The sequence below is a fragment of the Petaurus breviceps genome, unplaced genomic scaffold (assembly GCF_028583685.1).
Source record: "Petaurus breviceps papuanus isolate PSGF00001 unplaced genomic scaffold, PetGlider_PUasm1.0 76, whole genome shotgun sequence".
NCBI classification, from domain to species: domain Eukaryota; kingdom Metazoa; phylum Chordata; class Mammalia; order Diprotodontia; family Petauridae; genus Petaurus; species Petaurus breviceps.
Genome location: NW_027186473.1, coordinates 3,801,691 through 3,873,779, shown reverse-complemented (window position 1 = coordinate 3,873,779; position 72,089 = coordinate 3,801,691). Strand labels below are relative to the sequence as shown.

Sequence of the window (72,089 nt, the reverse complement as noted above, 5' to 3'; positions counted from 1 at the left end):
TATGATAAATCCTAAAAAATTAAAATAGTCTCCTGCTTAGGTCACAGTTGAATAGGAAGACTCAAAGGAGAAAGGAGAGGATAGAATAGCTCAAATAAGTTCAGAGTTCAACAGTTAACAGAAGGTTCAGAAGAAAAGGAATTTAACAAAAGAGTTTGAATAACAGTTGAAAGGGAATCTCTGACCTTAGCTTAAGACTGTATCTTTTGCTGTAACAGGACTGAGAGGAAACACTCCTTAGCCACTGGTTGAAAGAGCTAACTGAAAAAACAACTGCAGAAAGCAATTGGCTGAGGATACTGATTAAGAAGAGATGAGGCTTTCCCTTGGGGAAAAGGCTCACTAATCATCACAACTCCAGTATCCAGAATTGTAGGTGGTTGACAACTCTGTATAGGACCATAAATGAGGCATAGTAGGAGGTTGAAGGAACGTGCTGATAGGCAGGAAGAGCTGTGTGCTGTCCTCTGTAGGGAAGAGGCTTATTAATCACAGCATTCCCCCTGCCACTAACTGGATGATAGAGGCAACAGAAGAAGATGTTTAACAGACCAATCAGAGATAGAAGGCTGAAGGGCAATGATCAGCTAATCTCCAAAGCCCGTCAGGGAGCAGATGAAAGCAACTCGATGATGACATCAACAGAAGAAGCTGGCAGTTTTACAGTGTTGGAGCTTGAGCTGCCCTTCATATGTGTCCCAGTCACATGTATTCTCTCTGCGAATATCCTTTCTTTCAGGTGCCTTGTTCATTTGGGTTCCCTATACGTGTACTAATAATGAATGAAAAAGCATGCACTGGTACTCCCTATCTGCAAAACATTGTGCTAATTGATAGGGATACAAAGAGAAAACGAAGTCAAGCTCTAAAGGAGCACCCACTCTAATGGGAAGGTGACACATATGCAAGGTTCCAGCTGTGAGGCCAATGGAAACGTCCAAGGATACGGTGACAAAGCAGATGGCAATGCTTCTTTCATGTCATTTCCTCTGACACTGCCAAGGGCTTCTAAAGGGTGGTGATGAGAGTTTGACTTGTCTGACACATGACAGCACTTCCTCAAGTTGCACTCTTCTCACTAAGTACTTATACATTGGTGATAGAATGATCTCAAGGTTCATGGAAGGAATAGTCTTCTTGTGATTGTTAATCATTTCAATCATTTCTGATACTTTGTGACTCCATCTGGGGTTTTCTGATCAAACATTCTAGAGTGGTTGGTCATTTTCTTCTCCAGTTTATTTTACAGATGAGGAAATGGAGGCAAACAGGGTTAAGTGACTTGCCCAGGGTAACACAGCTAGTAAGTGTCTGAGGGTAGATTTGTATTCAGGTCTTTCTGACTCCAGGCCCAGTATTCTATCCACTGAGCAACATGCTGCCTATTAATAGTCTGCTATTGCCTTATTTATCTTGTTATTTAATTTAAAAAAACCATCTTGCTATGAACTAATTATATCCTATGATGGTAAATGGTAAACAGAGCTTGTGAGCTCTAGTTAGTAGAAGGTTGACCCACACATAGTTTAGAACCTGAGGTAGCTGACTGGGGGCCCAGGAATTCCATAAACAAATAACTGACTGCAAAAGAGAATGTGAAAACAACAAAAAGTTAAGAATTTACCTATGAAAAATTTGAGGAGATTGAGGTTACTTTCCTCTGGAGGTGGAGGGGGAAGATATGGGCATGGAGGAAGAAGATTAAGAAGAGATGTAGGGCATCATGATATGGGCAGGGGGAAGAACATCCCAGTTGGACTTAAAGAAAACAGAGATTTCTCAAATGGATATGGCATTCGAAGAGTCCATTTTAGGTATAAGGAACAGTAGAAGCAGTAACAGAGAGGGAAGGGGCAGGATGAGAAAGGGATGGTGGCAGAGACAAAAAGCAACCACTTTGGCTGAAAAACAGAGACTATTAGCAAACATGTTCTACCTGCACAAAGCACAAAAAAAGGGGAGGGGGCATCATTGCTCTCAAGGAGGAAATAACACAATCTAATGGGGAAAATAACAAAATCTAGCCACATAAAAGATATATACAATATAGTGAAGATTATCTTAAAGGATTTGAACTGAGCCTTGAAGAAAGGCACAAAAATCAAAAGGCAGAGTTGAGAGGGCCGACCACTCCAGCTACATGCTGAAAATATAGCTGGAAAATAAATATGACACCAGGGTATGGTTGATATTTTGTGCCAGCATCAGCAATTCATATTTAATTCATTAGGTAATGGGGTGCTATTGCAGGTTTTGGAGGAAAGAAATGATATAATCATTGCCACTGAATTAAGCAGATTACTCAGGTGATGTTATAAAGAATGAATTAGAAAGTGAGATATAGGTTGGACCAGTCAGGTCAATTAGGTGGCTATAATAATAATCTGGGCGGGTTTGAAATGAGGTTGAAATAGATTATACTATTCATGTGACCTAAGATCTTTCTTCTTACATATATGCTTAACAGAAATACAAAATCATAACCCTGTTATACTCAAACTTACTACTACACCCCATATTGTGGTCCCAATCCTCCCAAATTTCTGGGATGAGAGGCTGTAGAAAATCTCTGTTAGCTCAAATGCTGACTAGTAAAAATGCACTCTGGCCATTGCTCTTATGTGGTCTTTTCTTATTTCTTTCCATTCTAGACCATACTTGAACTCTCCTATTCTCTCATAGGATAAAAATGATGTGAGTGAGTCATTTTAGACTGTCAGCAACTTCATCAACTCCTGTCTGGGAATTCACTTGCTTAGAGAAGCCAGGGTCAGAATGGAAAAGTTACAATTGCTTTCTGGCAACTTAAGTGTTTCATCAGTCATTGGTCTGATGACAGTACCTCTTAATAGGAAAGACCATCAAGTTCTGCCTAGGTGAAACTTCTATCTAACAGATAAAATATCCTGCACAGACTCTCAGGTCTTAGATTTATTGAGGGGCAGACAATAATTCATTTTTAAGATGACTTAAGCATCAAAGTAGGATTTGAATACAGGTCTTCTGACTTCACAGCCAGTGCTCTTTCCCCTGGACTATGATGCCTCCTTTTAATTTATATAATATTACATAAATATGTTTACATTATCTCATTTGTGTCTCATAATAGCAATGCAAGGTAGGGACTTGTAGCAGAAAGCACCCCAGCATCCCAAGGTGGCTGCCAACATAGGTTCTTAGATCTGCTGTTCTAAAGGAAAGCAACTCAAAGTGCGTTAACATTCTTGCTTTAATCAATCAAACATATCATTTACCTAGATCAGGGGGGAAAAGTCAGAACCTCGAACTTCAGAGTATACAGACAGAAGCATTTGAAGCAGACAGGCCTCCAACTGTCCAACTATTACATCCATACCAAATCACAGTTACCAGAGAGGGAAGCATCAACATCTGGATTTTTCAAAGACAGGGGGGCTCTCCACAGCTGCCCAGAGCCTCATCTGATCAAATCACACAACACTTCTCAAAGTGAGCCCCAAAACAACGCCTCACATCAGGGATTATATAGCCTTCTCCTGGATCAGAGAATGTAACAACCCTCTTCACCCACTGCCCAATCACAAAGCACTAAGGTGTGGGTGTTGTAATTATTAATATTTTCCTGTTTTATGGATTGCGAACTGAGGCTTAGAGAAGTTAAATTATTGTGCCCATTGTCACAAAATTGCAGTAAACTACAGGATTTAAACTCAGATTTTCCTGACTCTCATCATTCTATTCACTATACATAGATGAATGAAGGAAATAAAAAGACTCCTTTGTTTATGGAATATATGTGATAACAAAATTTCCTTAGGAGGACCCGAGTTCAGATTTGGCCTCAGACACTTGGACACACTTACTAGCTGTGTGGCCTTGGGCAAGTCCCTTAATCCTAATTACATTGCTTTCCCACCTCAAAAAAATTCCTGCCATTGTGGATGATTTTTCCCAGGGTACATTTATGCTTGGGCCAGAGTACTATAGGTTAGATACTATAATATATGTTAACAAAGGCAGCATTGGCATGTAGATTGACAGTCTTCAGGAAGACATTGGTTCAAGTCTTGCCTCTAACACATCCTGGCTGTGTGACCTTGGTCAAAGTCATTCAAACTCTCATTGCTTTAGGCTAGAGGTACCAAAAACCAGGCAGGCAGAGAGAGCTTTAGGATCACAACACTCTGGAGTGCACCAGAACCAGATTAAAATTTAATTGGGAAATATTTAACAAAATTAAAACATAGATAATACTGCATTTGAAGACTAAGTCAACAAACCTACTTGCAGGAATCTTTATGTGTAAATTAGCAGCCCCAATTTTTATTTGACATTGATGCCACTACTCTAGGCAACTAGATCCTGGTCTACATTTGCACAGGGAATTTTTCAAGAGTATGATACTAAATATTAACAACTGGGTTATCCATGTACAAAAATTTTTAAAAAGGATGCACACACATTAAAGTTTAATATTCATTATTAAGATTTTTTTTTAAGTCTAGACAATCACCAATAAATCAAACCCTTGGGATTTGTAGCAATTTCTGACATGCAAAAGCTCACACTTAAAATTTAACAATCAGTTTTAAGCCCTATCCCCTTTGTTGGGTTTCATGAATGTTATAAATCAATATTCTAAAAAGCTTGTTATTTAATTAGTACTTAAAATTGCATTAACTAATTATTATTTACTAATTTGTACTATAGGGTAGATAGGTTACAATAAACTGTTTCCTTGCATGGTAATTAAATAGTTTCTCAATTTATGAAAGTTAAATGTTGAATATGAAATAATGGATAATTGCATATTAGTCTATGGGTATACCTCAGTTACTCTGAATGACTTAGGTTCCATCATCATTTAATTCAATAAACATTTATATAATTCCTACTGTATCTTTCTGTGCTAAGTGCTGAGAATACAAAAAGAGCCAAAAGATAGTCCCTGCCTTCAAGTAGCTTATGATGTAATGGGTTAGACAACATGCAAACAAATAGAGGTAAAATTAGCTATATAGAGGATAAATAGGAAATAATTTAAAAAAGGGAAATCACTGTAATCAAGGGGTGCTTTACCTGAAGTCCTGTAAGTCCCAAGGCAGGAAAATAGATTATGTGAATATCAGAGGGTTGTTCCAGCCATATCATTATCAAACATTATCTTTAAGAAATAAAGACATTTCCCATTTCTAATCACTCATGAAAGTGAGTTATTTAATTTCTAAAAAAAATATTTTATTAATCTTAGTTACTTGTTACATACTTAGAGCTAGCAACAAGTAGCAAGTATTCCTTAGTTTTTAGACATATGTAGATATCAAAATCATAATTTTTCACACAAAAGAAGAAAATGCTTTTCTCTTTTCTTAACAAATATTTTGGGGTGGCTAGGTGGCACAGTGAATAGAGCACTGGTCCTGGAGTCAGGAGGACCTGAGTTCAAATCCGGCCTCAGACACTTAACACAAAACTAGCCATGTGACCTTGGGCAAATCACTTAACCCCAATTGCCCTCCAAAAAGCAAAACAAAACAAAACTAAAAAGATTTTTTTCTTTTCTCAGACTATGTGTTACATTTTGACTATTGCTGTCTTTTTGCGTATTATATTCTAATATGCTACAGCATGATGCTATGGAATAGAGAACTGGTGTCTAAGTCAATAGACCTGGGTCTGAGTCTTGTCTGTTCTGTTGTGGTTGTTGTGTTTTGTCCTTCATTCTCAAAGAGGACCATGACTTCAGGAAGATCATGACAGGACTTGCAATTGAATTGTATTAAAGTGAGGAAGGGCTGTGAAAAGTCACCAGTCTCACTTTCTCCTTCAGAGTCATCTGAGTTCAGGGGCCAGATATAGATCAGAAAAACTGTGGATGGCCTGGAATGCAGTAGGAGACCTTAAACTTCTTAAGCTAAGCCCTTAGTTTGAGTGAGGCAATGCCCATTCAGTGATTAGGTCTGTTTAAGAAGTGAATCAAGGGATTACCCCTTTAATATATATTTTTAAAATCAAACTGATAGAGGAAGAACTTCAGGATTTCTGGCCAAAACAGGAACAATTGCTACTTAAACTCACTCTGAGCCTTCAAGACCCCAAAAATAACCATTAAAGGGTCCTTGGCAGGGGGACCTATTGTTGGCCAATTAATGGCAGCCAGACTGACTTGGGTTTAAAGTCCACATTATTGGTAGAAGCAGGACCTCTTTGCTGGTCCGGCTTCCACCTTCCCCCATCCATGTAAAAGGGGACTCTAAACAAACTTCGGAGCTGCAGAACCCACAAAAAGACACAGAGAAGCTAACCTGCTGAGGACAGCCCAGTAGGCCAGCAAGAATCAGCCAGGGCAGTGCTCTGGGATCCAAGCCCAGCCCCACACCAAGGTTTTAACTCCAGGGCAGGCCTGACCAGCTGCCCACCAGAGGGACTCCAGATCATCAGCAGCTGTGGCCGTTTCCAGATTTATCAACACATAGATGCGAAGGACAAAGTGAGAGGTCAGTGCAGTCTGGACTTTGGGACCAGTAAGTGGGAGTGCGAGGCTTTTGCCCCCAGGGTGAGAAGCCCCTGAGAAACTGGGACATGGAAGCTTCAGCTCCTGACCTGCAGAGTGTAGGGGGACCAAGCACCAGTCTGAGTGGTAATCGTTCTTGCTTCTGGATTGCAGTCTAGGGTGGAGGTCCTGGGGTATGTATCCAGCTTGCCAGAGTGTGTGGAGACCTCAGAGAGGGCACCCATCTAATACCTCTGGCAGCTGAGAAAACCCCAGCATTTGGGAGGAAAGGTTCCCTGTCTGGTGGCAGAGACCTACTGTGGCAAAAAGCCCAGGGGTCAAGTGACTGAGGGGAGACATGACCAGGCAAAGGAAACAAAAAGACAGAAGATTCCAACATTAAACTCCTATTTTGGGGACAAAAAGGAACAAAGCTTGGAACAGGAGGAAGACAGTGAAGTCAGAACTCCTGCACCAAAAGCTTCAAAGGAAAATACAAGCTGGGTACAGGCCACAGAGGACCTTAAGAAACAGATAAGAGAAACAGAGGAAAAATTGGGAAGAGAAATGAGAACAATGAAAGAAAATTATGAAATGAGAGTCAACAGCCTGAATGAAGAAAATAACACATTAAAAAACAGACTGACTCAAATGGCAAAAGAGGCTCAAAAAAGGCAATGAGGAGAAGAATGCCTCAAAAAGTCAAATTTGCTAGATGGAAAAAGAATCTCAACAGCTCAATGAGGAGAATCATTGCTTCAGAATTAGATTGGAGCAAATGGAAGCTAATTACTTTATGAGAAATCAAGATGATGTTAAACAGATCCAAACAAATGAAAGAATAGAAGGCAATGTGAAATATGTCATGGGAAGAACCACTGACCTGGAAAATAGATCCAGGAGAGAGAATTTAAAAATTATTGGACTTCCTGAAAGCCATGATCAAAGTAAGAACCTAGAAAGCATCCTCCAGGAAGTTCTCAAAGAAAAAGGCCCTGATATTTTAGAACCAGAGGGCAAAATAGAGGTAGAAAGAATCCACTGATCAACTCCTGAAAAAGATCCCAAAAAGAAAATTCCTAGGAATATTATAGCGAGGTTCCAGAATTCCCATATTAAGGAGAGAATATTACAAGCAGACAGGAAGAAACAATTTGAATACTGTGAAAACACAATCAGGATAACCCAGGATCTGGCAGCTTCTACACTGAGGGACCGAAGGGCTTGGAATATGATATTCTGGATGTCAAAGGAGCTGGGATTAAAACCAAGAGTCTCCTACCCAGCAAAACTGAGTATCATGTTTCAGGGGAAAATATGGTCATTCAGTGGAATAGAGGACTTTCAAGCATTCATGCTGAAAAAACCAGAGTTGAATAGAAAATTTGACATTCAGATACAAGAAGCAAGAGAAGCAGGAGAAGGTAAACAGGGAAAAGAAATTAGAAGCAACTTATCAAAGTTGAACTATTAACATTCCTACATGGAAAAACAATAATTGTAACTTACGAAACTTTTCTCAGTAGTTGAAGGGAATAGAAATACATATATATATATATATACATATATATACATGAGGGTATATGGTCATATGAATACATATGTGAATGTGTGTATATATGTTTACAGGTATACATAAATAGAGGGCACAGGACCAATTTAACAGGAAGGGATAATACTTAAAAGGTGAAATTAAGAGGTGAGAGAGGAATATAATGAGAGGAGATGGGGAGAGGCAGAATGGGGTAAGCTATCTCATATAGAAAAGGCCAGGGAAAATGGTTAAAATGAAGGGGAAGAATAGGAAGGCAAAAGGGAATGGGTCAACCTTATTCCCTTTGAATTTGGCTTAAGGAGGGAATGTAATACACACTAAATGGGGTATCTCTCCCTCCAGGAGAGTAGGGAGGAAAGGGATGAGAGGGGAGATGATGGAAGGGAGGGCAGGCTGGGGGGGAGGGAAGTTGGAAGCACCCACTTTTGAAAAGGGACAGGATCAAAGTAGAGAATAGAACAAGTGGAAGGTGGGATAGGAGGGAGGAAAATATAGTCAGTCTTTTACAATATATCTACTATGTTATTGTTTTGCATTAGCCACACATGTACAACCTCTATTGAACTGCTTATCTTCCCAGTAAGGGTGAATGACAAGGGAGGAAGGGAATGAATCTGGAATTCAAAGTTATAAAAACAAATATTCAAATATATATATATATATACACACACTATTATTAATACTATTTTACATGTAATTGGGAAATAAGATATACAGGAACTGCAGCATAGAGATCCACTGGAAAAGTCGAAAGGGGTATGGGAGAAAATATGGGAGAGAGCAGATTGGAGGAGGGGATGTCCTGTGGGACTGCTATTTTGGGGCAGTGGGTAGGGGAAAAACGGGGAGAAAATTTATAACTCAAAATCTGGCGTACATGAATGATGTAAATCAGAAGTTAATAAAGCATTTGAAAAAAAATTAAAGTCTGCATTGTTGATAGCTGACAGTCAACCTCTCTAAGCTTTAGTTTACTTAACCTGTAAAATCTCAATACCATTTATAGTACACACCTCACAGGGTGGGTTAAAAAAAAGTGTGCTGAAAAATCATTAAACGATATATAAATGTGATCTCTATTTATTGCAGTTATTCGTATGTATGACCAAACCCTCGGAGTAGATCATAAACAGTCAGGACTGGCTTGCTCATGTTTGCATCTCCACCATACCTAAAACAATACTTTGTCATAGTTGGTATTCAATGTATAATTGTTTAATTGAATTGAATAATCTGAAGAAGCTGAAAAGGTAAGGTTTTGTTCTTTTTAAATTATTTCATCTATTGTATATTTTTATGGATACAGAATTAAAGGGGTACAATCTTTATAGAAGATTTGATTTTAAAATGTCTTCTTTTTAGGTAGTTCATTGATTTTGCATAAATTTCCACTTCATCTATGGAAATTTTTGATGATTAATATATTCATTTTGGATAACCCAGAAGCACCAAACCTTGAGCAAAGCACATTCCCTTGAGAGTCTGCTTATACCAATGTTCTCTTCCTCCCCTTCCAGCTGAATACTGACCACCCCTGTCCTCCCCACCTCTCCAATTCTCACTTTTGTGAGAGGAACCAAAGTCCTTGTTTCATTCAAAAACTCAGATCCACACCTTACTCCTAATAGTGTTTGTCCTGGCTTCCCCTCTGCATCTCACTGGAAAAACATGACCACTCACACCACTTTGATGGAGAAAGAGTTACCAACTACAATCCTTGTGATGAGATGGAGGGTCCCTGGACCTTACCATCTACCTTGGCCACCAGATCACTAGACATCATTGTCTGGCTTAATGTAAGGGCTATTTATCCTGTAACTTACAGCCATAAGGCCCTTTCATCTGACATAGAGTTGAACTCTTCTATAAGTGATAACTCTCCCCATTAGAGTATGAGGCCCTTGAGAAAATGGATTGACTTCCTTTTCTAAATATAGCCCTTCCATTTATGATAGCATTTGGCATCTAAGTAACAATAGATTATTTTTCATTCAACACATACAACGCCTTCACACCTTAGTAGATCTTGAGTCAAAGTAGATGAAAAAGGGATCACCATGTAGGATCCAAACTTTTGCTATTAACCTCTGTACTTAACTAGACTGGTAACTAGATCTGACAAAAAGAAGTTTTTCCAGCCTGTAAGAGCTTTCGGATCTTATAATTTGCAGTCATATAATTATGGAAGTAAGGGTCACTTTCTATGCCATGATGAGGTGGCAACGTAGGGCTACAGTGGAAGTTAACATATCTTGGTGGTTCATGCCTAGAAAAGATGTATCTCTTTACCTGCTGCATTAGCAGTACAGGCCTATATCATCCTCTGCAGTCATGATTTTTAATGCAGTAGAATCATAAAAGTGGGGTCATTATGGAGATTGAATGAGATTATATTTATAAAAATACTTAGCACTTACAATAGTAGTTGCTATGTAAATACTTATTTGTACCCTTCCCTCTCCACAAGAGGGCAAGAATATGAATATTTTAAGGGAAGAGGGAGAGACACATCTATGGAATCTCCAAGGTACTTTCATTGATTTTCTGAAATGCAAGTATATGACAGAAATAAATTCCTCTTCTAGTGATCATACAGGGGAACCATTCTCCATTTCATAAACCAATCATCCTTATACCACAGACTCACAGAAACCTGGAGAGATTATGAAATCCAACCCAGACCTGACCAACATTTGCTATCATACCTCTAGTCAAGGGCCATCAAGGTGCTCATTAAAGAGATACCAATATTGTGCTGTGTCCATTACTAAAAAAAAAAAGTACCATTATACTTTTAAGTTTAATTTGCATTATTAACATTTTACCTAGTGCTTTTTTGGTCTAGATAATCAACAAAACAATAAATAAATCAAACCCTGATCTGTAGCATTTGCCAGTCCCTGAGATATAAATGCTCACACGGAAAATTTCCCAATCAGCACTTGCTAACTGGTCTGAACAGGTTCCTGGAGGGCACCCACTCCTTCTGAAGGCAAATAATTTCATTGTTTGGACAGCTGGAGCTGTTAGGATCTTTTTTTTTTTCCTGTAAGATTTAGCATAAACCTATCTGTGAAATTTCATTCCTTTGCTCCTACTTTTTCTTTTTGATGCTAAACTAATGAGCCTATTCCTACTTCTGGATGATAACCCTTCTTATACCGGAAGGCAGCTATCACATGTCCCCTAAGTCTTTTCTTCTCTAGGCTAACCATCACACGATTCCTTCAACCAATGTAAAAGTGACATATCCTCTACAGCTTTCGACACCCTGGTCACTTTGAGATATGCTATAGCTCCTCTCAAACTTTCCCAAATACAGTACCCAGAAATGATGTAGTAGATAGAACACTGCAATTGGAGTCAAAGGACATGAGTTCAAGTTACTGTAAGCCTACTCACAAATTGGGCAGCTGTGGGAAAGCCGTTTTATCTCTCTGGTCTGCAATTCCCCCGTCTGTAAAATGAGGGTGACATTTAATGATAGCTAAAGTTCACTCTAGATGTGTATTCAACAGGTACAACATGGTCATGGGTACTATGTTTCTCTCAGTGCAGAGGCAATTAATATTGAATGGGCTCGGGGTGGCTAGGTGGAGCAGTGAATAGAGCACTGGCTCTGGAATCAGGAGGACCTGAGTTCAAATCTGGCCTCAGACACTTAACACAAAAACTAGCCATGTTACCTTGGGCAAGTTGCTTAACCCCAATTGCCCTACCTTTCCCCCCAAAAAAGCAAAAAGAAAAATCTAAATAAAAAAAAGATTGAATGGGCTTTTAGGGGGCTGCTGTAATACATGATTGATTCACATTAAACTTGCAGCACCCTAATACCCCGATGATACTTTTCAAATGAAGTCTTCTTTAGGCATAATTCTCCCCTTCTTGTATTTCTGAAACCCAAGTGTAAGACTTTTGTATTTATCCATGTTAAATTAGGTCTTAGAGACCAATGTCCTGGCCTGGTAAATTCTTTTTGGATCCTGTTATCTGATATGATAGTTATTGTTTCCAACGTTGGGTCCTCGTCAATTTAGATGAATATACCATTTATGTCTTTACCAAGTGATAATTTGATTTTTGATTGGAATATGATTTTTGATGGAAGATACTGTGTAGTTTGTACAAAATATCACTATCTTATTTCTATGAGATATTTCTATGAGATACCTGCATGTAGTTCCTGCAGTTTGGCATCTCCTATTAATATCCTCCCACTCAAAATATATAGACATGGATGTCACGTTGAGTCATATTATAAGTACCTAGGTGGCATAGTGGAGGTCCAATCATGTCACCATCTACTCAATAAACTCCAATGGCTCCCTATTGCCTCCAAGAGCAAATAAAAATGCTCTGTTTGGCATTCAAAGTTCTTTATAACCTGTCAACCTTCTATTTTTTCAGTATTCTTACACCTTACTTTTTGACACATACTCCAATCTAATGACACTGCCCTCCTAACAGTTTTGTAAACAATATATTCCATCTCTTGGCTCTGGGAATTTTCTCTGGATCCCCTTCCATTTATGGAATGTTCTCCCTCCTCTATTCCAACTCTGAACTCCTTGGCTTCCTTTAGTCCCAATTAAAATCCTGCCTTCCACAGGAAGCCTTCCTCAACAACTCAATTTCAGTGCTTTCTCCCTTTTAATCATTTGCTATTTATTCTGCACATAGCTTGCTTTGTATATATTTGTTTGCTTTTTGGTCTCCCTCCAATAGATTGTGAGTTTGAGGGCAGGAATTGTCACCTTTTGGGGGGATCACTGGTACTTAGCACAGTTCCTGGCACATAATAAGCACTTAATACATTTTTATAGATTAAGTGATTGAAGGATAGACACAGAGTTAAGAAGAGTTCAAAAGATGCTTCAGACAATTATTAGCTGTGTGACACTGGACAAAGTACTTCACCTTTCTCACTCTCAGTTTCCTCATATGTAAAATGGTAATAATATATAATACTTGCCTTACTGGCAGGGTCTTCATGAAGAACAAATATGATAACATGTTCAAATGCCTTGCAAAGGTTAAAATGCTATTATTATTATTCTCTCATCTTAAGGGAATGAGGAAGTCATTTGAATAGACTCTAGCAGGAGTTTTAAATGTTGTTGTTTTTTGGAATAGATATATTTAGTAGTCTAGTGAAGTCTACAAAGCCCATCTCATAATAAGATTTTTAAATACGGAAAATAATATTGTATATATTTATACATATAAATGCATATATTTACACATGTGTATGTATACATATACTCACACATATGTATATATACACACAAATATGTGTGCTTATACACATAGAGACATAAATACAAAGGAAATCAATTATAATGAAATTCAGTTATCAATTTTTTTTAAGTTTACAGAATCCAGGTTAAAACATCTGGTCTAGATAGTATTAGGGTCACACTGTCTGGTTGTTGAGTTTATGTATGCTGTTATTGTTGGGTTTTGTTCCCTATCATAAGTAATTTCAATAGTATAAGGAATTTCTTTTTTATATTAGTTAATTTATTTACTTTTAGTTTACAAGATTCAGTTCCACAATGCCTTGATTTTCAAATTGTCCCCCCCTACCTTTCCTCCTTGCCCTGCCACCCCTCACCCCCATGGTGACATGCAATCAAATATAGGATCTGCAAATACCTTCACTTTAAAAATTAGTCAGGTTGTAAAGAAAGATTATAACTGATAGGATGAAAAATGGGAAAGAGGAAACAAAACAAAACAAGAAAAAAAAAGAAAGTAGGTAGTTTGCTTCAATCTGCACTCAGACTCTGTATTTCTATCTCTGGATGTGTATACCTCTTTCCATCATGATTCTTTTGGAGTTGTCTTATAACCTTGCATTACTGAGAAGAGCCCAGTCTATTAAAGTTGGTCATCACACAATACATTGTCTCTGTAACTGTGGACAAATTTCTCCTAGATCTGCTCTTCTTACTCAACATCAGCTTGTATAAGACTCTCCAGGTTATTATGAAGTCTGTCTGCTCCTCATTTCTTATAGCACAGTAGTATTCCATTACATTCATATACAACAACTTGTTTAGTCATTCCCTAATTGATGGGCATCCCATTGATTTCCAATTCTTTGCCACTACAAAAAGAGCTGCTACAAATATTTTTGTTCTTATGGGACTCTTTCAACTTCTATGATACAACCCAAGAAGTGGTATTTCTGGGTCAAAGTGTATGCACTTATTTATAGCCCTCGGGGCATAGTTCCAGATTGCTCTCCAGAATGGCTGAATCAGTTCACAGCCATCACCTACAGTTGGTCTATAATTTTCTTTCTCTGTGTTGCCTCTTCCAGATTTAGGTATCAGTACCATATTTGTATCAAATAGTTTATAAAGTATTGGAATCAATTGTTCTTTAAATGTTTGATAGAATTCCCTACTAATTCCCTGGAAAATTTTTTCCTACGGAGATCTTTGATGGCTCATTCAATTTCTTTTCCTGAGATGGGGTTATTTAAGTAATTTACTTCCTCTTCGGTTAATCTGGGCAACTTGTATGTTTGTAAATATTCATCCATTTCCCTAAGATGGTCAAATTTATGTGCATACAATTGGATAAAATAATTCCTAATTATTATTTTAAGTTCTTCTACTTTGGAGGTAGATTCACCCTTTTCATTTTTGATACTCATAATTTGTTTTCTTCTTTCTTTTTTATCATATTGATTAAAGGTCTATCAATTTTATTGTTTTTTAATAAGATCAGCTCTTATTTTTATTTATCTATTCAACAGTTTTCTTAATTTCAATTTTATTAATCTCTCCTTTGGTTTTCATTATTTCCAATTTAGTATTTAATTGGGGATTTTCAATTTGTTCTTTTTTAGCTTTTTCAGTTGCACGCCCAATTAATTGACCTCCATTTTCTCTCCATTTTATTCATGTAAGCATTAAGGTATGCTTCTCACTCAGGGATATAAAACTTCCCCTAAGAACTGCTTTTGCTGCATCCCACAAAATTTTGGTATGTCGTCTCATTATTGTCATCCTCTTGAACAAAGTTACTGATTGTTTCTATAATTTCTTGTTTGACCCACTCATTCTTTAGGATTAAATTATTTAGTTTTCAATTAGTTTTAGTCTATCTTTCCATGACCCTTTATTGGAAATGATTTTTATTGCATCTTGACCAGAGAATGATGCATTTAAAATTTCTGCCTTTCTGTAGTGAAGTGTGAGGTTTTTATGCCCTAGTACATGGTCAATTTTTGTGTATGTGTCATATACCACTAAGAAGAAGTTATATTCCTTTTTATCCCCATTCAATTTTCTCCAGAGATCTATCATATCTAGCCTCTCTAAAATTCTATTTGCCTCCTTAACTACTTTCTTGTTTATTTTGAGGTTAGATTTATCAAGTTCAGGGAGGGGGAGATTGAGGTCCCCCACTAGTATAGTTTTGCTATCTATTTCTTCCTCTAATTCCCTTAACTTCTCCTCTAGGGATCTGGATCCTACACTGCTTGGTACATATATGTTAAGTAGTGATATTGCTTCATTCTCAATGGTGCCTTTTAGAAGGATATAGTTTCCTTCCTTATCTCTTTCAATTAGATCAGTTTTTGCTTTTGCTTTATCTGAGATAAGGATTGCTACCCCTGCTTTTTTTTTTTTTACTTTAGCTGAAGCATAATATATTCTACTCCAGCCTTTTACCTTTACCCTGTGCATATTCCCTTGTTTTAAACGTGTTTCTTACAGACAGCATATTGTAGGATTGTGGTTTTTAATTCATTCTTTTATCCACCTCTGCTTTATGGGATCCATTTCATCCCATTCATAATCACAGTTATGATTACTATCTGTGTCTTTCCCTCCATACTATTCCTTCCCCTGTTTATGATTTTGATTCTTCCTTCTCCCTTCCCCTCCTTAAGTTTTCCTTTTGACTACTACCTCCCTCAGTATTCCCTCCCTGTGTCCCCCCCCCTTTACCTAGCCTTTCCCCTTACTACTATTTCCCTCCCTTCTATCCACCCCCTACCTTTTCTCCCCTCATTACCCCTCCTATTGCCTGTAGGGCACAATAGATTTTTATACTTAATGGAGTATGTTATTCCCTCTTTGAACCCAAACCCATGAGAGCAAATCTCATACAGTGCTCTTCTCCCTCCCTCCTTTTCCTCTATTATAATGCATTTTTGTGTCTTTTCACATTAGAATCTTAAACTTAACTGATTATGTGGATCCCTCCTTGAACCAGAACCAATGAGAATAAGTTCATATGATGTTCATCTCCCTCCCTTTCTATAGTATGTTTTTATGCCTTTTCATGTGGCATAATTTACCACATAATTTATATAATTTCTGTCTCATCTTTTCCTTTTCTCCCATTACAGTCCCTTTGTACCCTTTAATAAGGATTTTTTAAATCATCCAATTAGTTCATTTATACCCACATGCTCTATCTATGTATATCCCTTTTAAATGTCACAATAATTACATAAATTTCAGTATTGACAGGTATCAGCTTCTCATATAGGGATGTAAACAGTTTGCTCTTATTGAATCACAAGTTATATGCATGTGTGTGTGTATTTGTATTCTCCTTGTTTATCTTTGTATGTCTCTCAAGTCTTGTATTTGGAGATCACATTTTCCATTGAGCTTGGCCTTTTCATCAGGAAAGTCTGGAAGTCCCTTATTTCATTAAACTACCATCTCCTTGCCTGAAAGATTATGCTCAGTTTTTCCGGGTAGTTGATTCTTGGGTTCAGTCCAAGCTCTTTTGCCTTATGAAATATCAAATTCTAATTCCTGTGATCTTTTAATGTAGAAGCTGCTAGGTTCTGTGTAATCCTGACTGTAGTTTCACGATATTTGAAAGTATTTTCTCTTTGACCTTGTAATTCTGAAATTTGGCTACTATATTTCTTGGAGTTTTCAATTTGGGATCTCTTTCAGGAGGAGTCCAGTGAATTCTTTTGATAACTATTTTGCCTTCTGATTCTAGGACCTCAGGACAATTTTCTTTGACAATCTCTTGGAGGATGTTATCCAGGCTGCTTTTTTCATTGTGGCTTTCCAGTAGACCAACAATTCTTAGGTCATCTCTCCTGGATCTGTTCTCCATGTCAGTTGTTTTACAAGTGAGATATTTTACATTTTCTTCTAATTTTTCAAACTTTATGTTTTGTTTAACTTATTCTTGATGCATCATAGAGTCCTTAACTGGTGTCTACAGATTCCCCTGGTGGTGCTAAGGCACACCTGGGCTTCTGTTGTTATTGGTTGCTGGCTCCACCCATCTGGGCTTTGGGATGGCTCTTGCCCTTCACTTCAGGCTCTGCACAGCTTAAGTCACACACTTCCTCTTGGACTCCCAAGCTTGAGACTGTTTCTACTGTCTCAGGATTTTACACTGGGCAGAGAATTAATCTCTAGGTCTTCAGAGTCAAGGAGGTAGATTAGAACAGCTAGGGTTTATTCTGCCATCTTGGCTTCTGGAAGCTCACATAGGTGATTTTTATACATCCAGGCTGTGGGCTGATAGCCCCAGGATGAGCTGCTGCCATGGGCCCTGCTTTACCCAGCTTTAACCGATCCTCTGTCTGAAGTTGAGATGTCAGCAAATTGCCCTTGGGGTGGGTGGATCTGCTGGCTGGGCCTCACTCTCATTCTGCTGTGCTCTGCTCTCAGTCTGTACTGGAGCAGCCCCAGCATACTCTGTATTCCCCCTGCCCAGACCTATGTGGGTGCTTTCCTGGGCTAGGAATCTGCCATGCTCTGTCTCCCAATGGATTCCATCACTTTAAAATCCATTGAGATTCACTTTTTAGAGGTTAGTGACAGAATTCATGGAGGAGCTCAGAAAAGTTCATGCTTCTGTTTTGCCATCTTGGCTCTACCCTCCCTAAGAAATTTCTGCTAAGCAAACTCCCTGCCCCAAATGCAGATCAGGAATCAGTTTATAACTTGGGCATTGAAAGGTTAAGTGACTTGTCCAGGATCACACAGGATCAGAATTTTTCTGATTTTAAGGCTGGCTTTCTAACCAAAACCATATGCTACTTCCCCTCCTCCTTTTAAAAATTGCTATGCTATTATTAGTATCCCTTAATTTGAAAACAATTCACACCCAGTTTCTGACAAAGGTCTATTGGGTCTCACCACCTCTCCATTTTCTCTCCCATTGCATCTCCCCTCCTTTTAAAACTACAATTTCATAGCTCGTTAGCACTTCCACCAGAGGGTGGGAAGAGTCAGGACAAGGAGGTGAAATTCAAATTATTCAATTTGGCTGCTTGTTAGCCACACTGGAAGAAGATGTGAGATTATAGGTGGAGAGGCCAGGAGGAGAAAAAAGAAGCTGAAATAAATGGCTTAAATGAGACAGGATTCAATATGGCTGGCAATTATTTTTAACATCCCAATCCCCTATGACCAGGGATAATTGAGTATCCATTTGCTGCTGTTCCACTTCATTATTTTAGGCCCTGGCTTGACTATAACTTGTCAAAGATGTCAAATGATGTTGATGATTTTCTGAAAAGAACATTCTGACAGGTAAGGGGCTAAAAAACACCAAACCTATTTAAGTACTTTAAGAAGCTTGCAAAACATTATTCATCTTAAAGTCACTTTTATTGGCTCTTGCCTTTCTGTTACATGGGCTTTACAAATGTTGGCCCCAATCATTACTGAATATTGATTCTCCCTGGTTGGTCCTAAGATAAACAGTGTAATTATACCCATGTTATGTATGGCATGAGAAAGCATCCTACAGTTGCTGATGCTTTTCCCAAACTTTCTTGAGGTGGGTTTTGGCACACATTTCTGGGTTCAGTGATTTTATGAACAATCTGTTAAGTAGTGAGGGAAACTGAGTTAAATCCCTCTTCTGTACCCTTTTCTCCCCTTCTAAATATATGTAACAATAGTCAATTCCAGCCCCTCTAGCCCCTTGAAGAACTTGCTCATGACATGTCAGATATTTGCAAGAAGCTTCACATAACTCACAGTGGCAACTACCTGTGATTTTCAATTTAATCCAATTCAACACTTATCAAGTGCCTACTACCGGTAAGGTACTGTGCAAATCATTGGGGACACAACTAGACAAAGAAAGACAATCATTATCTAAGGTTAAAAAGTAAAAAGAGGACTTCTAGAAGCCACGATGGCAGAATATACAGTAAAGCACAACTTCCACATATTCACTTCCAAACAACCAAAATAACACCCCAAAACACATCCCAGAACAAGCAAAAAGGACAGGGTGAAACAGTCTTTTAGCCCAAGAAACTTGGAAGATGTCAGGAAAGTTCCATCTCACTTGTATAGAAGGGGAATAAGATAGGAAACATCTCAATAAGCCTGAAGGAGAACCTGAACTCCTGTGCAGTGGAGCAGGCAAATAACACTAGGTCGCCCCACATTCCTCAGCATAGACAGGGGAACAGGCAGACTCTACTTCCGAGAACTTCCACTGCTTCTGCATAGCCCTTGGGAAACAGACAGCTTCCAGAAGCCAGAACCACCATGTCCTTCAGTATAGCCCCAGTGAAACACAGAAATACCCCACCAGTCTCAGCCTATAGCACACACCAGTACTGGGACCCTGACTTAGCAGCAGTTAACCTGCCATACCCCTACAGCCTACAGCAGCACCAGTCACACCATCACCAGCTCACAATGCAGTAGCAGAAAAGGGAGTCTCCTGTGGAAGTCAGGGCAATATCAGTGCTTCATGAGGTAAACAAGAAGCCTGAGACAGTGCCCTTTCCACCCTGGGAGCAAAACTCAAATTTAAAAGAAAGGGAAAAAAACAACAACAACAAACAAGAATAACATCTCATCATAAAAAATGATTGTGGTGGCAGGGAAAATCAAGACATAAATTCAGAAGAGAACAACAATGTTCAAATACCTATGAGCAAAACCTTAAAGAAAAATGGGAAGTGATCTGAATCCCAGAAAGAACTCTCAAAAAGGAGCTTAGAAATCATATAAGAGAGGAAATCAAATAAGAGGAGAAAAAAATCATGCAAGAGAAGAAAAATGGGGAAAGAAATGAGAATGATGTAAGAATATTATTTTTAAAAAGAGTCAACAGCTTGGAAAAAGAAAATTACTGCTTAAAAAGTAGAAATGACCAAATGGAAATGGGGATACAAAATCCACTGAAGAAAATATCTCCTTAAAAAGTAGAATTGACCAAATAGAAAAGGAAGTATAAAAGCTAACTGAGGAAAACAACTTAAAAGTTAGAATTGGGCAAGTGTAAGCTAAGGAATCTATGAGACATCAAGCAGCAATAAAAATAATTTAAAAGAAGGAAAAAATAGAAGAAAATGTAAAATTCATCATTGGAAAAAAACTGATCTGAAAAACAGATACAGGAGAGACAATATCAGAATCATTGGGCTACTTGAAAGCAATAATCAAAAGAAGGACTTAGGTAGCATCTTTCAAGAAATTATCAAGAAAAACTGTCCTGATAACCTAGAACCAGAGGGCAAAATAGACATTGAAAAAATCTATTGATCACCTCAGGAAAGAGATCCCACCAGAAAACTCTAAGGAGAATTCTAGCCAAATTTTATAATTATCAGGTCAAGTAAAACAATAGAGTGGAAGAGAAAGAAAGAAATCTAATATTGGGGAGGCACAATCAGGATTTTGCAGGACTTAGCAACTGCAACACTAAGTTATTAGAGGTCATGAAACATTATCCAGAAGGCTAAGGAGGTAGGACTACAACCAAGAATCACCTACCAAGTGAAATTAAGCTTAATGAAATTCAATGAAATAGAAGGATTTTAAGCTTTCATAAGGAGAAGACCAAAATTGAAGAAAAAAAAATCATCTCCAATATCAAGAACCAAGTAATAGAAGCCTAAAAAAGGGAAAAGAAAACACAAAGGATTCATTGGAGCTAAATTGTTTACCTCTCTACATGGGAAGATGATACTTGTAATTCTTAAAAACTACATTACTCATAGCATAGCTAGAAGGAATATACATGGACAGAGGATATAGGTATAAGGTGAATTTGAGGGAATGATATAAAAATACATAAGAGATGAGAAAGAGGAACACAGTGGGTGCAGGAAGAAGTGAGAGATATGAAAAAAAAACTATTACAGTGAAGGAAAAGATAGAAGGGTGTGTGATGGACATCATTTGAAACATACTCTCATCAGTATTGGCTCCAAATAATACACAAAATCAGCTGAATATAGAAACATATATTACATAATCATCTGAATATAGACATCAAGGAATGTAAGAAAGGAAAAGATTTATTAAAGCGGGGGTGCTGACAGAAGTGAGGGCAGATCAGGGGCGGTGGTAGGCAGAAGCAAAACACTGTTGAAGAAGGAAAGGGTGAAAGGAGAGAAAGGACAAACACGACTAAAAATAGAATGGAGGGAAATGCATAGTAAGCTTAACTGTGAATGTGAATGGGACAAACTTTCCCATAAAATGGAATTGGATTGCAGTGGGGAGCAAAAAACAGAATCCTGTGTTGTTCACAAGAAATACACTTGAAGCAGAGAGACACACACAGAGTAAAAATAAGGGGCTGGAGCAGAATCTGTTATGCTTCAGCTAAAGTAAAAATAAACTTAAAAAATAAATAAAAAGCAGAGGCAGCAATCCTGATCTCACTCAAAGTTAAAATAAAAGTAGACCTAATTTAAAAAATAAGGAAGGAAACTATGTCTTCCTAAAAGGTCCCATAGACAATGAAGTAATATCAATATTAAATATACACTCAACGAGTGGTATAACATCCAAATTCTTAAAGGAGAAGTTAAGTGCATTACACATTCCTGATCAAATAAGAGATAGAGAGCATTAAAAAATGTAAAAGATTTCATTTTGATTATATTAACTTAAAAAGCTTGTGTAGAAACAAAACCAGTGGGAACAAGATTAGAAGAAAAGCAGAAAGCTGAGAAACATTTACAGTGTCTCTGATAAAGGCTTCATTTATAAAATTTGTAGAGAAATGAGTCAAAGTTATAAGAAATACAAGCCACTCCCAAACTGATAAATGATCAAAGGCTATGAACAGGCAGTTTACATGTAAAGAAGTCAAAGATATCTATAGGAGTATGAAGAAGTGCTCTAAAATCACTTTTGCTTAGAGAAATGCAAATTAAAACAACTCTAAAATATCATCTCACACTTATCAGAATATAACAAAAAAGGAAAATAAGTGTTAGAGAAGATGTGAGAATTAGGGGGGCACTAATGCAGTGGAGTTGTGAACTGATCCAACCATTCTGGAGAACAATTTGGAACTATGCCCAAATGGCAACCAAACTGTCCATATCCTTTGATCCAACAATACCTCTACTATGTCTATATCACAGAGATAATAAAAAAGGGAAAAGGACCTACAAGTGCAAAGAACATAGTGCCCCTTCCATGGTGGAAAAATGTTGGAAATTGAGGGGATTACCATCAATTGGGGAATGGTGAACAAGTTGTGGTATGTGAATGCAATAGAATCCTATTATGTAATAAGAAATGATGAGCAGGCACGTTTCAGAAAACCTGGACAGACTTGTATGAATTGATGCAAAGTGAAATGAAAAGAACCAGGAAAACATTGTATGCAATGCCAGCAACTTTGTATCATGATCAACTATGAATGACTCACTTCCTCTCAGCAACACAATGATGCAAGGTAAGTTCAAAGGACTCAGAAAGGAAATGCTATCCACCTCCAGATAAAGAGCTGATGGAGTCTGAATGTAGATCAAAGCATACTTTTTAATCCCTTTTATCTTTTTCCTGTTTTCTTTTCCTTTTCTTCTGTTTCTTATTTCACTAATATGGAAATGTTTTATATGATAGCACATGTATAAATGATATCAAATTACCTACCATTTTTGGAAAAGGGGAGGGAGAAAAATTTAGAACTCAAAATATTGTGAAAGTGAATGCTTACAAGATGGTGGAGTAAAGGCAGGGACTGACCTGAGCTCTCCCCCAAACCCCTCCAAATACCTGTAAATAATGACACACAGATGCCAAAGAAAAATTAGGTCAGAAAAAAAGTTTGTCATACCTGGGTGGGATTAGGAGCACAGTCCAGCACAGGCCATGCTAGTATAGCCCCAGTTGCTGCTGCTGCTTCCAGAACTCTCAGCCCATAGGTGGTGGGGGCATTGAACAACTGTTCAGAAGGAGATTACAGGGTCTCTTTGCTTGTACTGAGGCAGGATTCTGTGCTTTGCCCATGCTCAGATCTGGGTTGCTGTCCTGGGTGGCAGTCTCAAAGTAAAGAAGAGCACTAGTGCACCAGAGCTTGCTGCCACAGTTCTAGGGCAGAATCGAGTACTTGTGATTGCTCAGAGACCAAAGCACAGGCCAGGAGGGTAGTACACACCTCTCCTTAGATCATGCTACCATAAAAGAAGTGAAAACTTGCAGGTCCCTAAATTTCTCTGAAAACAGCTACACAAAAATGAATTCTAAAAATTTTCTTGACATGTAACTGGGGAAAATACTATTTAAAAAAGAAAGAAAATCTTTTCCCTCAAGAAGCTTATGATCTAATAAGGGGAAAAGGAAGCTGAGAAGAGGGGTTGCAGGCATTAGAGGCTACATGATTCTCTATGGAGTAAAAGCCAAGCAGAGCCATTGATGGAAAATGGAGTTTCCTGAAAAGTTCAAAGCTCTCTGTTAAGAAGGACTTTGGGAAGAGTTTATCTCATTATTTTCCAAGCTTTCAAATCAGAGCGGGGAGGCCACCAGGGGAGTAGAGAAGATGTTGAATACCAAAAAAAAAAAAAATTAAATTAGTCTGAGATTTCAGGTGATCAATAGATACCTATTAAGGCCAGAATAGAAATATTCAGGAATCTACAAAAAAATGTAGGTTTTTTTTTTGTTTTTTTGCTTTTTGGAGGGCAATTGGGGTTAAATGACTTGCCCAAAGTCATATTGCTAGTGTGTCAAGTGTCTGAGGTCGGATTTGAACTCAAGTCCTCCTGACTCCAGGGCTCTATTCACTGCGCCACCTATCCGCCCCCCAAAATGTAGATTTCTTTGTTTATTTTTGAGGTGTACTAGCTTAATTTTGACTTTAGTAACCAGTGTTCTGGAAGACACCACTCTAACCTACATTTATTTACATTACTTTCCCCAATTATTTTTTGAACACAGATGAATATGAATCAATTGGGAGTGGACTTAAAATATTTAATGTGAATAAACCCACTTTCCATTTTAGATGAACTACAAATTAGTCTCAGGAGAGCTTTTTAACTTGTCAAAAGTTAGGTACTTTCTTTCATTTCCTTACCTTGGTTGACTGACTTCCTACAAAGTTATTCTGAAACATGCTACGAAGTGACTTAAACAATAAGATCAATATTTCTAATGATGCCATAGTAATGTTCCTGAGCTTACTGCCACCATTTTCATGGTTTTTAAATTCACCTGCTATCATCTTTACAGGAAATGTACAAGAAAAGTGCCCTGAAAAAGAATACAGGATGAGCAGCCTGTAGATGTTATGTTTTCTCTCCATCCTATCCCTAATTATGTGGTACTTCAAGTAAATTACAGACCTTCCATTGCTAAATCTAGTAAATGAGAATATTTCTAACATCCTACTAACCTTATAGAATGTTCTTAAAACAAATTGGGATAATCAAAGTACTTTAAAAAAAATTGAGGGCTAGTCTAACTATTCTTATCTTGCCTTCTATTTGTTTTCTTAGATCAGTTGTTTTTCTAATGAGATGTTTCACATTTTCATCTATTTTTTTACATTTATTTTATTTTATTATTTCTTGGTATCTTAGAATGTCATTTGTTTCCTCTTGCCCAGTTCTAGTGTCAAGGAGTTATTTTCTTCTTTAAGATTTTGGATCTTTTTTTCTCCAGTTAGCTGACTTTCTTTTCATGATTTTCTTGAATTGCTTTTATTTTTTTTCCTATTTTCTTTTCTTACCCTCTCATTTGACTTTTGAAATCCTTTTTAGTTTCCCCCCCCCCCCCCCCAAGAACTCTTTTTTGGGCTTGTGATCATTTGACATTGCTCTTTGGGTAGGAGAGTCCTTTTTTTTTTTAACCTCACTATCCTCCTCTGAATATAAACCTGTTATTGTAATCAAGTTTTAATCCTAAATTGTGGGTAATGGTGCCACAGGCATCAAGTTCTTCTTACTTTTATTTTCTGAATTCTGTCTGGGGCCTCAAGCACTCCTGTCCTCCACTAAGCCATGGTTAGGGCCTGCAGCCACAATGTCTTGATCTCTGCTGCACTCATCAGGTTTAAGGTTCCTTTCCCTCACCTACAGATGCAGCTGGGATTGTATCTGGCCAATACCCCTATGCCTGGCATCCAGAGACAGGGGAGGGTCCTTTAATTTTCCCCTGCTTAGGGGTCAGGTCCTGTAGATATTCATTAGATAAAAGTTCCTGAGGCAGAGGCGGCTTTCCACTCAGCTACTCCCAGGGTAACTTCTTTGCTGATTCAGTGGATTTGGCTCAGAAATATTTGCACTTCACTAAAGTCAAAACTCATCCCCTAGACATCTTGTCTTTCCTGAGGTCTTCTCAAATTTTCTTAGGAAAACTTCTTTACCCCTTTATTTTTTTATCTCTATGTTCATTTTAGAGCAATGTTTTGTCTGTTCATGGAGGAAATTTGGAGAGCCTGGAATTTTCTGACTTACTCCACCATCTTCCAAGGATCCTTCATAACACAATGATTAGGATATAAAATTGTATAGTTAAATCAGAGAAGAAGAAATATTAAATGTATCTTATTCAGATTGCAACGCAATAAAAATTATACTTAACACAGGACTATGGAAACAGATTAAAAACTAATCTGAGAGCAAACCAACTAATCTTTTAAAAATGAGTGGATTGAAGAACAGATTAGAGAAACAATAAATGGGAATGAGACAACATATGAAAAGCTATAGTATGCTGCAAAAACAGTAATCAGAGGAAAATTTATATCTCTAAATGCTTACATCAATGAAATAAAGAGTAGATCAATGAATTTGGCATGTGTAGCAGCAAGCACCCCAAGTGTCCTCAGGGTTTGCAGCTACCACAGGTTCTTGGATCTGCTTTGTTAAAGGAAAGCAACTCAAAATGGGTTAACAAGTTTACTTTAATCAGTCAGACATATATCGTTTACCTTGTTCAGGGGAAAAAGGTCAGCACCCCGAACTTCAAAGCATACAGGCAGAATTATCAAGACAGAAACAGATCAAGTAGACAGATTTCCAAACTGTCCAACCATTACATCCATACCCAGTCAACATCTGGGTTTCCACATCTGGGTTTTTCAAAGCCGGGGGACTCTCAACAACGGCTTCCCAGAATTCAGATCAAATCACAGAACACTTCTCAAAGTGAGTCCCAAAACAAATCTACACAGCAGGGCTTATATAGCCTTCTCCTGGCTCAGAGAATGTAACAACCTTATTGACTCATTGGCCAATCAAGAAATATCTACTGAAAAACAAGCCTCCCTCCCCAGGCTTCAGGTGCATTTTAGCCTAGGGGTAGGGAAGATGTTCCAAATTTGCATTCCCATTACAGCATGCAATTTACAAAAGCTGAAAAAGAAAAAAAATATTAGACATTAAATTGGAAATTCTAAAAATTAAAAGTGATATAAATAATATTAAGTGTAAGAAAATCATTGAATTACTAAGTAAAACCAGGAGTTGGTTTTATGAAAAAACAACAGCAACAATAAAATAGGTAAACTATTGGCTAATATGATTTATAAAGGGAGAAGAAAACCAAATAACTACTACTGAAAATGAAAAAAGGATGAAATTTACCACTAATTAAGATGAAATTAAAGCAATTACAATGGAGTTATTTTGTCCAATTATATGCAATAAATTTAACAATTTAAGTGAATTGGACAAAAAGATTTACAAAAATATAAACTGCTTAGATTAGCAGAAGAGGAAAAAGTATTTAAATAGATGTATTAAAAAAAAAAGAAATTGAGGAGACCATAAATGAGCTTCTTAAGAAAAAAGCACCAGGACCAGATGAATTTACAGGTAAATTCTATCAAACATTTAAAGACCAACTAATTCCAATATTAAGTAAATTATTTGGAATAGGCAAAAAAGGCATCCTACCAAGCACTTTGTATAAAGCCAATATGACGGTACTTAAACCACAAAGAGTAAAAACAGAGAAACAAAATTATAGACAATTTTCATTAATGAATATGTGCATAAAAAATCCTAAGTAAAATATTATTTAAAAGATTGGAACAATGTATTACAAAGATTATGTTTTATGACCAAGGAGAATTTATACCAGGAATGTAGATGTGGTTTAACATAAGGAATACTATCATCATAATTGATTACATCAATAAAAATATAACAAAATCATATGATAATAAATGTGGAAAAAAAACTTTTGATAAATTACAACACATTTCTATTGACAGATTTTTTTTTATAGAAAAACCATTTACTTAAATCCATCAGCAAGCATTATTTGTAATGGGAATAAGCTAGAAGGCTTCTGAGTAAGATCAGTGTGAAATAAGGATGACCACTATCACCAATATTATTTAAGATTATAATGAAAATTTTAGCAACAGCAAAAAGAGAAGGAAATAAAAAGAATCAGAAAAGGGAAACAGGAAATATAGGGCAAATATAGAATGGATGGAAATACACAGTTAATAATCATAACTCTGAATTTGAATAGGATAAACTCTCCCATAAAGAATGAATAAGAGTATATCAAAAAACAAAACCTTACAATATGTTGTTTACATGAAACATACTTGAAGCAGACACACAGAGTAAAGGCAAGGGGCTAGAGTAGAATCTATTATGCTTCAGTTAAAGTAAAAAGAGAGAGGGGGAGTGGCAATTCTGTTCTCAGACAAAGCAAAAATAGGCTAATTAAAAAAGATAATGAAGGAAATTATATCTTGCTCAAAGTTACTTTAGACAATTAAGTGATATCAATACTAAAGGTATGTGCCCTAGAGAGTATAACATCTAAATTCTTAAAGGAGAATTTATGTGACTTATAGACTGCTGACCAAAAAGGAGGTAGAGAACATTATGAAATGTAAAAGAGTTTATTTTGATTATATTAAACTAAAAATCATCTGTAGAAACAAAACCATTTCAACTAAGATTAGAAGGTATATCAACAATGCAAGATTCACAATGCCTATGGTAACTATAAATATGCTGATGTGGTTATTAATCACAAAATATAACCAGGCTCTCTACATGGGGAATAAAGCTAGAACATTTATTCAAATACCAGAAAACTGAGTCCCAAAACCAGAAAGTCAAAGCCATCACAGTAGTTATGAAGTTGGCACATGTAGTTAATGTATTAAACACCCACATTCTCAAGCCTTCAAAACAGGCTACCTCAGGCATAGGTCCTCCTCTCCTCACTCACGGCAACTGCTCAGCATCCAGGAAGTGTGCTCCCAGCCGCTCCTGTCCCCTGCTCTTCCCATCCCTGGCATTCCTCAGCAGGAGTCCTTAGCAGAAATTATGACTGGCTCAAAAACAGGAGTTTTCATCCTTCCGCTGCTGCCCCTGCCACCGCTGCTGCCATGCTTCCAGTCACTGCACACACTCTAGCTTGGCTTGAGCTTCCTCTTGCTCCACCCCTTCCTGCTACATCATCAATTTCAAGGGGCATGGAAGATTTTTAAATCCCATGACCCTTACAGAAGGACCTACACATGCAAAAATATTGTACCCTTTTCCTGATGGCAAGATATTGGAAATTGAAAGAATACCCATCAATTGGGAAATGGCTGAACAAGTTGTAGTATATGAATGTAACGGAATTCTGGTGCGCAATAAGGGATGATGAACAGGAAGATTTCAGAAAAACCTGGACAGATTTGTATCAACTTGAAGATGTTATCCATAAAGAATGTCAGGGTTGCTCTGGAGACCTCAAAATACTCACATGCCGGAAGGAATTCAACTCAAGTCTTCTCTCAGCCAAAGAAAAGTAAAGTTTATTAAACTTTTACTTGCATTAGACACAGAGTAAATCTGTGCTAGGTCATTCTATGGTGCTCTCACTATTCTATGGTGCTCTCCCTATTCTATGCACTCTCACAAACATGAAGACAGGATGGGGTCTTATATACAGAAGGTTGTGGGAGGAATCTAGGGATGGTCTAGGGGAGGAGTTTGGGGAGGGTCTTCAGGAGGAGGTAATGAGGTCAATGAATGATTAAGGGTGGGAAGTCGCTGGAGGCCACCTGGAGACCACAAACTATAGTGGCCTAGGCCAGTTCCAGGATGGATTGACACTTGATAGGCTCAAGGTTGGGAAGTCTAGTAACAGAGGGTGGGAAGTCTAGTAACAGAAGCTTGGTCTCAGCCACAATGTAAATCTTATTGCTTATGCAAATGCATCATCAAATGAGATGATCTAATCAGAGTTCAAGAGCCTATACCTCAAGGACTCAAGGAAAGCTGGAGGGAGCTCCCAGTGCCCATACCTCATCAAACTAATACAAAGTGAAATGAGCAGAACCAGGAGAACATTGTACAGATTATCAGCAACATTGTATAATGATCAACTATGAATGACTCAGTTCTTCTCAGCAAGACAGTAATCCAAAACAAGTACAAAAGGACTCAAGAAAAAAAATGCTATCCACATGCAAACAATTGATGATGAATGTAGATTGAAACATACTTTGTTCATTTTATTCTTTTTTTGTGTTTTTTTTTCTTTTGATCTGTTTCTTATTTCACAACTCTAATATGGAAATATGCTTTGCATGATGGCATATGTATAACCTATATCAAATTGCCTACCATTTTTGGAAAAGGGGAGGAGAGGAAGGGAGGGAGAAAAATTTGGAACTCAAAATCTTGTAAAAATGAATGCTTAAAATTGTTTTTACATGTAATTGGGGAAAAAATAAAATACTGTTTTTAACAAAGGTAAATAAACAAAAAAAGAAAGTGGGCATAGTCTGTCATAGTACACCATTTACCATGATAAGATCATAGTGGATACATGAACTAGATATGAAAAGAAATTTTATAAGAAAATTGAAATAACATGGAACATATTCCCTATTATACTTATGGATAGGTGAGTAATTTTGAATAAATAAGAGAGACAGACAGACAGACAGACAGAGACAGAGAGAGACAGAAATCAGTGTGGATTATAAAATGGATATAATGGATAAAAATATTTTGTGCAAATAAAACAAAAGCAGCCAAGAGCAAAAGTAGAGTAGAAAATTGAGAGGAAAATTTTATATAGTGTTAAGGTCTATAACATCTATAAGACCATTAAGGTTTATTAAATTAAAGGTCTTATATCCCAAATATATAAAGAATGTTGCCAAATTTATAAGAATACAAATCATTCCTCAATTACTCGAACTTTCTGATGAAGAAATCATAACAATATATAGTTATATAAAAAATGCTCTAAATCATCATTGCTTAAAACAACCTCGAGATAGCATTTTACATATATCAAATTGGCTCAAATGATTGAAGGGAAATGTGAGAAGTGTGGGAAAGAATGTGGAAAAGTTGAAATCTAATTCCCTGTTGGTGGAACTGTGAACTAATCCAACCATTTTGAAGAGCAATCTGGAATTATGTACAAAGAGTTCTTAAAATGCCTATTTGACCCAGCAATACCACTACCATTTGTAATGGTAATGGAATTTGAAGATCTTCCCTGCCCCCCTTCTAATGACAAGCATGCAAGTACTTAGTGCTTTGGTTAAGTTGAGCCTTGCCAGTGATTATATCAAGTCTTTGTTAACAAACAGAACTTGTGAAAACCAGAGTGGGAAGGACTTGCCAAGGACAGAAACAGGAAGGACCTAAGAGGGAGGAGCTAATGACCAGATGAAAAGCTTAGCACAAGCTGAGAGAGAGCCAGAACTGCTTGGAGAAAGCAGCATGGAGGCTGATCAGCTAGTGTGAGTGAGAGAGAGGCATTCTTGCTTAAGGGAGACTCTTTTGTTTTGAAGGCTTGGGGATATTGATGGTCGCTGCATTAGTTATGTGTACCAACTTCGTGGTTACTGTAATGAATTTGGCTTTCTGGTTTGGGGATTCAGTTTTCTGGTATTTAAATAAATGCTTTGGTCCTGTCCTCCATGTGGAGACTGTTACATTTTGTGATTCACAACTACACCAGCATATATTTCATTGGTGTTATACAATTTCTCTTTCTAAGATAATTAGGGGAAAAATAAAAGAACATATATATTCTAAGATATTTATAGCAACCTTCTTTTTGGTGGCAAAGAACTGGAAATTGTGAGAATGGTCATCAATTGCATAATGACTGAAGAATTTGTGGTATTTAATCTTGATGGAATTCTATTGTGATATAAGAAATGATAAGCTCAATGGTTTAAAAAATATGGAGAGATTTGCATGAAATAAAGCAGAGTGAAATGAGCAGAACCAAGAGAGTGTTGTATACAGTAACAGGAATATTGTTTTAAGAACAACTTTGAGAGGCAGCTAGGTGGAGCAGTGAATAGAGGACCAGCCCTACAGTCAGGAGGACCTGAGTTTGGATCCTGCTTCAGACACTCAACATAAAAACTAGCCATGTGACCTTGGGCAAATCACTTAACCCCAATTGCCCTCCAAAAAAAAAAAGAACTTTGAGTGACTAAATCATTTTGACTATTATAAATACCCAAATTAACTATAAAGGATCAATGAAAGAAGAAGGTATCTGTATCTAGAGAAAGAAATAATAGATGTATAGAATGACTATATACTTATGCATGTATATATGTATATTTATTGTACAAATATAACATATAATATATGTATATATACATATGTGTATATACATATATAGTCATTATATATTACATATAACCATTGCATTTATAATAGAAAATAATTATATAAAATATATAATCATAATATTCATAAGATCATTCTACACATATTTGTGTCTAATGGTAGCCATAGAAAGGAGGGGGGAAGTTTGAGGAAGGAAAGAAAAAAGGGGGAAAAAGAAAGTTACATGATAACTTTAATATATATTTAAAAGGAAAAGCAAATTGCACATAATAGATTTGTAGTTTTGTGTACAATCATCTTTTTTTTCTATTCTACTGTGTTATGGAAATGCTTGTTTTATTTCTTAAGTTCAAAATAAAATAAATAATAGCAATTTGAGGGTTCTATATATTTGTACAAATATTTTAAGTTTTTAAAAAATTAAATATAAAAAATTTTAAATGATATTGTCTTTGAAATTATCTCAGTCTTCTAGAATCTTACAGTTTTGGATTAAGAATACTGATACAGATTTCTATCTAGAAAAACATGAATAAGAAATAGAGTGAGATAGGAATAGAGTCCTAGCCTGAGAGGCATGAAAATCTGGGTTCAATTTGTGGATGTCTACTAGCTTTATGACCTTAGGAAAGTCACTTCACTTATCTGAGTTTCAGGTAACTCTTTAAAATTTTTAGTTATACAGAGATTTTGATCTGCACTGGGGAAGGGGTTCTGATACCAGTAAAATCACAAGGGCACACACACACACACACACACACACACATACAATTGCTGTTTTTTCATTCATTTTTAAGTCATGTCAGATTCTTTGCAATCCCATTTGGGGTTTTCTTGGCAAAGCTAAAACAGAAGTTTTCCATTTCCTTCTCCAGCTTGTTTTACTGATGAGGACCTGAGTGAAACATGGTTAAGTGACATGCCCAGGGTCACATAGCTAGTAAGTATCTGGAGCTATATTTTAACTCAGGAAGCTAAGTTAAAGCCTGGCACTCTATCCACTTCAAGACGTAGCTGCCTAGCACACACAATAAGGTAAGTATCTAAGAACAAAATCATACATAATTTTCCCTAGAGCTCTATAGGTCTATGTCAGTTGTTGACAAAACTACCAAAGAATATAGCAGAATCGATGCATCAGTCAGTTGTGAGTCAACTAGGCACACATGCTCACACCTTCATAACATAAGTTGGTTTTATTGTGAATGTCCCCAATCTGTAATGGTTTGCAAACAGAACAGAATGACTCCAGTTGTCACAAGTAAGATTCTGCAAATTGGTTTGGAGATTGGCTAAGACCTTTTAGGCCTTTTTCAATTCTAAGCCTGTGTTATTGCTGAGTTGAAATGGGGTGAAAGGAGATGAAACTCCTTAGTCCACAAATGACCCCCAATAGTATACTCTATTTATGGGCCTGTCAGAGTGCAACAACTTTATCCAAAGAATTTTTAGCAATTAGAGTCTGAACTGCTACCAAAATAAACCTTTACTAAAAGGTTAAGATGCATCCCCTTTGAAGAACCAATGGTGTACCCATAGCTGTCATGATGGACGAATTACACGTAATATGTGGAAATTGTAGTCTCAGATGAGGTAGGAGCATAGAAAATCACCAGTTGTTTTTTGCTTTTGTCTTTATATCCCCAGCACTTATCCTACTGTAGATACTTAATAAATGCTTGTTTGTTTGGATTTTACTTCCAGTAGGGAATGATACTGTGGAGCCAATGGAATTTTATTTGAAAACCTGCAATAGGAGGAACCTACTGTGTTAGCACAGAAAAGGGCTTATAAGCGTAAGAATAGTACAAGAATAGACGTCTCTATAACACAGGGATAACTGGATAGAATAGCATAGTATATTTAAATGAAAGGAAAAAGCACCTTGAGCTACTTATTATAGGTGAAATATAGGAGTGAGCTTTGGGAGAACAGAAGAATATATCAGGATGTGATGTAAAACAAAGGCACCACTTAGCCCAGGGATGGGGAATCTCTGACCCCGAGGCCACATGTAGCCTTTGACTGAATTAAAACTTGTGAAGTTTGGGCCACACTTGTGAAGTATGAGCCACACTTTAGGACCTAGAAGGCCACATGTGGCCTTGTGATCACAAGTTAGCTCAAGAGGAAAAATAGTACCACAAACAACGATAGGTCCTATTGCTAGTGGCCTTAAATGTTAAGTAGAAAAGCAGATTCTATTAAAAATCAATTCACCAAGCATTTATTAAGTACCTACTATGTTCAAGACATGGTTCTAAGCTCAGAAAACAAAAGGAAAATGAAAGAGAACCTGCTCTGTAAGAGATTACATTTTAATGGGGGCATGCAATATGCACACATACATAATGCCAACAGATAACATAATTAGTGTGTGTATGTATGTGTATGTGTGTGTATGTGTACTGTCAACTGCAGGAATCAGAAAATATTTTTTATAGGTGGTAGCACTTGAGTTGAATCTTGAAGGTAGCTATCAACTCTAAGAGTTACCTGAATATCTAACTAGAAACAACTGCAGGACATACACTTTTTAGACACCTAAGATGTGTCCATCTGAACATCAACTAAATATAGAATTTTGAAGCACAAGTAGCAATTATACTTTTTATTTTTATTTCTATTAAGAAGCTATGTATTATAGACCCCTTCATGCTATAAAGAATATATCTAAATCATCCAGGAGAGCTAGATTTAAAGACAAAAAGTGAAAAAGAGGAGGAAAGAGAAGGAAGAGAGAAGGAGAAAAGTGGAGGAAAATCAACATTAAAGTTAACACTACATTTTCTGATAAATTGCACCATCGAATGTTAACTAAATGCTGTTTCATTGGATGGAAACCTTTAAAAGTTATAGAAATATTTTGAAATGTAGTTATAATGATAGAAAAGATAAGGTGCATGATAACCTTTTAGAAATATCTACCTTGTAAATAATATTTTACACTATGATCAGAAAATTCTAGAAAATAACCACATAAATATGTAACAATCCCCATAACAAATCATGGATTAGAGAATGACTAGTGTTAATAAAATTCAAAGATGTGCATTAGCCAAGGTATGAGTTTAATATGAGTGATGACAACAAATTAAGTATATTTAATCTTACTGATATTGGAGAATAAATAAAAATATGAGCTTGGCTTTTAGTATTTTGATTAATAATAATAACTCACATTCTGCTTTAAGTTTGGAAAATGCATTGCATATGTTGTCTTGCTGCAGACTCACACTAACACTTTGAATGGGGGCTATCAGCAGAGCTATCTCTATCCTATAGATGAGGAAGCCAAATCTGAAAGAGGTCTTCATCTATTGTATCACAATTAGTAAACAGTAAAGGCAGAATTTGAATCCAGATTTTTATGATTCAGGGTCCAAAATTTGATTTCTTATATATGTATTTGGCAACTCTTTGTTAGAGATTGTTGAACTAGGAGTCAGGAAGAGTTGAATGCAAATCTTGCCTCATATTTACTAGCTTTATGATCCTGAACAGGTCACTTGAATTCTGTTTGCCTAAGTTTCTGTATCTGTAAACCTGGGATAACAATAGTATGTAATTTACAAGGTTATTCTGAGGATAAAGTGGGATAATCTTCCTGAGGTACTTCCCAAAACTTAAAGTGGTATGTAATTACTAGCTATTAATAATAGTGATTTTATTATTTCCTTTGTCAACTCTGAAAACAGATGACCAAAAATTCATAGAAGTTATACAACCACTGTAAATTCTGAAAATACCAAAGAGCTCACTCAGGTTTATCACAACCACAATTAACTCTGAAAAGTAACATAAAATTAAAACAAAATAAAACCAAAGAGCTAATGGTGGTCATAAGCAAAAAGTGTTTTTTAAAATTCTGTTGGAGGAGATAAACTAGACGCATGTGCCTGGGCCTCCTCTGATATCAAATAGACCTGCTTTGGTGTAGGCAAATCTCAATTCATATACTAGTGGCTATGCAGTGAGCCGAAGCCCTGACAATGAGGGGTAACAAGTCTGATTGATAGCAGGGATTCATGAGTGAAATATGATTTCTGCAGGTACTTGTCCAAACTCAGGCACCACCTAGTCCTGGTGTGAAGCAATTCTGCGATTTTGCTGTGGCTTAGTTCATCAAGCGGGGTGAATGCAAAGGATTGTTGTTATGTCCAGCTCAGGGCACAGCTTTTTTGCTGGGCCTTAGCCATGGAAAACAAAGTGTGTCTTAATAGTAAAAAGGAGTAAAAAGAGAAGGGTTGGTCTTGGCATAAGAATCTGAAGACCTTCACCTGAAAGTAAATTCAGGACTTACCACAAATGCATTTTTTTTTTTTTAAGCAATTGGGACTAAGTAACTTGCTCAAGGTTACACGGCCAGGTGTTTCTGGGTGGGTGCTAAGTGTCTGAGCCCGGGATTCGATCTCCAGATCTTTTCAAGACTGGAGCCGGTGCTCTTACTTGCTGTGCTACCTGGCCGCCCCCACAAATGCATATTAATATAAACAGAATCATCTTCCAGTGATTTGATAATGATCTAGTAAATTTTACCTAGTTACATTTTCTTTTTAATTGTGATCTCACTTCTAGTAGGGAGGTCTCTCTTCCCTCGCAAAGCAATTGTATTTGCAACCTGCTCTGGGATCTTTTATAATTGATGTTTTCCTGTTTTATAGATCAATAGGGCATGTCCTTTACTAGGAATGTCCATGTAACAGCTTCAATGTTTTGAAAAAGGCATTTTCTACAAGGAAGAAAAAAATGCAACTTCTTAATAGTGATAATGACTTCTGTACATTAGGTTTCTGAAGAATGATCATTTGCTCCTTCCAGAGGCACAGACTCCTCTAGGTGATCATTAATCTGAACAAAATGACCCACAATTTGATCATTACCTTTAAATTAAAAGATGGAAAAAGGAGAAAACTTGACACCTGATCACCATTTGCTCAAATTCCAGTTACAGATTAGGTTAAGTTCAAGAAATCTTATTACTCAGAAGCTCTTATAATCAACTACTGAAGAAAATAAATGTTTATGTCTTTGCATAGCCTTGAAAACAAATGATTAAGAAGGCCTGGCACACCTATACTTCCAGACAACAAAATAACGTGTGCTCAATAACAATTTAAAAATTGAAAGTTAAAATGACTGCAGAAACATTCACCACTCTCTTTTCCTTTGTTTTGCATGTGAAAAATGTTACCCCACAGATTCAAGCTTTTGTTTGAATTGATGAGTTAAGCATGGTGGCAAACAAGGGGAGCCAGTTCTCCTTTGAGTACTAGGGAGGTGGGTGGGAAAGCCACATAGGACTCTTGGCCAGGGACTGTTGGGCATTGTCATAGGTTTGAGTGGCAATGCTCAATACAAGGGAAACACGATTGCTCAATATAAGAAGTAAATGTTTGGAAAGGCCAACTACTAATACGACAATTGTGAACTTCATCTCAATAATACACGGATGAGCAGTGAGGCAGTGAAGTTTCATTAAATTCAGAGCGATGTTATTAAACTTTCTTAATTTGAGGAGGGGAGGCAGAGTAGCAATGCTTTGAGCCATCTTAAGAAGTCAGCTTAAGCACATTCTGAGGGAAACTTATAAGGAGAAAATGACAGGGATTAATATGAAATGTGATTTTTAAATGAAGAATTTGTGATGCATTTTGGGGGGTGAAATAATGAAAATATATATAATTATAGATAAGAATGCACGTGGTTAAATGCTGACAGTCTTCTGAAAGATCTCCATGGGCTTTGTAATTCTTAGATCCAGGGCATGTAAGGAGAAGGGAACACATTTTTAACCTTTTCGAGGCTCTCCTGGGGTGGGAGCTGGAGAGTAGGGAAAAAATGGGAAAAATCAACTTCTTAGGTGGAATAGAAGCGGCAGAAAATGGGATATGAGGGTCTAGAGAGGGCAGAGCTAAGTAATGAAAGAATAGGAAAACTAACAAAGATTCTTGATTCAGAAGGCAGCTCTGGTGGTGGGGCAAGCAAGTCATTGGAGAATTCAGGGAAGGAAGATGAAGTGGAAGAAAAAGTGCTATTTTTAAAAATAAAACAATTATGAACATTTTAGTGAATTTGTAATTCAACCCCCACTATCTAAGGTTATCACAGCCATTTATTTATTTGATCTAATATATCTATTCTCAGGGATCTTAATTTTTAGGGAAAGAAGAATGATCCTAATAGAAAGACAAGACACAAAGTATGATGTGATAAGCAGATAAAAGTTAAAAATAAAATGTGATAGGTTATTGGAAGAGAAATCGCTTTCACTAAATTACACTTTATCAGTAAAAACACAGGGTATTTTAAAAGTAATAGCTTAAAACTGGACTTAGACTTTGGAGATATCCTGCCTATGCATAACCAGAAGGATGGCTGGAGTGCTGCACAGGCTATTGCCAGATGTTAAAGGACCAAAAAGAAGGTTCCAGAATATTGTACAATTCCTTTAGAAAAGACTTATGAGAAGATGTGGAGAAAAGATTCACAGGGTGAGAAAATATAAATTGGTTATATGGAGGTTATATAACTTCACTGATGATGTATGGACCTCAATTTTAAAAAAAAATTGTATTGAAGTATTAGCATCCCTAAAATTTTATAAAGGGTAATGCTTGTATAACTGACTGCAAAATGTCAGATATAATCTTATGAATTTCCTCCTCTTTTATTAACTAATTTTCTCTTTTCTTTTCCATTTCACCCTTCTGATCAGTTTATAAAATAAAAGTTCCATTACAGTGCACCTCACAAGTCATTCACTGTAGCGAAGAATTCCTTACTGATACACAATCTGGAATCCTCTCGATAAAGTTCACAGCAGATGTTCACCTGGCCTCTATTTGAAAACCCTCAGGGAGAAGGGACCTTCCTCTACATGGGCTTACTGTGTGCAATAGAGTTATGTTTCCATTCTTTTCACACAAGTGTATGGCTTCATCTGTACAAAGACTTATGCTTTCATCCTCTAATCGCTCTATCACATCTCATCCTTTGTCTCTCCCCAAATGCTGCTACTGCTACAGCTGCTGCTACTATTACTACTACTACTGCTACCGCTGCTGCTGCTGCTGCTACTACTATAATTGTTACTACTACTGTTGTCGCTGCCACTACTAACACTCCTACTGCTATTCCTGCTGCTACTGCTTCTGTTACTACCACTACTACCACTGCTGCTGCTTCTGCTGCTGCTACTACTACTGTTACTACTACTACTGCTACAGCTGCTGCTACTACAGCTGTTACTACTACTATTATTGTTGTTGCTTCTACTATCACTCCTACTGCTATTATTACTGCTGCTGCTGCCACTGTGACTTTAGCTACTATAGGTGCTGTTGTTGCTGCTGCTACTGCTAGTATTACTACTGCTATTGCTTCTGTTACTACTATTACTGTTGCTACTGCCTTTGTTACTATCACTCCTGCTACCACTATTGCTGCTGCTGCTACTGCTACTGTTGCTGCTTTTACAGCTCTTTCTGCTATTGTTGTTGCTGCTACTTTTTTCACTCCTCCTACTATTATTACTACTGCTATGACTACAGTTGCTACTACTACTGTTGCTTCTGTGGCTACTGCTACTGCTTCTGCTACTACGATTACTACTGCTACTGCTGCTGTTGCTACTACTACTGCTACTACTACTTCTACTACAACTGTTATTACTACTGTTGTTGTTGCTGCTACTATCAATCTTGCTGCTGCTATTATTTCTGCAACTACTGCCACTGCTACTAGAGCTAGTATAGCTGCTGTGCTGCTGCTGCTAGTGCTACTCTGCTGTTGCGTTTGTTACTACTATTACTGATGCTGCTACTGCTATCACTTCTATTACTACTATTAATACTACTACTACTGCTTCCATTGCTACTAAAGCTATGACTACTACTGATGCTGCAGCTACTATTGCTGCTGCTGCTACTTCTACAGCTGTTGATACCACAAGTGTTACCACTACTATTGTTGTTGTTGCTGCCACTGTGACTTCAGCTACTAGAGATGCTGTTGTTGCTGCTGTTACTGCTAGTGTCATGACTGCTGTTGCTTCTCTTACTGGTGCTGCTTCTACTGTCTTTGTTACTATCATGACTGTTACCACTACTGCTGCTGTTGCTTCTGTTACTACTACTACTACTACTACTATTACTACTACTACAGCTATTACAGCTACTACTTCTGCTATTGTTGCTGATTCTTCTACAACTACTAGAGCTACTATATCTAGCACTATTTCAATAATGGGGGGAAGAGAAGGAGGAGAAGTAAGAAGAAAAGGAGAAGGGAAAGAGAAAGGGTAAAAAAGGGGAGAAGGAGGAGTAAGGAGAAAAGAAATGTCAATATTTAAATAGAAAATGAAGTTTTACTATACTACACATATTTTATCTTACATGATTCTCACAATATCCCTGGGGAGTAGAAACAATTTTAATCAATATTTTATATATGTATTCATGTTATTTATGTTACATGTTAGGTAACTGAGTCAGACAAGGGTAAATCAACTTGCACAGTACTCTGTTCATTTCCTGTATGATCTAGCTGCCATTATTAATATATTTTACACATATTAATAGAGCCTTGAACATGCCCAATTCCAGGTTTGGGAGGGCAGTGATTTATCTTTAAGGTAATCTTACTGAGCTTGCGTGCCAACTTCATCAGCTGGCTATTGCCTGATGATGATCCGGGACTTCAGTCTGACATTTGGCCATTTAAAACTTCCTTTTGAAATATGGCCACTCTTTACTGCTGATTATCTTTTCCTGTTTCTCCCTGTATTCACTAATATATTTTACACAGGAAAACACTGAAACTTTATATTCTTAATAATAATGCTGAATTTGACAAAGTTATTCTTAAAGTACAAGGCTTATCTGTTAATAAAACTTTCCCCAGAATAAGCCTACCTCTTTCCCCACCTTCCTTGTGAATTTTTACCATTTAGCTCCCTTAAAAATCACCAAGTATTTTCTGATATGCAAACATATGTTTAGATGCATGTATACTTAGTATATGAATAATTTTGATTTTTGTTCATATTAATAAAGAATAAAGACTCTAGATGAAACATTAATTTGTATTGTTTAGTTGTCAAAAACTCCAAATAACACTGTTATGAAGATATTTTCATGACATAAGAAGTATTCTTAGAGTAATGATCCATTTCTTAATGTAACACAGTTGGGTGATATTATGGAACATAAACTTGGCCAGCTGGTGGTAATAAATCCTTTTTGCTCCTATCTCCCTGCTGGATCGAGTAGAACTAATTCCTTCCCAGACTGTACCTATCTCCTTCCTGGGTTTATGAGTACTTTAGACAGAGATCTTTCCTTTGGTTACAGCTCTCTCTTCCCTACTCTTTTTCTCTCTATAGATTCAATCACCCATTCCTCTTACAACATTTAGCTCACTTTTTAGCCTTGGATATAATACAAATACCCTTGGATTCAAGCTTTCCCCTTCTCTGTTATTTTATGGAATGCATATCAGACAAAGGTTGTCATCTTTTGTTCTCAAAGGGGACCAAAATGACATCACTATGATGGGGTCAAGGTATAGTGTACCCAATTGTGTACGTCTGATCAGTATGAGCTCAGAAGGCTCTACTACAGGTTGGGCACAAATAGTCCAGATGAACATTTGGAGTGGATATGTCTTTAAATTTGCACATCTCACATTTCTTTTGAGCTACTGCAATTCTGCTTTGTTCATAAGCACAGGCCTTTTTTGATGTAGGCATGTGGTTCTGGACAGTCTTGTGCTATGTCACACAACTGATTCCAAAGTTCTTTTTTTTTTTTTTTTTTGAGGGAGGGTGGTTCTCCTTTATTTAGGATATCATTGAATGCACTGCCCATTGGGTATGAAGACAGCTGGTGGGAGTGGGAGGACCCAGGCATACAGGCCATCTGGAACTCCACTCCCCTCGATGGGGGCTGGGTTGGGGCTCAGAACAGGAGGGAGAGGGGGTGGTCACTAAGTTCCAGGGGTTATGTGTGTGTGGGAGGCCCCTGATGAGTTCCCTGGCCTAGCACAGTAGCTGGAAGTCATGTGGACCAGCAGGGACAGATGAACCTCAGACCTGGTGAGGGGCTCCCTGAAGGTCTCCGGGAGCTCTTGGGGTGGCCCTAAGGTGAGTCACTGAAGGGACCCTGGGAGCTCCTGCATCAAGTCCTTGGGTCCTGGAGTGAGAGCTGGCCAGTGATTTCCTGAATGGTCAGTTAACCTGAAGGTTGGGGAGCCCAGTAATGCTCATAGACCTCATGGAACAAGTCCCCACAGGAGATGTTGGCCCCAAGTCGGGCACAGGCCAGGAAAGCCCCTGCCAGCTTTCGGTGAAGGGCGTAGGTCTCCTCTGGTGGCGGGCAGAGCCGATGGCGAAGCATTATGGGCACCAGATTCTGCACCCGGAGAGCTGTGTCCCCTGCCCCAAAATCGTAGGGACCTGCACTAGCAAAGGGCTCCCCTAGGATCATGACTGCTTCCACATGGGCCTCTGAAAATGCCTTGGTCTCAAAGCCTGTCAGGAACTTCAGGTCCTGGGATTCCTTTAGGACCAGAGCCCGGTCACCATCTGCAGCAGCCTTTACCACCTCGATGTAGTGGTCTGTGAACTCTGATCCAAACTGCCGGCTTGCCCCGAAGTCCAGCAGGGTCACCTTGTGGCTGGAGAGATCATACAGGAAGTTGGCCCAGTTGGGGTCCGTCTGCATGAATCGGAACTCAAACAGTTCCCGAAGACAGAGCCGCAGGAGCTCACGGCAGATCTGGTTCCCGACATCTTGGCTCAGGCCCTGGCACTGGTCCAGGGGCACCCCGCTGGCCAGTTCCATGGACAACACCCGACCTATGCTCAGCTCCTCAATCACTGCAGGCACCCGAAAGAAACGGTCACCTTCCAGGAGTTGCCTGAAGGTGCAGGCAGAGGCAGCCTCCCAGCGATAATCACACTCCCATGCCAGCTCCCGCTGCAAGGCCTGGAGACTCTGCTCTGCGAAGAGGCCTTCAGGCAAGGTCACACTCATCTTCAACACTGCCAGCAGATTCTCCACGTCACTCTGGATGCTCTGGGCCACACCTGGGTACTGGATCTTCACAGCCACCTCAGTCCCATCTTGCAGGACACCCTGGTGGACTTGACCAATGGAGGCAGCAGCAAAGGGTCTCTCTTCCAGGGAGGCCATCTTGGTCTGCCAGTTCTTGCCCAGTTCTTCCTCCAGGACTCTCATCATCTGCCATCGGGGCATGAAGTCAGCGCTGTGCCGGACCCTCTCAAAGATGCGCTGCAGCTGGGGGCTGATGAAGCTATTGTCCTGGATGCTTAACATCTGGCCAACCTTGAGTGCTGCTCCTCGAACGGTACACAAAGTCTTCACTATGGGTTCAGCATTGACTTCAGAGAGGAAGGGGTTGGGGCCCAGGATAGGACCACCTTCCCCACGCGCCTGCCCTCCTGACAGCGACGTCTTGGCCACTTCAGCCAGGGCACCAAGGCTCAGGCCCACTGCCAGTCCCCCAAAGCTGGCCAGGCAGCTGATTCGAGAAGCAGGCACCTTTCGCTCCCGAGCACGCTCACTCAGCTGGGGCCTCGGCCCCACTCTGGGCCGGGCTGCTTCCAGGGCTCTCTGGATGTCTTCTTTGCTCAGACCCTCACGCTTCTCAGTCCTGCCATGTGAAGCATCATGGAGGCACTGACGATGCCCTCTCAGGACAGTGGCAGGGCACACAGCCTGGCCCAGTCTCCAGGCAGTGCCTCGGAAGTGCTCAGACCACGTGGCAGCTCCTCCTCGTGCAAGGCCCCCCCAAAGTTCTTTAGAGAGACATTGAGAGTGTCTTTGTATTGCTTCTTCTGACCTCCATGTGAGCACTTACATTGTGTAAGTTCCCTTTAAAACAGTCTTTTAGGCAAACATACTTTTGGCATTTGAACAAAGTAGCCATCCCATCAGAGCTACACTTTCTGCAGTAGAGTTTGAATTCTTGGCAGTTCAGCTCTAGAAAGGACCTCATTGTCAAGTGCCTTATCCTGCCTGGTGATCTTCAGAATCTTCCTTAGACGATTCAAATGGAAGCACAGTTGCATTTCCTGGCATGGCGCTAATACGCTGTTCAGGTTGCACAGGCATCAGACAAAAGAAATAGTATAATCAGAAGACTTCAGAACCCCCAAATAGGAAAAAAAATAAACAGAGGTTTAACTTTCTGTCCTAGTTTATATATTTATTTTTCTATCCAACACTTTTTTAATGCTTAATGCAAAAATAAGAATATAAGATCACTTAGGTAAAAGTAGCAAGAAGAAAATATTATGTCCATTGCTGTACATATTGAATACTGTTCCTGGGCTCTTGAAGAGGTGGGTCCAATTGATAGTTTCATCCAGAGTCAGCTTGTAGGCTGCCATTAATTCTCTTCTGTCTTTATCTTCTCCTACCATAGCTCACCTTCTTCTGTTTGCTCCATCCTACTTGTATGTTTTAGATTTTTTGCTGCCCTTCTACCACCAGTTCCTTCCAGATCATGTTGCCAAGTCTTGTCTGGCGCTGGGGACACCTTCTTACTCTTCCTGCTCATTCCTTAAAATCCTTATTCTTTCTTATTTACCTGTGTTCATAGGTTGCATATGTCCTTCATAAAAACTCCCCAATGTAACTCAAGTCCACCTGGACTTCAGAGTACTAATTCTATTATCCTTTGGTTTCTCCTTAACATCATGTTATTAAAATAAAACAAAATATCAAGGGAGATTAAGACATTGGGCTGGGAATCTGGCTAGATTCCTAAAGGAGATAGATTATTCCTACATTGTTTTTGATTGTGAAAATGCTCACCCATAGTAAGAGTTTAATCTGTTTATTTGAAATGTGTTTTATCTAAAAGAATAAACAGTCCAATTCAAAAATGGCTATGCTAATTCACACCTAGTGTTAAAGAAAAAGGTCACTGTAATACTCAGTAGGGTGATTTGATTACTTCAGTTATACAGCCTTTAGTAACACGATGAATAACAGATATTACTCAAATATTACATAAACAAAAAATTCTACTTGTTGGACTTTTTTTTTCAACAAGCTGATTCAAAAAGGCATTTGTTAAGCACTTACCATTTGCAAGGCAGGGGGGCAACAGTGACAAAAAATAAGTCTGTGTCTGCCCTCAAGGAATTTACATTCTATTGGATTGTGGGGGTACATTTATAACAAATATGTGATTTATTAACCATTCTAGTATTATTCAGACACAGTTTAGAAGCTGAATGGCACAAATATAATTGGAAGACTCAGGAATGAAAGTCCTGTTACAGGTATGTTATAAACCATATTTCTCTCATGTAAAAGGAAGAGAGGAGACAGAATAACAAAGGATTCTAAAATTCCACCTTAATTTTCTGAGGCAGTTTTCTATTTGTATTTCAGCTATTGTAAAGTTATCATACCATATTTTGGACTCTTTATAAGTCTTAATTCTCTTTACAATGTCTTTGTGTAGAATATTAGCTGTATTTCTCAAATTCACACAGTTATGAATTCTGTCTCCTCTTTCACCCTACACACACACAGAGTATATGCTATTATACTATATATCATATAATATATACCATATATGATAATGTGTTGCATATATTATAATCTATAGTACATTTATACATACATATATATATATATATATATTTCTCATTTTGTCTAATTAAGGAGGTTCAGGATTCATGTGAACAGAATACTTGGCACTCCAAAAATACCCAATGCAATTTTTTTTTGCTTTTTGGAGGGCAATTGGGGTTAAGAGACTTGCCCAAGGTCACACAGCTATTTGTTTTTTGTATTAAGTGTCTGAGGCCTGATCCATACCCAGGTACTCCTGACTCCAGGGCTTGTGCTCTATTCACTGTGCCACCTAGCTGCCCCACCAATGTAATTTCTTTAGAATATTTAATCAGAATATATGTGTGTATCTATCTATATCTATATTTGTCTATCTATCTATCTATCTATAGGCAAGTGAGAAAGAAACTGGAGATAACAGAGTAAGGGGCTTAAAGATAGCAAAATAAGAGCAACTATGATAAATAATGGATTTTATATATATATATATATATATATGTGTGTGTGTGTGTGTGTGTGTGTGTGTGTGTGTGTATGTATGTATTTACAAGCATCACAATTGCGGGGAAGCACCAACACCTGACCACACAAGCTGGGGAATCCTGGGTAGAGTCGTCAGGGTCCGGCACAGGAGGGTCTCTGGAAAGACCTCTCCTCCATGGGTGAGATTTCAATTTGGGGTCTGAATCTCACAGGCCAAGTAGTTCTGAGGACAAAGAAGGCATACTGCCAGGTGTTATTTTTAGCAAGCATCATATCTTGTGTGAGGCTGGTGGGGAGGGGATCCCTCCAAAGCCCCCCCTCCTCCAAGAGCGATGTCTCCAGGAATGGCAGGAGTTGGGAATTTATCATATCTCTTCTCAAGGACCTGGCTAGGGTACCAGGAAAGGAGAAGCCCTCACATTCTCAGGATCCTCTCTGCCCAAACAACTCAGGGTAATAGAAAGGTCATATTGAGTTGGGGCCTTGGTTGGTATAATCTTATTCCTCACAGAGGGGCTTACCTTGCCCCTTCATTTGGTCTTTAGATTATACAAAGCATAAGCCATCCCTACAAGTGGGGTCATGGATCGATATATTTTCCTTATCCTAAAGTATATATAGATGGTACAAAAAATAAAATAATTAACAACATGCTAAATAATAGATTATATCAGTGGTGATTAGTGTCTGAAGTGATTAAATGAGAGGCCTCTAATAGTTTATTAGCAACTATATGGGTTTGTATTCAATGTTCATTGGTTTTTCTCTAATAGTTGCCTCAGTTCCTGAGAAGAATTCAATATAGAAATTAAGGGTTCAAAGGAAAGATAGACATGGAGTAAGGGCAAAGGCTTAGGGAGGCATTCAAGATTAAGAGTATCCTCTTGGTCTGGGGAAAAAAATAGAAATCATCACCCTGCTAATGAAGGTAAGTTATATTATACAGGCATCCAGAGAAAGGGGCCTCTTGACCTATAGAGGCTAAATCAGTCTGGTTATTGGAGCTTACACAAAAATATTGGCTAGATACTTCATATAACATAGAAAAGTTAGAAAGCCATTACAGGTCAGAGGAATAGTTCAATAGATAGGGCTTCAACTGCCTAGTGGCCATCCCACAAACTAAGCCGTTATTACCCATACACAACTTCCTCAGCCAGTACAGAGTTGATTCAAACTACAAAATTCTATAGGTGCAACTGACCACTGTGACAGGGAAAGAGATAAATATTTTGTTAGGGCATGCTGCCCTTGAGCTAGGGAGAAATTTGATTTTGCAAACTGATGTTATCTTACAAACTGTGGTTCAAGTATAGGCACCCCAGCACCCCATCATTCCCTCCTTAAAGAGATAGGACCTAAAATTATTTGGGATAAAGGTTGAATGCCTCATATTTCTAACTTTCTTCATGCTGAGGGAGGACGTAGAGCTATTTCTGTTTTGTAGGGCCCCACTATTCTAGGGGCTGGGTCTGTAGCCAGTATCCAGAACTTGGTAGATGCCAGGTCCGGGGGTGATGGGTCATGTTTTCAGACAGTAGTTAATTCTCATACTGAGATGTCATCTGCAAGTGAAGGGTGCTGAGACTAGAAGAAATAAATCTGGCAAAGAGATTAAAAAAGGAAGGGCCAAAAGGAGTAGGAGGAAATTAACCAGAAGTAGGGTGAGTATGGGCTAGTATAACCCATTACTCAGACTATTTCACTTTCCATAACATTTTCACATAGACAAGATACCTCATAAGTCATTATTCTTTTACTGCCTTAAACCAAAGAGGTTCCTGACTTGAACCTCAAAACTGAATAGTAGACATACATCCTTGTTTCACAAAGGTTGTTCATCCTTTGATTATATTCACTCTGGAAGAAAGAGATACTTCAGGAGTTGAATCTTTTACATATACATCCAGTTACAAATGTTAACTTTTGCTTAGATCATGGAATAACTGCAAATTCAGATAAAAACAGCAATATCTCTCTTCTGCTTTATAACTTATTGCATTAATTCAAAATTTACTAAACCTTCAAAATTATAACACACAAGCCCTTTCAAAATATCTCTTCTAAAAGATTTTCCTTTCTTTAAAAAAGTTTGAATTTATCCAATATTGAGAGGAAAAATCATCAAACCTTTATGTTAGAAAAATTAATTGCTAAGTTTTAAATGATATCTTTTTTTTCCTTTAAGCAAAAATAAACCTTTAAAATCAGCATTCATTAAACTGAGTTAGTGTCCTTGAGTAACATAAATTCCCAAAGTATTATTACAGATTAAATTCCTAGATACTTGCAGAATTCCTAGATATCACAAAATTTAATCTTAAGCAGTTTGTATACATTTCTCCACATATTTTAATTCTGGATCAAACAATAATATTAGATTTTCCAATAAGCTAACACAAAAGAGCTCATATATTTTACTGACTACTTGCTCTGATCATACAAATTTGCTACAGAAGGAAAAAGTCAGGGACACATGACATTCCAAATATGACAGGATAAAACATCCTTGGCTGTGTTTAAATTCAGGTAAAGTCACAGATATCCAACCATGCAGCATCCATTCCACCTCATAACTAGACTCAGGAATAGGTGGGAAACATTCCTTTTCTTTTTTTTTCCCAGATGTAATATTTGCATTTATTTATTTGTTCAACAAATGCTTGCTGGCAACAAAGTCACATTATCTGATATTTTATGGGGCATTAAGGTATTTAAAGTCCCATTTCTCATCAGAGTACTATCATACAAGTGGAATGGGTAAATTTAAATCCATATTACAGATCAAGAAAATGATGCAATAGAGAAATCAAGCGAAAAGGTCAAATAACTAATTATGGTGACAGAAATAGGATTTGAATGGGGGTCAGACTTAATATATAGTATTATTTTCACCACACAAAATCATTCATTTAGAGCTGTCAGGGATATTAAAAATCATTTGGTCCAAACCATTCCTCCTACAAAAGAGGAAACTGATACCCACAAAAAATGAAGAGACTTGTCCAAAATCATGTGGTACTAAATGGTAGATCTAGAATTTGATCATGGCTTGTTTGATTCCGAATACAGCAAGGTCCAGGGGGCTTAGAGATCACTTACTTTGTCTCCAGCATGAAGCATGTATCAATTTGAGTCATTAATAAAAAGGAATCATACAGAGCTTCAATTCTAGAAAAGGCTTTATATACATTTCCTTATTTAATTCTCACCAAAATTCTGTGGAATACAGATATTATCACCTTTATTTTTTTTCCCAAATGCTTTGTTAACTTCTGGTTTACATATCATTCATTTCACAAGATTTTGAGTTACAAATTTTCTCCCTGTTGTTCCCCTAGCCACTACCCCAAAATAGCGGTTCCCCTCCTCCAATCTGCTCTCTCCCATATCTTCTCCCATACCCCCTTTGAATTTTTCAGTAGGGTATGGTGGAAATCTATCCTCCAGTGCCTGTATATCTTATTTGCCAATTACATATAAAATAGTATAAATAATAGTATTTATGTGTGTGTATATGTATGTGTATATATACATATATATGTATGTATATATATATATATTTAAACATTTGATTTTAAAACTTCGAATTCAGTATAGGTTGTACATGTGTAACTATGCAAAACATTTCCATAGTGGATATATTGTAAAAGACTGACTATATTTCCTTCCCTCCTATCCCACCTACCACTTGTTGTATTCTCTAAGTTGATCCTGTCCCTTTTCAAAAGTGGGTTTTTCCAATTCCCCCCCCCCCCCCCTGACCCCTATTCCATCATCCCCCCTCTCATCCCCTTCCCCCCTATTCTTCTGTAGAATGAGATACCTTATTTAGTGTGTATGTCATTCCATCCTTAAATCAAATTCAGTGAGAATAAAGTTGACCCATTCCCTTTTGCCTTCCTGTTCTTCCCCTTCATTGTAACCATTTTCTCTTGCCTCTTCTATATGAGATAGTTTACTGCATTCTGTCTCTCCCTATCTCCTCTCATTATATTCCTCTCCACCTCTTAATTTTACTTTTTAAGTATCATCTAGTCCTAATAAATTGGTCCTGTGCCCTCTTTCTATGTTTGCCTGTAAACATATGTGTACACATTCACATATGTATTCATATGCCCATATATATATTCTCTTCAACTGTTTTCATAATGAGAAAAGATTCATCAGTTATAATTATCATTTTTCCATGTAGGAATGTAAAAAGTTTGACTTTGATGATTTCCTTATGATATCTTTTCCCTCTTTACATTCTCATGTTTTTCTTGCTTCTTGTATCTGAATGTCAGATTTTCTATTCAACTCTAATTTTTTCATCAAGAATACTTGAAAGTCCTCTATTCCACTGAATGACCATATTTTCCTCTGAAACATAATATTAGTTTTGCTGGGTAGGTGATTCCTGGTTTTAATCTCAGCTCCTTTGCCCTCCAGAAGATCATATTCCAAGCCCTTTGATCCCTAAATGTAGAAGCTGCCAGATCCTGGGTTATCCTGATTGTGTTTCCACAATATAAAAATTGTTTCTTCCTGGCTGCTTGTAATATTCTCTCCTTGATCTGGGAATTTTGAACCTGGCTATAATATTCCTAGGAGTATTATTTTTGGAATATTTTTCAGGAGGTTATTGGTGGATTCTTTCAACCTCTATTTTGCCCTCTGGTTCTAAAACATCAGGGCAGTTTTCCTTGAGAATTTCTTGGAGGATGATTTCTCGGTTCTTTCTTTGATCATGGCTTTCAGATAGTCCAATAATTTTTAAATTATCTCTCCTGGATCCATTTTCTAGGTCAGTGGTTTTTTCAATGACTTATTTCACATTGCCTTCTATTCTTTCATTTGTTTGGATCTGTTTAACTGCATAGTGATTTCTCATAACGTCACTAGCTTCCATTTGCTCCAATCTAATTCTGAAGGAATGATTTTCCTCAGAGAGCTTTTGAGATTCTTTTTTCCATCTGGCAAATTTGGCTTTTTAAGGCTTTCTTCTCCTCATTGCCTTTTTGAGCCTCTTTTGCCATTTGAGGTAATTTATTTTTAAGGTCTTATTTTCCTCAGTCAGGCTGTTGACTCTCATTTCATAATTTTCTTGCATTGTTCTCATTTCTCTTCCCAATTTTTCCTCCACTTCTCTTATTTGCTTCTTAATGTCCTCTATGGCCTGTAACCAGCTCATCTTTTTTCTTTGAAGCTTTTGCTGCAGGAATTCTGACTTCACTGTCTTCCTCCTATTCCATGCTTTCATCCCTTTTGTCCCCAAAATAGGAGTGTAATGTTGGGTTGCTCTATTTTTCTTTCTTTGCCTGCTCATTTCATCACTCAATCTGGGCTTTTTGCCACAGTAGGGCTCTGCCACCAGACAGGGGAGCTTCATCCCAAATGCTGGGGTTTTCTCAGCTTCCAAAGGTATTACTTGGGTGCCCTCTCTGAAGCCTCCACACACTGTGGCAATCTAGTCACACCCCCCAGGCATGGGTCTGGGCATGGCTCCAAGAGTGCTTGCACTGACCAATTCCTGCCAGCCTGCATGGCTGTCCTCAGCAGGAGGTTAGCTTCTCTTTGTCATTTTGTGGGTTCTGTCGAAACATTCATTTTCAAAGGAACCTCATGCATAAACTAATCAGAATGGATCCCATCCCAGACAGAGGCTAAGATAGTCCCTTCAGCCTTTACCAAATGTAGACTTCCACCTTTTAATATTACAGGATCACATTCCCTCTTAGTAGCTTGTGGAATTTTGTCTCAGATACTGATTTAATGCAAACAACTATACCCAAATTCAAACTCAAAACAAAATTTAGTATTAATCCCAAGTGCCTTTTACCTTAAACAACAATTTTCACCAATCACAGCTTAGAGTCAGTTAGTTATTTTTATTCTCATGGAGCTGCAATGAGCAATAAAATTTTATCAAGTCTCACATAGGTAAGGGATTCCATTTATCATCTTTCCTTCTCAAATATAAAAGCTAATTGATAGAAATCCTTTTTAATCTCTTGTAACTTTTTAGTAAATTAAGTTCATTTAAAAACTACATAACAAAAAACAAGTTCCTTTCCCAGGCTGAATGACTTTGCCTAATAGAGATAATTTCTAGGGCATTTGGCAGTTTTACAATACCATACAGTACCAGGAAGACTGTTCTGAATGAGCAGAACTAGTCAAAATAAAGTTTTCATCCAGTCTCTCCCTTTCCATATACAGTAATCAATTAACAATATTAGATTTTAGCATTAAAACAATATCCCACAGTTTCATTAAATCATTCTGATTATAAACAATTACCTACAGATAATTTCTTTTTCTTTTTCTTTTTTTTTTAAAGCAATTGAGGTTAAGTAACTTGCCCAAGGTTACACTACCAGTTTTTTTGTGTGGGTGTTAAGTATCTGAGGCTGGAACCAATCCTGGGTCCTCCCAACTCCAGGGCCAACTCTCTTACTCACTGTGCCACCTAGCAGCCCCCAAATAATTTCTAATGCACTAACGGGCAGACTTTTCTACCTGCTATCCCTCTCTCCCTGCTTCCTTTCCTAGGAGTGATGAGATTGCTTCCCTATCCTGGATTATAAAATTTTCCTTATCTCTCTTATCTTGTGTCTCCCATCTTATTCTCAGTCTTTCCCATAAAACTTCTGAAACTACTTCAGCATTCTGGAATGCATAAACACCACTCTCCAAATCTCAGGGTCTGTCTTTCTTACCCTTCCTGACAGGAGATTCACACTGCTTTCTTAATACCCTTTTGTTTACTTACTTGCATATAAGACACTTCACACATTTGTTTAGCAACTATACACACACATACTTATATATCTATATTTGTTTAGAGCTAGGACACACATTGCTCATACTCCCCAATGGACTCCCTGATGTAAAAATTGACAGAATTTCCCTCATGATTTATTGATTAACCATTTCTCTTCTATCAAGCAATAACCAATGGTCTTGCTCAGTTTTAATCTTTCCAAACTTAATCAAATTTTCCTTTTCAGCTTCTATGAACATGAGTATTGTTTTTGCCTTAGGGACTTGGCATTTCAACACATACATCTTCATAGATTCTATGGACAGGGCAGCCTCCTCAACTTTTTTGTTTGCCAATCTGTTCCCCATCATCTCACACCAAAGATCTTATAAAATATTTCTTCATAAGAATATTTCCCTTTTTCAAAAAATATTTTATTCTAATATCATTAACTACTATACAATTCCTAAATTCTCTGGTCATGAAATATTTCCCACATAATTGACAAAACTTACACAAAGAATCCAGCAATACTACTTCTAGGGTTGTATCCCAAAGGGATCATAGAAGTAGGAGGAAGACCTATATGTACAAAAATATTTATAGTAGCTCTTTTTGTGGTGTCAAAGTATTGGAAATTAAGGGGATGCCCATCAATTGGGGAATGGCTAAACAAATTGTGGTATGTGAATGTAGTGGAAGACTATTGTGCTATAAGAAATGAGGAGCAGATGGACTTCATATTTACCTGGAGAGGCTTATACAAACTGATGCTGAGTGAGAAGAGTAGAGCCAGAAAAAATTTGTACACAATTACAGACACAATGTATGTGTGACAAGCAACCTTGACAGCCTGGACTCTTCTTAGCAATGCAGGATTATAAGTCACCTCCAAAAGACTCATGATGGAGAGGGATGTCTACCTTCAGAGAAAGAACTAGAAAGAACAGAGTTTGAATGCAGATTGAAGCTAATTAACTGCTCTCTGTCTTTTCTTGTTTGGTTTTGTTTCCTCTTTCCCATTGTTCATTCCATCCAATACAAGCCTTCTTTATAACCTGGCTAATGTCTAATGTGAAACTATTTGCAGATCCTATAATTGATTGTATGCAGCCATGGGCAGGGGAGGGAGAGGGAGAAAATTTGAAACTCAAAGAATTGTGGAATTGAATCCTGTAAACTAAAAGTAAACAATTTAATAAAGAACAAAACAACAACAACAAAAAAAAACCATGTCCAGGATCACATGACTAGTATATAACAGAGGTAAGACCTGAACTCAGATCTTCCTGGCTTTGAGGTCAGCTTTATAGCCTCTATGCCAAATTATCTCTCTGAAATAATGATAAACAGCATTAATAACGATAATTATTATTTTTCTACAAAAACCTTGCACAAGGTGGTTTTACAGGTCTTTTCATCACATAATTACCAATAATTACCGTTCACAAGCATACTTTGCAAAAACTTGATTTATGTAATAACTCCAAATAGCTTGCTTAACAATCTTAGGAATTTAAACAATCTTAACTGAAATTTTCTTTTAATGCAACTGTTTACCAGTAACAATATCATAAATAATTATCATACACCTAAATTTAAACTTTGAAACCAAAATCAATTACTAATCAACTTATCACTACAAATCAATTACATTCTGGAATCTCATATAGATGGTGAATGTGGTGATCCCTAAACCTTCAGATTAACATAAATACATCCTTAGATGAAGGAGGCTTGAAAACCACATCCCTATATTTTTCTTTTTTTTTCCCCAAGGTTTCTCATTTGCTCAGTAAGAATGCTGTGAAATGCATTTTCCAATTCACCTTGCACAGAGAATCATTCATCCTATAATCATTGGCATAAAATTTACACCTAGAGAAAATTCCACATAAGGTTAACAAACATGAAACAATTAATTTTTATCTTACACAGTTTACACTCAAATAGCATTTTTTATACCAACCATTGTACCAAGGGATTCCACAACCATTCCCTTACTGAACAGTAAACTATGGTAAATAAAACTTTCGGGGTGGGGGGAGCATATAGTGAATCACTTTCTTAATGCCAAATAACAAAAGGTACCTTTTGATCATGTAACTATATATTTCTAAATTCTAATACCCTTGGCCCTCAGAAAGGAAATATATCTACAAATTTATTTCTTTCCTTAATATTTCAGTTTCCCATTCACATTCATATCTTCCAAAAATTTACAAGCAATTTGCTTACCCTTATTATAACCAGGTCATTATAAGAATATTCTAGGTTGATATTTTAACTGCTTTCTTTGGTTCTTAAAATGATAACAAATTACAGTAGTCTATATTTGCTACCATAATCAGAGCCCATCTCAAATTCAATAACAATAACCACTCAATTTCATCCTTTCCACTGTGGATTTCTTGAAGAACGTCATTCCGACCTGCAAATCCTGTTTGTGAGGCCAATTAATGTCCGATTAAGGAGGTTCAGGATTCACATAAATGGAATACTCAGCATTCCAAAAAGACCCAATGCAATTTCTTTAGAATATTTATTCAGAATATATGTGTATATATGTGTGTATATGTACATATAGATAGATAGATTAGATATATAAGCAAGTGAGAAAGAAACTGGAGATAACAGAATAAGAGCCTTAAAGATAGCAGAATAGGAGCAACTATGATTAATAATGGATATTATATATATTTACAAGCATCACCGTCACAGAGAGGCACCAACACCTGACCACATAAGCTGGGGAATCCTGGGTACAGCTGTCAGGGTCCCCAATGGGAGTCCCAGGAAAGACATCTTCTCCATGGGTGAGATTCCAATTTGGCATCTGAATCTTACAGTTTAAGTAGTGCTGAGAACAAAGAAGGTATACCACCAGGTGTTTTTTTTTTAGCAAGCATAGTAGTGTCTTGTGTGAGTCTGGAGAGGGGGTGTAAGGGTTATAGGATTTAAAAATCTTCCATGCCCCATTTGACTTGCTCACATAGCAGGAAGGGGTAGAGCAAGAAGAAGCAGAAGCCAAGCTGGAGTTTACTGATATATTGAGTAGATTCACCAAAAGAATGGGAGAGTCTTTAGTGTCTTGGATAGTAAGAATCACTGATGAAGGTACCAGAGGAATAACACTGGCCAGTGTGGATTGCTTAAAATTCATAAGTATCAGTCAGAATCCTTTTGTACACCAAGCTTTTAAGGATCACCATATGTGAGAAGGCCTCAACAGAACTAATCTGTTAGCTTTAGCTGCAGAGGGATGCAGAAAGCAATATCCTACTGATTCTATGTGGCCTGGTGGATACAGAGCCTGGTAATCAGAGATTGTATGAGAAAGCTAAAGGAAGTGATAATGAAAACTGCTATCATGGTTGGAGATGCAAATGCATGTCAGGATACCTTCCCCAGGAGTTCCTCATAGAAATATTATAGTGAAGACAGCTCCTCCTGCTTATAAGCACCTAATTCTGACTATTAATTGGAGAAATAGGGCACTCTCTTTCAGAAGTGCTGGATAAGATTTCACAATTAAGTGACCTAGGGGAATGGAGACAAGATAAATTGCCTCAAGAGAGAAGAGCAAGCAGTCAGAGGATTCAAAGACAAAATAGACCAACAAGAAGGGAACTGTTTACTGCTCTATTGAGAGCAGGAGTGGACATTAGAAGAATAGATGGTATTCCAACTGAAGAGCTACGTAAGCTGTACCAAGAAAAAGTACTTAACATTAGAATGAAAAGGGAAGCAGGAACCACCCCTGCAGGTACTCCTGAATCTGAATCTTTGTATCCAACTTTGCAGCACCTTCAGAGAGAATAGGAAATAGGCCAAGCCCCAATCCAGATTAAAGAAATATACAGAGGAGACTGCAGACTCCATATTGACTTAACAATATATTAGAAGAATGGATCAACTACTGTAACCAGGGCATTGTTCAATAATGGGTCTGAGGCCACACTTATCTATGGAAACCCTGATAAGTTTAAACATGGAACTCCTATTACCATCACAGATCTAGGAGGGGCTGAAATATCTGCCAGACAAGTTAGAATAACAATGAAAATTGGGCAATTACCTAAGGAAGAATATACTGTGGTTGTTGTACCCATTCCTGAATACATCATTGGAATAGATATATTGAGAGGCATGACTATGAATTTACCTGAAGGAAGATACCAGTTTGCCATAAGAAAGATAGGAACTAATACAGTTTTAGTGGGAAAAATAAAAATGGACTTTAATCACTTTACCTGAACCTTCTGAAATAATTATTTTAAAACAGTATCATGTGCCAGGTGGGCAAGATGAAATTACCATTACTATAAAGGAATATGTTGAAGCAGGAGTGTTAGTCCCTACCACCACACAATAGAATAGTCCTGTCTGGCCAGTAAGAAAATCAAATGGGATGTTGAGAATGACTGTGGATTATTTACAGTTGAACAAAGTGACTCCTCCTCTTTATACTGCTATTCCAGATACCATCACCTTAATAGAAAGGATCCAGAAATATGATGGGACTTGGTATACAGTTATTGACTTGGCAAATGCCTTCTTCATCATCCCAATAGACCCTAAACAATGGGACCAGTTTGCTTTCACTTGGCAGGGTAGACAATATACTTTTACTCGCTTGCCACAAGGGTACATACATAGCCCCACTATTTGTCACAGGATTGTGGCTGAACAGTTGGATGAATTAAAACTACCTGGTGTAAAGCTTACCCACTACACTGATGATATCATAATACAGGGAAAAGATGTAAAAGAAATGGAGAGGAGTTTGACCCATCCAATTGAGCATATGAAAGTAAAGGGTGAGAAATTAACCCTGCAAAGCTTCAAGGACCAGCTCAAAATGCAAAATTTTTGGATATACAATGGAACAAGGGATTATTGAGAGATTCTTCCACAATCCCAACAAAAGACTCAGGATTTTCCTACCCCTACCAATAAGAAGGAGGCCCAAAAGTTCATAGGATTGTTTGGATACTGGAGACACCTCATCCCACATTTGGGACAAATTTTGAAACCTTTAACCTTTATATAGAGCCACTAACAAGAAATATGAATTTGACTGGGTACTGGAGCAGAATAAAGCTATTGAAGAAGCCAAGGCTGCCATACAATTGGCCCTTGATTTGTGGCCCATGCAAAATTGTCCAGTGGAATTACAAGTGACTTACAAGTACAAGATGATCACGCAAACTGGAGCTTATTGCAAAAACAACAAAATTTACCCTTGGGATTTTGATGTAGGAAACTCCCTTCATCTGGAGTCCAGCATACACCTTTTGAAAAGCAGTTGTTAGCTTCATATCAGGCTTTGGTGGAGACTGAACAACTAACTCTGGGCCATGAAGTGATATTAACACCTGGAATCCCAATTTTGATCTGGGTAATGAGTACCCCAGCTTTCACAGAATTGGACATGCCCAAGAGGCTAGTATAATCAAACGGAAGTGGTATATTCAAAATAGAGTGAAAACAGGCAAAAGCGGAGTCTCTGCTCAACATGAATCTGTAGCAAACATAGAAATTGAGAGGAATGACACACCTCATGAGCCAAAGCAACAGTTGGTACAATCCTCTGTAAAATGGAATGAGGGATATGATGGATTAACTGAAGAACAAAAGAGACATGCATGGTTTACTGAGGGGACAGCAAAATATTTGGGCCAAAAAAGACATGAGAAAGTAGTGGCCTATAACCCATGTACTAGAAGGACTTTGGAAAGTCCTAGGATAGGTAGGAGTAGTCAATATGCTGAATTTACAGCAGTACATTAAGCCATAAAAAATAGAACAAAGAGGACAGTGTCATATATTCACTGATTCATGGGCAGTAGCTAATGGGTTAGCTACATGGATACCCATGTGGAAAAATCAAAATTGGGAAATTCATGGCAAACAAGTCTGGGGCAAAGAATTATGGGAAGATATCTGGAACATGCCTTTGGTCACTGGCTTATCAGTTTTTCATGTAGATGCTCATGTGGCCCTCACCATGCCAGAATGAGAGCACAATGCTCATACTGCTTGACTGGCAAAGATTGTTACTGAACATATTGTTCCTACTTTGACAACAACTGATGACACAGTGTTAGCAAAATGGGTCCACCAAACAGTAGGCCATTTGGGGATCCAGGCCACACACTGGTGGGCACAAGATTGAGGTATCAGTATTTCTCATTCACTGTTAAAGCACATAGCAGAAGAATGTCATATATGTCAATTGGAAAAGGAACGAACTATTCCTCAGGTAGCAACTGGAGAGATAGCAATAGGAAAGTTCCCAGCCCAAATCTGGCAAATAGATTATATTGGTCCACTACCACAAGATAAAGGATGCAGATTTATATGTACTTGTGTTGACACCTAATCAGGTATACTAGTGGCTTGTCCTTAGAAGAATGCAACCCAGAAAAACACTTGTAAAATTGTGGATCTCACAAGTCCATATTATGGAACCCCAATACAGAATCAAAGTGACAATGGGTCACATTTCAAAGGTAATGAAATGAATAAGTATTGTATACTAAACAATATAGAATGGATACATCATATTCCATATTATCCACAAGCATCTGGGTTAATTGAAAGGATGAATGGATTATTTAAAGAACAGTTAAGGAAGTTAAGTTCCAATAATTCATATCAACATTGGAAGGATAATTTGTTCATGGCTTTACATAATTTGAATAATAGACCACTGGGAGGAAGTACACTTCTAGCCAGAATGATGACCCCAAATCTGCAAATTAGAAAACAACAAACACATGAGATCCCAAATATTGAGTATTGGACTTTGAGGACAGATGTCCTAGTACCATACCCAGGAACACTTGGTTCAGTAGGGTATGATTTACATTGTTTAGAAGACTTTTGGTTGGACAGAAAATAAATAAGAAAAATCTCCACTGGGACATGCATAAGAATCCCTAAAAATCACTTTGGACAGATTTTACCAAAATCAGGATTAGCAGCTCAAGGAATACATGTATTGGCTGGAGTAATAGATTCTAATTATCAAGGAGAAATTTTTGTGACATTCCATAATTTAGGTGAAGGGCCCAAACAGATTCATAAAAATTATAGAATAGTTCAAGTGATTATCCTTCCTTGTAAAACAATACCACTTGTTAAAACTGACCCTCCTTCCAAAATAACTGTCAGAGGAACTGAAGGATTTGGTTCTACTGATGGAATAAAATCGGGAGCTAAAGTATGGGTAAAACGGAAGCCAGATGATGTTCCAAAGGCTGCAGAGATTATAGCACATGGGAGGGATAACACTGCAACTATTGTTTATTCTGGAGAAGATGATTACAAAATTGTACCCTTAATTCATATATTCTACCATGAATGAGGCTACAATAGTCTGCTTGTTGTCTCTTTGCTTGTTCTTGGCTTTTTGTCTGTTTACCTTGTTTGCTAGATTTGTTTCCACAGGCTTGGTACCCTCCACCTGTAGATGCCTGATAGCTTAAGCTGGATATCACCCCCTTTCTGCAACTGTGATGTGTCACCAAATGGACCTGGCATCAAGCACATTAAGAACTGACCTCTCAAATGGGACCCCTTGGAACAGGGACAGCTCTACATCTGATTTCAGCAGCAAGTAGCCATGGAAGAAGAGACCTTCAACCCTTACCCCAAGATTTTGGGGCCCCATTTGTTTGGGCAGGGGGAATTATGGGGAGCTTGTGCTCAAGCCCCACCCTAAAACATTGTTTTCTGTGTTTATTGAATGCTATCCTTGTTATATTGTTGTAAAATTCTGTCGACACCAATTATTCCTAATGTATTTTGCCAAGTGAAGGACATGAAAGATCTTGGGGCCAAATGTAAGGGTTATGGGATTTAAAGATCTTCCATGCCCCATTGGACTTGTTCACATAGCAGGAAGGGGTGGAGCAAAAGGAAGCAGAGCCAAGCTGGAGTTCCTGCGGTGACTGGCAGCGGTGGCAGCAGAAGCAGTGGACAGTAGCGGTAGCGGCCAAGGTGGAGGTGGAGGTGCAAACCCCTTTTGTGAGCCAGTCAGAATTTCTGCTAAGGACTCCTGCTGATGACTGCCAAGAACCAGAACTGCAGAGGGCTGGAGCTTCTGGGAGCACCCTTCTGGATGCGGAGCAGTTGTCATGAGTGGGGAGAGGAGGAATTTTGCCTGAGGTAGCCTGTTCTGTTTTGAAGGCTTGAGAATGTGGGTGTTTACTACATTAACTACATGTGCCAACTTTATAACTACTGTTATGGCTTCGACTTTCTGGCTTGGGGACTCAATTTTCTATTATTTTAATAAATGTTCTAGCTTTATCCCCTATGTAGAAAATCTGGTATATTTTGCAATTAATAACCACATAAGCATAGTTATAGTTGCTATAGCCACTGTGAATATTCCATTGTTGATACAGGGGGCCAATACCTCCAAAGCCCCACTCCCCCCCCCCCCCCCCCCCCCCATCCCCCCGAGAGCTATGCCTCCCATGAATGGCTAGTTCCAGGAGTTGGGCAGTTATCATATCTCTTCTCAAGGACCTGCCTGGGGTCTCAGGAGAGGAGCAGCCCTCACATTCTCAGGATCCTCTGTGCCCAAACAGCTCAGGGTAATTGAAGGGTCATATTAATTTGGGGCCTTGGTTTGTATAATCTTATTCCTCACAGAGCGGCCTATCTTGCCCCTTCACATGGGAATTCTATTGTCTTTAGAGATTATTATATCCTTGGTATAGGAGTTGGAGAAAGTGAAAACTGGGCCGGCAGTGACTAAAATGAAGCCACAAACACATATTTTGCTTTTATGCCCATACATAAGAATAATTTCCTTGAGTGAACTAAATTTTACCCCGATATTCTGAAAGCTTGCTCAAATGTCCAACTTACATCCAGGGAGTACCTTATAAGCCAGAAAAACTCATATATGATTCTTTTTAACAGGCCAAATATATACTTCTTATACCTTTTCATTTCACCTCTTGGACTCACACACTCTAGGTCTAAGATGACTTCCAGGTCCTTTAGTAAAAACTTTAAAATCAACTTTGACTTTAGACCCAGATGAATAATGGCCCTGCTATTAGCAAATGTTGACAACACATTTTTTTCTTTTCCTTTCCATTTCTCATGAACTAATTAACTCTACATTTTTCAGTGCAAGGCTAGAATTCAATTTTGAATTACTTCCAAGTTTTCAAAAAATGCCATCAGAAGAAAACCAGTGACATGAATAAGAGAGGAAAGATTGATTCCAAAATCATAAGTCTCAGGGATAACGTTTTTATTTGTTTATTTTTAAATCTGAGCTAGTTTTAAATATGCCTCTTTGCCTAAAAATATCTTGAAAATGTGTTCTTCATTAATTCAGCCTAGAAAGTGAATGGTAGGAAGTTCAAATTAATATATGTTCAAGAGAGGAAGGGGAAGAAAAGCTTATGAAATGGAAATTGAATTTCTCTGAAAAAAAATCAATATATCTCGATTCATTACCCAAAGGAGATCTACTAAACAGTCATTGTGTCTAATTTTGTGCTCATACAGTGCTCCCAATATTGATGGAACTCAATAAATGTTAGTACTGTGAAGGAACAAAAGTTAAGAAGTTGCTAGAGTAGAAACAGTTCTTCACTGCTTTATTCTAAAACTGTTCATATTCTTTTGTTATTAAACTTTATCTCTAAAAGATAAATCAAAAGAAAAATAAATTTTAAAGTGATTTTATTCAGTCTATCATCCATGAATCATTGAAGGGACAAGGTTGTTACAGATATATTTCATTTATAAAAGCAACTAATCTGATTAAGGCAGAATGATCAAAGCAGAAGATACATGACATGTTGGTGAACTACTAAAGCATAGAATTATGTTTTAATTAAAAATATATTTGTAACAATAAAGCTAACTTTAATGTTCCCTTTCCCTGACCTCCCTTCCCCCAACCAAAGAAAAAGAAAAGAAGTAACAAAAAATAGTAATAAATGTCCGAAAATCAAATAGAGTGAATACCTCTTCTAGTGCCACTGGGAGCATGACTGAATGCTTAGAAACTCAAGATTTAGAATCAATAGTTTCCAAGTTCATAGCTACTACTGCCAAGATCTTACTCTAACAGTAACATCAATTTTAGAAAGGCTCTTTTGCTGAAATGTTTGCTTTGTTTCCCTCCAGAGGAAGATATTCTATTGTAAAAGACCCAGAGAACATCTATTTTTGTCATTCTTTGGCATTGGAATTCTATATTAAGTTCATTTTCAAAATGAACTTACTTTGTAATATGGTATCCAGAAGAGTTTGAAGAATTTCCTCTAATTTTGAAGAGATTTTAGAATTTGTTAAATTTTTTTTCCCGTTATATTCTTCCATCCGAATCCACTATATTCTGGCTTCAGTTGTAGTGTTAAAAAATAAAGAAAAGAATGGCAGATTTCATTATGAAGAGATAGAGATGTGCATTACTGTGTAACTGATGAATAGCATTTTTTTCCTGGAGTTAAAGACTGATCTCATTTACAAAGTACATCACTTTGGTTCACATTATAAGAAAAATATATTAATATTTTTGAATATGACATTTCTTGATTAGCTAAGCGTGGCACCTACACAGTCATTTCAAATAAGATTCCCATGTACTGGAAATTGTTTTAGCATGTTAAAGGAAACAATAGTCTTTCTTGTACATCAGCTGACTATCCAGAGACAGTTATTTAAATTAGGTTTGATTCTTGAGCCAGAACCTTTCAATAAAACACATCTTTTTTTTTTCCTCTCTTGCATTTTACTAGTTCTTGCTATTTTCTTTTGAAAATGAAACAAATACTTTAGGGAATCTGTGGATTAAAAGATTTATTTCAATGCCAATGTCTACTGAATAATTATATGTAGATATACTAAACCAGTTAGTTGATAAGAAAGTACATTAACTATTTTGTCTACTAATTTTAAAGACTTTTAAAGGAATACTTTCGAAGGAAATTTCCTTTGAGGTTATTTATCTATACAATATTGTTTTGACTATAATTACTGTTTAAATAAACCACATATCTGCTCAATTTATATAAAATATAGCAAAGCAAAATTGACAAGCCATCAATGGTTTAGATAAAATTAACCCTTATGTCTGATATAAAAAAGAGAAAAAAAACTTTTTAATATTGAGAAAAGACTCTACTTCTATCATGGATTATTTTCTCTAATGATAAATATTGGAGGGGTCTCAGAATTATGGTATGAGATTCAAGCATGAACCTAGAAATGGGTTAGCGATATAAAGAAAAGTAAATGTTCCAAAGAAGTCTTCCTTTTCCAAGGATACAAGGAAGTAACCATATCTTTGGTGAACCAGAGTCTAGATATCTGTGCAAATGTAAGAAACCAGCACTTACTACTTTTAGAAAGAGTGGAATGATATTCAGTCACTGAGAGGGTTGGTTTCTTTAGGAAAGCATTTCCATCTAGAGCTCTTTTTATAAGGAAAACACTTAAGACTTAAAGAAAGAAGAGTGAATGTCCTAGAGAGGTAAGGAGTTGGTCATTGCCAAGACAGTCAGAAAGACCTTAAAGTGGTTTTAATTTTAAAAAATAGCTACCATGGAAGACTCACTGGGTAGTTTAGAGAAATCTGTATATCTGGAAATAACTGTGATGTAAAAAAATAACTGTATCAAGAAAATATTAATATTTTAACAAAGGAATGTCTACATGGGGCCCTTCACTTAGCCTTATAGATGGTAAGGCTGTAATTTTGTGTTAACGTTCCAGGAAAGAGGCTGCATTTTAGCATATGGAAAACTCTGAATCTAAGGGCAGAGAACATGAGTTCTAATTCAAGTTGTGTAATTCACCACATTGTGAACTTATTAAATTACCTATACTCTTTGGGTCTGTTTCTAAATCTGTAAAAATTAATGTAAAAAAGTTTTATTATATGAAAACTATTTTATGTCCAGCTCTGAATCTGTTCCTATGAAACAGTTTAGTTGATGAACAAGTTCCTTTTGATCCTGATGTTTCAGAAGCACAGAGAATTCCTACTGGCTGTCAGACATCAATGGAGCAGAATAAGGGCATGATCTTATTTTTTGGTTCATGAAAATATACCTTAGAATCTTGTAGTAACAGCATGAAGATATCCATATTATATCAAAGTAAAGGATTCATTTTTAAATTCTGGAATTTTAAATTCTGGAAAATTCAACCTATGAAAGGGGGAGGGGAATAAAATTATCATTCATATGGCACCTACTATGTACCAGGCACTGTGCACTTTACAAATATAATCTCATGCTGAAAAGCAGAACAAATCTGTGCAAAGTTCATCAATAAAGTAAATTTTTAGTAGGCACTTAAATATTTTAATGACTCTGATTTCTTGTTAAATAAATTGTTTACCTTAAATAGGTGAGTAGGTTTGTTATTGCTATTGACATATTACTTTTCAAATTTCCTAGGTTTTCATTATATGGGAAGAAATAAAATTAGGAATTTTATCTCCTGAAAAAAAACTGGGAAAGATAGGAGCATAGGGATTCTGTCCCACTGTAGGTTCAGTTGCCCCAGGACAGAGGCAGCCCATGCCCCAAAGAGTATATTCTGTACACTCCTGATGATTGGAGGGAAGGAGAGGGATAGCATTGTAATGGGACACTTGCAATGGTAGCCTTGGGCTTGGCAGGGTGTGGGTGGGATTTGTTCTACAGGATTGTGAGTTGCAGGACAGAAATCTCCAGACAACTACAGGGAAGAGACAAACCCTACCCACCTTCATGCAATTTCTAGGATGATAAATGATCTTCTTCCCCCTAGTCAGCCTGCCCTAGTTATGACTCGATGTATAAACTTTTTTTTTGTTTTTTAAAGTTTTCCTGTTTTAAGCTCATCTGAAGTTTATAACATTTGTTGTCAGGTGAGTGTTATATTTCACAATGATTCACTTACTAATAGATTTCTTAGCATTCACAGAAAATACACAGCCTCCTTGGATTTATCAACAGCTTTGTTTGTACTGGTACCTAATTTTTGTCATAGGAGGTTTCAAAAAAGAATAAAAAAAACAAGCAACACAAAACTATTAAGCATGCTTCAGTGGTTGTAAAAAGGATTTCAAAGATTGGTTGCTACTCAACCTTCACTGTCAGAAATTCATTTGTTTTTAAGTCCCATCCCTCAGAGACCTTTGATCTGAATCCTATTTCCCATCTTGCAACTTCAACATGTATACTGTTGCTTCATTATTTTCTGACATTTTGCCTCCTAGTGAGCAGGTGAAACTTGAAAAAGGCATATAAAAGCAATTTCTAAAGGTGTTTCCAACACCTAAGAAGTAATGTATTCTTCAATGGCTCATTTAAATGAAGAATCTTAGGATTGTGAGCTTGAGTTTAAAATTTCAAATAACATGCCCTTTTATTTTTATTCTTTTTGCCCTGCCATTCAAAGCAGTCACATTTATTTCAGATAAATTATATTACACTTATTTTGAACTATCCACTTGAATTGGAAAACATCTGTGCATTTATACTTTGAGAACCTAGCATTTTATACATCAACAGAAACATCTGGAAGGTCGTCTAAAAGCATTCATTCCCTCCAACATGATTTTTGTAGAATATATTGTATTAATACCCAACCTATTTTGAAACCTTGGCTGACTACACTGGTGACAGGGAATGCATCAGCTTTTTCTTCGGGACTGATTTCTCCTAACTCTTCTTCATACCCTTCATATTCCATTCAGATTGTTCCATACACTATTCTCCAAAACCAGGATCCCCTATTATGTCCCTGAGTATTTGAACAAGCTGTTATTCAGAGCCTGGGTTTATCTACCCTCACATGCATCTCTTAGAATTCTTGGCTTCCTTCAGTGTTCAACTTAGATATCACTTCCTATAGGAAGTTTCTTATGGTTTGCTAATTGCTAGTATTTCATCCCTTTTAAGATTATTCTCTCTGTGTACATGTCATAGGAAGACAATGGGGTCTAGTGGATAGAATAGTGGATTTAATATTAGGAAGATATGAGCTCAAAGCTGGCCTCTCTCAATTAAGAATGTTCTCAACTCAGCTTTCAGAGTACTTCCTATATAACAAAAGGGCTGTAATGAGGAATTGAAAAGACAACTGATTTAGTGGAAATGATTCTGCTCCTAGAGTTCAAAGTAGCAGAAAGGCCCATGAGAATGTTCCTTCTTCCTTGATGGATAGGGAGTATAAGTTCCCTGGTGCTTAGGGATAATTATATTCAATAATAATACCATTTTACACTTTTATAGTGCTGTAAGGTCAATGTTTTGCTGGAAGACTCATGTGGATGCAAAGTGGAATATTCAAGTCTGTTAGGAAATTTCTTAAGTCATTTCATTTGCTTTCTAACTTCCTCCTCAAATATTCATTTGACTTCCCTTGTTTGTTGTGTTACTGATGGGGAAAATAATGACTAGAAAGGATAAGGAACCAATGAGATACTAATGAAACCAGTTAAAATCCTTGTTCAAAAATAGCTTTTACATTTTTTTCTAACACTATGTCACCTTAAAAATGCTTTGAGTTTGAAGTCATAGTTTCTTACTTTGCTAAGGAAATGCAAAGGCAACTTTTCTATTTCACACTCATCTTTGATTGCTATATGTACAGAACAGGTATGCCCTGAGTGACAAGAGGGAAGGGGATGTTTCACTACCTGAGTGTCTTAAAAATACTTCCTTCTACTCAGACAAAAACAGACAAGGGCTTTTATTACCCTGACAGTATCAAGCAATTAGCAAGTTGTTTCTCCTGGTCTTTCTCCTTTTTTCTAGCTTTTGTTAAATCTTTCAGTTGTATCCAACTCTCTGTGACCCCATTTGGGTTTTCTTGGTAGAGATACTGGAATGGTTTGCCATTTCCTTCTCCAAGCTTATTTTACAGATGAGGAACTGAGGCAAAACAGGAGTTGTGATGTGCCCAGGGTCACACAGCTACTAAGTATCTGAGGTCAGATTTGAACTCATGAAGATGAGTCTTCCTGACTCCCGACTCAGCACTCTATCCATTGTGCCACCTAGCTGCCCTTTTTGTAGCTAAATAGGTATGTTCAATATACCCTAACATACCTTATTCTTTCCAATTCACTTATTCTGTTTCCTAACCCAGAAAATACCCTTTCTCATATCTTATCCGGGTCAAAAAGTATCCATCTTTTGAGGGCCAGATCAGATATAATTTCCTATTTGACAGCTCCCTTTCTGCCCCTATACTCACAGACAAGTGATCTTTGGCTTTATTTGACCTCTTAAGCTCTTTGTTCCTCTAACTCAGTGTATCATCCAAAATGCTAGTGTTTTTCTATTATACGCTGATTTTTTTTTCTTATTTTCCTAATTTTTCTTATTATGATTAGGTCCCAAGTTCCCTGAAGGCATGTGCTGGGTCTGGCACATTTTGACATTCCCTTCAAGGCCTAGCATAGTGTCTTGCACATGATAGATATTTAAGAAATAATTGCTAAATAGGATTATGCTCCAATAAAAAATGAAGACAGGTGTCTGAGCACAGTGAAGTTGAAAGGAGAAATAGGACCTTCTCTGGTTAGCTCAAGTATTCTATGTTGGGTGAATACGTCATCTGCAGTTGAGACAGACAGAAAATAGCAAACCTCTGAGAAACAGGAAGCCCTGTGTGCTTTAACAATGAACAAGACTTAAAGACGAGTCACTTTAAAGAGTTGTTTACTACAACAGGCAATGGTGAGCTCATAGCAACTATGGTGGTAAAACAGATGGTCTTCTGTGATATTTTGATGCCTTTACTAGAACTTAATCAATATCACAAAGTCAACAAAGTTTTTTTTTCTTAGCTCCCACCTTTTTCACAACATCCTCCCTGCCTTTATTCATGTCTATTCTCTTCCCCCTCTAGGGTGCTAAGCCTAGGAACTAAGACTATTTTCTGTGCTTCCCCCACTATTTTGAGCTCATAGGATTCATATCGGAGTACTGGTCAGATTCAAATTTTAGTCTTGGAGAAAAGATACAAGATATCATTGTAATATGATTATAAAAAATGCCTATATAGCACTCAGTGACTGCCACTCACAATCCTATGTGGTAAATCTGTTCCTTTCTTGGTCAACAAAACTCATTCTGAAGACCTAGCAATAGGTCTTAAAAGCCACATGACACTACAGTACAGTAAAGTAACTATAAAAGAGTCCTCTAGCAAAACTGTAAAGAAATTGTTTCATCTGATGAACTTTCCTATTTATCCTCTTCATCTCCCTATCCTTTCTGGGGCATGGGGAAAGTGATTAGGAGAGGGGACTCTGTGCTGAAACCCAACAGTATCAGCTCTAGAAGTAGGAGGAAACAGGGAGAAATGTTGGCCTGATATCGCCACAAACTGAAGTTCTCAGTAGTGCTGGGGTGTCTCCTGGTGTCATCTTACCAATTTCACCCTTTTCTATGGTGACCATAATGCCCTTATTCTCTATCTACTCCAAGACTCTATTTTCACTATTGTTTTCTCTCTAAGATTTATTTTAGCTTGTCTTCACAGCACTCAGCTCTGGCTGTGGCACCAGAAGGAGCCACACTAAGAATCCTTAGTGGGGCCTGCCTATTTTTCTGTGAGTTTCCAGTTTCTGCCTCTACCTCCTATCTGCATGGAAAGAATAAAGTAAATTGGTGGACTAGAACTGAATGTAAGTATCTTGCCCTCTCAAAGGCAAAAGGAGAAAGAGCCCCCAAAAGGGAGAGGCTGGCTTGTTCATTTAAGTGTAAAATTACATCCTTATCTCCCATCTTTTAGGCATTCAGTATAAGAATTACTCCATTAAGTATATGAAATATATTTAAGGATTAAAAAAATTTTCATGAAAATTTGCAACTACAAACTCTCCCAAATAGAGCAGGGGTGAGAAATTTGATACCCCATTTCTGAAATTATCTTCTTCCTGGTTTATATAGAATACTTGGGTTAAATTGAGGAGGGTCAGGCAAAGAATTAGTAAAACTCTTTTGTTCTAAGCACCGTGCCAAGCACTTTACAAATATCTCATTTGATCCTCACAACAAGCCGGTAAGTGGGTGCTATTATTATCCTTGTTTACCATTGAGGAAACTGAGGCAAACAGTGGCTAAAGGACTTGCTTAGCTCCTGTAACTAAGTGTCTCAGGCTGAATTTGAACTCTGGTTCTTTCTGACTCCAGGTCTCGCCTCTGGCTACAGCACCATCCAGTTGTCTCATGCATGGGCTTAGTGAAGGTATGTCTGCTATTTCAAGACCAACCATGGCTAAGTCAGAAAAGGCTCATAAGAAGGAGCCTGGCCACAAGATGACTTATTTTTGACTGCAAGAAATCCTTGTGATATGCCTTATTAGGCACAACATTCACATGGACAAAATCACATATCCATGAGATATTTACAATGTCAACCTTTCCTTCTGGCAACTCTCGTGATATTGTTTTTTTCTGGCATTCTCCTACCTCTTTGACCACATATTGTCGGTCTCATTTGCTGGACAGTTCATCTATTTCTCATCCTCTAAAGATCTGTATCCTCTGCCTTGGGGCATTTCTTTCGAGAAAACTCTTAACTTATAGGTTCCCATGGATTCCATGATAATATCTATGCATATCACATAAACACATGTACATGTGAATATGTATGTATGCATGTATATACACACTATATATCTATATCTATCTATACATTCAAACATATCCATATAGGCACATTTATATTCACATTTATATGCATATACTTTGCATGTGTATATGCATATGTGTATTTATATATGTATACATGAATGTGGGTCTGTAGTATGTGTTTATGTATGTATGCATGTATTTACACACTATATATCTATATCTATCTATAGACACACATAAACATATCCATATAGGCACATTTATACTCACATTTATATGCATATACATTTCATGGATGCGTATGCATATGTGTATTTATATATGTATATATGAATGTGTGTCTGTAGTATGCATGCATGTGTATCCATAATCTCTATTTTGAGCTCAAGTCCCACATCACCAATTTTGGGCCTCTCCACTTGGATGATCTGTTGGTATCTCAAACTAAACATGTACATAGCGGAAATCATCATCTCTGCCTTTTTCCACTTCCCCAAACCTATTCTTTTCTCCAACTTTCCTCTTTCTACTGAGGGCAACACTCTTTTCATTCATTTAAGTTTACAACCTCAGAGAAGCATAGGATTCAATATTCTTCCCTTTCATCAAATCTGATTACTTGACAATCTCTCTTCCCTTCCTTAAAATAATAATAATGATAATTATAATTATATCTGTTTTCTCTTTCTAATAAGAAGACTGCATGTCTACTTCGGTCTTTCATGATATTTTATTTGAACTATTAAAGCATCACCTCATTGTTTTCCCTGCTTCAAATCTACCTCCTGCCAAACTTATCCTACATGCTTCTTCTAAGATAAGCTTCCCGATGTTCATCATTAACCATGTCACTTGTCTTCTTAATCACTCTCAATGGGTTGTTATTGCCTTTCCTCTTTCACAGTCTTGTTCCAGATTTTCTTTCTGAACTCATTTAATATAAATTCTCTTTACATCCTCTATGTTATAGCCAAATCAGCCCATTTGCTACTACCAGAACTCAGTATTCCACCTTTTGTTTCTTTGCCTTCAAAAATTTGTCCCACCTGACTGGAATGGTCTTTCCACTTACCTACAACTCAACATTCTTAGTTTCAAGGCTCATTTCAGATGGCACATTCAATGGAAAGCCTTTCCTCCTTGTACCTAATGAGTGCTAAGCAAATTATTTTATATTTACTTATGTATTTATTGGGGCAGTTAAGTGGCACAGTGGATAGAGTGCTAGACTTGCAGTCAGAAGACCTAAGTTCAAATCTAGCCTCAGATACTTACCAGCTGTGTGACCGTAGGTAAATCTCGTAACCCTGTTTGCCTCAGTTTCCTCATCCATAAAATGAGTTGGAAAGGAAATGACAAACCATTCCAGTGTCTTTCCAAAGAAAACCCCTAATAAGGTGATGGCGATTTGTACACAATTGAACAGCAAGAATAACAACAAAAGCATTTATTGAATTCCCTAAGCTCTTTGAGGAGAGGGATTTTTTTTTGTTAGTTTTGTGTTACCAGCTCCTAGGACAGTGCTATGAATATAGGAAGTCCCTGATAAATTCTTGTTGAAAGAAACTTACATTTACCTGCTTTAATAAAGAGCTACATTTTAAAGCAAACAAAACACTTACTCTCTATAAACATAAGTGTCTCCAACAGAACCATTAAACAAATGTTGGATAAAATTTGTGCCTTCAATTACAGACCACATGACCAAGGCAGCAATACTGTTTATGAATATTATATCTACTTTGTAGTTTGGAGTATTTTAAAGGAAATGAATAAATATCTAAAAATCTG

At 37.5% G+C, this 72,089-nt stretch overlaps 1 protein-coding gene and 1 pseudogene across 1 annotated transcript; one reads left to right on the top strand and one right to left on the bottom strand.

Moving 5' to 3' along the window:
* The first annotated feature begins 38,707 nt into the window (after window positions 1-38,707).
* LOC138174890 (antifreeze protein Maxi-like) lies at window positions 38,708-39,643 on the top strand. The gene has a single exon (XM_069105086.1). The coding sequence runs from the start codon at window positions 38,708-38,710 to the stop codon at window positions 39,641-39,643; it is 936 nt and encodes a 311-aa protein (XP_068961187.1).
* Window positions 39,644-41,608: 1,965 nt separating this feature from the next.
* LOC138174889 (atypical kinase COQ8B, mitochondrial pseudogene) lies at window positions 41,609-44,412 on the bottom strand (annotated as a pseudogene).
* Window positions 44,413-72,089: the final 27,677 nt, after the last annotated feature.

Excerpts from the sequence above, each read along its gene's own strand:
- LOC138174890 (XM_069105086.1), top strand. The coding sequence starts at position 38,708 with ATGGGCTTACTGTGTGCAATAGAGTTATGTTTCCATTCTTTTCACACA.